This window comes from Vicia villosa, unplaced genomic scaffold (assembly GCF_029867415.1).
Source record: "Vicia villosa cultivar HV-30 ecotype Madison, WI unplaced genomic scaffold, Vvil1.0 ctg.000423F_1_1_3, whole genome shotgun sequence".
In the NCBI taxonomy this organism is placed as follows: Eukaryota; Viridiplantae; Streptophyta; class Magnoliopsida; order Fabales; family Fabaceae; genus Vicia; species Vicia villosa.
The window spans coordinates 38718-110806 of NW_026705202.1; the positions used below are offsets into that span (position 1 = coordinate 38718).

Sequence of the window (72089 nt, forward strand, 5' to 3'; positions counted from 1 at the left end):
GGGTCCTTTGGAACTCATTCAAATGGGCATGCAATGTCCAAAAAGATCTTAAGAGCAGGATACTATTGGTTGACAATGGAATCTGACTGTTATAAACACGTGAAGAGATGTCACAAGTGCCAGATCTACGCAGATAAGATCCATGTGCCACCGACTCTACTCAACGTTCTCTCATCTCCATGGCCTTTTTCCATGTGGGGTATCGACATGATTGGAATGATCGAACCGAAAGCTTCAAATGGTCATCGTTTCATCTTGGTAGCAATTGATTACTTCACCAAATGGGTCGAAGCAGCATCTTATGCCAACGTTACAAGACAAGTGGTTGTGAGGTTTATCAAGAATAACATCATTTGCCGATATGGTATTCCCAGCAAGATCATTACTGACAATGGTTCGAACTTGAACAACAAGATGATGAAAGAATTGTGTGAGGAATTCAAGATTGAGCATCATAACTCTTCTCCTTACAGACCAAAAATGAACGGCGCTGTTGAAGCCGCCAACAAGAACATTAAGAAGATCGTCCAGAAAATGGTCGTCACTTACAAAGACTGGCACGAAATGCTGCCATTTGCTTTACATGGGTACCGTACTTCAGTGCGTACTTCAACAGGGGCAACCCCTTTTTCTCTAGTATACGGCATGGAAGCTGTGCTCCCCGTAGAAGTTGAAATCCCATCAATGAGAGTCCTCATGGAGACTAAGTTATCAGAGGCTGAATGGTGTCAAAGCAGATACGATCAGTTGAACTTAATCGAAGAAAAACGTATGACTGCTCTATGCCATGGACAGTTATACCAAGCAAGGATGAAACAAGCTTTCAACAAAAAGGTTCGACCTCGTGAATTTCAAGAAGGCGACCTCGTGCTTAAAAAGATCTTGTCTTTTCAACCAGATTCTAGGGGCAAATGGTCTCCTAATTACGAAGGCCCGTATGTTGTCAAAAGAACATTTTCTGCCGGCGCCATGACTCTTGCAACCATGGATGGTGATGAACTCCCGCATCCTGTGAATGCTGATGCAGTCAAGAAATACTTTGTCTAAAAAAGGAAAAGAACAGCTCGGTAAGTCGAAAACCCGCAAAGGGCGACTTAGGCAAAAATGAGCGTCTCGGTGGACTGAAAACCCGAAAGGGCGGTCCAGGCAAAAATTAGAGACAATAAACAGAAAAATTTATCCTGGTAGATTGAAAACCTGAAAGGGCAATCTAGGCAAAAATTAGGGATTCATGACAAAGTAACTGCATCAGTCCGTACTTCGTCATCTGAGGAGTCTTTTTCATCAAAGGATCTTCAATCAAATCATCGCCAATCTTAAGCGACAAGCACAATTGGAACTCAAAGTTGTTAGGGGAAATAGTGGTTATTGCTTTCAATGTAGCCTTTTCCGCATAATTACCATTTCCAACTTTTGTAAATACTCTATGGAATCATGCCTTTAGCTGATTACCATCCTATTAAATAAATTTGAGCCTTGTGCCCATTTGTTTGCAATCTTTAATTTCTTTCAGCTTGCAAAATGACGCTTTAATTGTGTTATTCACTTTTGAAAAAAAAGAGAAAAAAAGTTTTAAATGAATTTACTTTCCTTTTTCAAAATAAAAGCGAAACTTTCCTTTGAGTTGTGAACAACAGAAGGAACATCAACAGCTATCTCCATAGGATGAATCAAAGATTATGATAGGAAAAGCTCTTCTATCCCCAGTGAAGAAGGTCTTTTATCCCCAGTGACGAAGATTTTCCATCTCCAGTGAAGAGGTTCTTCCATCTCAATAAGAAAAGATGCTTATCTTCCCCAGAGAAGTCTAAAGCACGCAGCATCATTCATCACTTGTGTTATCTACACCGTGTTGAAGAACATTTACCAAGTATCTGGTTGTATTGCGACGTTGGTCCGTCTCCAGTACATACTTCTTTGTGTGTCAGTATCGTCAACATGCATACTACATTCATGACATTCATCATTCATACATATTTGCATCATTTATGCATTCTTGCATTTTTCAATGTTTGCTTTAAAATCACTTGTTTAGGATATATCTATCCTCAAAAAAAAAAAAAAAAAAAAAAAAAAAAGAGAAAAAAGAAAAAGAAAAGAAAGAAAAGAAACAAGTATGGGCGTGTCATCTCTCCAAGTAGGTTGTCACCCATAAGCAGAAAAGAACATATTCTTTCTCCAGTTCCCCACTGAGATCATTCCTCGTGGAAGAAGGTTTCTTTAGTTTCTCCTCTCAAAACAAAGGAGAAAATCCCCATTCGAGTTCATTCCTCATGGGTACAAAGTCTTGTTTGACTGTTTCTTTCCAATTCATTCATGGATAGAACCCTGTCTTTACCAAGAGATTCAAATTCCGATTCCCCAAATAGAGTCGTGAAAAAACAGACAATAAGCAATAGCATCATCATCTGAGCAACTTATGTCTCTTCCAAAAGACTTTTTCCTCTTAAGGAAATCAATCATGAAGACCATTTGACAATCAGGGCCTTATTACTGTTCACAAGGCTGAATAACCAGTAATTTCCCTAGCAAAGTCTCCAGAATCATTTTATCACTCGGCTGATAATTGATCATGTCTTCAAAACCGCTATCACGAGGCTGGTAGTCGGTAACCTTTTGTTCTGGTTATATTATTTAAACATGTCTGTCACCATGCTGATAGTCGGTAATATTAACCGAACCTTTGAAACTCTTTTTACCATGTCAAGTCTATCACCATGATAGTCGGTAACACAGTTTCATACCTTTCACCTTCGCATTATTAAACAAGTCTATCCCCATGCTGATAGTCGATGATGTCGATAGGTAAGCTTTTCTTACAAAGCTATCATTCCCCAGTGAAGCATACACTTGCTTTCCCAAAAAAACGGATTCTCTTCCTAAAACGGATTGAGATATCCTTCCCGATCTCTTTTCCCCAGTGGAGTCAGTTCTTGATATTCCCTCGGTAAAGATATCCTTGCATCATTCGCAATTTTGGTATCTTAGGTCCAAAATTCGCGTCTTCTGATATTTAAGTCTCTTCCACCCTATCAAAACGAAGATTTTCAATCTTCATGTCTCAGGTTGAAGAAACTTAAATAGGGGCATCTGTCATACCCCAATTTTTGACCTAAGATACCACCTCATATCATGTGCATATGCATCATTTGCATCTCTAACAAATTGCATAGTTTGTGTTTGCTACTTGTGACTCAGCAGGGTTTAATCAAGAAATCACTCATCAGTACAAGTAACAATCAATTAGGGTTTTGTCCTCCCTTCATTTCAAAAGAATTATCTTCATCAACAGTCAACATTTGGTCCTCAAAGGTTCATTTCAACAACCTCAGGGACTTTGAATCAACCAGATTAGGGTTTTGACTGAAGACAGTATACTCCTGACTTTTGCTCAGGATTTGACCTAATGACTTGGGACATGACCTCAAGACCCCAAGTACATCATTTTGGCCTAATCTATTGGCTCAAGACATCTCCTACACAAGGATTGATCAACAGTGAAATTTCAAATCATCAGATTAGGGTTTTGAACTATCAGGGACCAAAATCAGGGATCACATTTGGGAAACCCTAAAAATCCCCAGGAAGTCAATCAAAGGCCTCAATCATCCTCAAATAATCCCTATGACAACATCCAATGGAAATTACATTTCAATTCAAGATCCACAGTCATCAATTTCATCAGGTCGACAATTAGGGTTTTTGACCTAATTCACTGAACAACTGACTTTTTAATCAGGACATGGTGCCACAACTCAAACCATGGCTCAAGATCTTCCAATAACTCAATATTATCCATTCATACCATTCATTTGGTAAGGATAGCCTGGTTCATTTGAAATCTCCGGAAACGTGATTCGTCTGAAAAAGTCAACTATACAAGATCACCATTGACTTTTGGGGAATTTTGGTCAACCATGACTTTTGAAGTTTTGAATCATCAATATATGATATATGAAGTCATTTGATCAAGAAAAATCAAGAAAATCAATCAAGAATCAAAAAGTCAAAGTTTGACTTTTATACTTAGAAAAATTTTCTAAGTGTTTTTCAATGGTTTTTCCAAAACTTTGGAAGGGAATAACTCAAAATTTCACCAACAAACTGAAAAAAACTTCCAACATGAAAGTTGTAGATTTTGATCCAATAAACAACTTTGACACATATAATTTTTTTCCATAAGATCAACCATTTAAGAGATATGGAGCTTCAAAGTTGGCATCTTTTGAAAAATGCACTTAAAATCTCACTTTCTTCAAAGTTCATGGATCTTTTTCACCCACTTCCTTAAAGATCTTGAAGAAACTTTCAACTAGGGTTTTGAAGTGTGTAATATGAGCTTTCCAAAATGTCCAAGAGCATGAAAAAATATGGAGCATAGCTATGGTTTTGAATTATGCATTTAGTGATCATTCTCACTTGAAATTTCAAACCATTTTCACTAAGTTATGAACCAAGTTGCCAAATGGACCAAGTAATGATACATAGAGGCAATAATTGGAAGATATTTTCTGATTTGAGACAGATGGGAAAGAGATAAGAAGCATAGCCAATTTTAACCATGGTTTAGTAACTTTAACCATATGCATTTAATGGTAAGATTCCTTTCTATCCCTTAAGTGCCAAATCACCAAAGAAGAAGCAAGTTGCAAAGCTCTGAGTTCAGAAAGTTTGGCCTATAAATAGAGGTTCAAATCACTTCCAAAATCACACCAAAACCTCACAAATTATAGGTTTTCTCTTTCTTTCTTGAATTGCAAGTCTCTTAAGTTTCTAAGAGGTAGAAAACTCAACCTCCAAACCTTTGAAGTTATGGCCAAAGTGATGGTTCTAGCAACTCATAAACATCAAATGAGATGTGTTTGAACCACTCACACACCCCAAAAACACCTAAATCTCAGAATCACTCTTCAACCACCATGTTTGCATAAAATGAGCCTTAACATATCAGTTCTCATACCAGGCCATATCTGTCCAAGTTAATCATCCAAACACACTCCATATACTTCATATGAACTGTTCCAAACATCATCCATGATCTGAAACATCAAAATCAACTAGCTTGATCCTCACTTGAGCTAAACTGCAGTTCGGGTACCACAAGGTGATCAAGAGGTTTTCAATTCACTCCAAGCATCCAGACATGTTCTATAAGGTCCATTGAAGCTGTCCAGATTGAGCAACAACATCTGTAACACCTCCAGGCTCAAATTCGATTTCCAGCTTTGCCGTTTTTGAGGTAAGTGCTCATGAACTTCAAACTCTATCATACATGCATCATAAATGAAAAACTGAGTTACCATCTTGTTTCTGCACCATCACTGAATAATAACCCTCAATCAATTGCATCATATCATGATCATACACGATTTCACAATGATTTGTCATATTAGGGTTCTTCGTGTTCATCAGAAAATTAATCATCTTAGAGCAAAAATAAATGAAATTAAAGGACACCATCATGTTCCTCGTGAAAAACCGAGTGAGATAGACCCTTTGATCGATCAAAACAACACAGTTTTGAAGAATTTTGAATTTCAGTTAGGGTGTGTTCTTGGCGCCAGATTTTCGTTCAAAGTTTTCAAATGTTTGTTTTAAAATATATTATCTTGGAAGCGTATGAATAACAAGCTGCGCGCGCAGCTCAGTTGGCAAGTGTTTTGAGTGGTGAACCTTAGGGCGTGGGTTCAAACCCTGGCAGGGCCAAACCTTATTTTTTGACACTATTTTTCTTCATTTTCTTCACAAACTTCATTTAATTAATTAATTAACCAAACTAATTCATTTTTTCTTCATTTTTTAAACACTTCTCATTTAATATATGTATTTTATGAATATCCAAAAAAAATCACAAAAATATATTTATTTAATGTATTTTTAATTGAGTTTAAAATGACATGTTTTTAAGTGTTTTTTAATACTTTAAAATATTGTTTTTCATTTGATTTTCAAACATAATCACTTGTAAATATTTTTTGAGCAAACCCTAATCATCTAAGTGTTAATTAAGTATAATCTTTTTGCTTATCTTGATTAAACTAACTTCTTTCAAAATTCAAATCGTTTTAAACAAGCGATCACAATTCTTTTCAAAACGATAAACCATTTCTTTTTTGATTTCAAAGGAAACTATTGATTAAATCTTTTTAATTGATCGATTGATTTTCAAAATGATGTGGGCCTCTCGAATATTAGAGAGTATAAGTCCCTTTCCTTTTTCTTTGTACAGTTTTTCAAAACAGAAAACTTTTTTAAAACAAAACTTTCAAACTGTTTTCAAAACGACGAAACCTCTCGTTTTTTAACAAAACAATCAACCATGTTTTATAAAATAAAACATGGGCCTCCACATAGGTATAAGTCCCATTCCTGTACATGAAATTAGGTATTTCATTGTACACACACCTTTTTGTATATATCTCGTTCAATTTGTTTTTTTTAACTTCGAACAACAAATCAAAAAATGAAGGTTTTCTTTAAATCTTCCCAAAAATACCATGGGCCTCCATGTAGGTATAAGTCCCAAGCCCTTTGTAAATACCTGTTTACATAGCTTTGAATAAACTCAGTGGACCTCTCCTCGAGTATAAGTCCCGAGCCCCGTGTATACAAATGGATCATGCTTACAGGTATATTTCCTTCATAAACTCCATTGTATACACACACCTTGTCATATATATGTGCTTGTTCATACTTGTTCATATTTGTTCATGTACTTGTTCATAGTTGTTCGTACTTGTTCATATTTGTGATTATGTTATATATGCTTGTTCAACTTAGTACAACACTAGGTTCCCCATAGCCTCCTATTGGGCTTCGTGCAAAGAATCTCCCTAGTTTAGGTTAGGACATAAAGTATGGTTTCCCGGTGAAATCGCTCTAAGAGATCAAACCAACTATACCATGCCTCCCCTTGGGCTTTGTACAAACGAGTGTCCCTCCCATAGCCTCCTCTTGGGCTTACAATGCAAGGACCCTCGGATAGCCTCCTCTTGAGCTTCGTACAAGGACCCACGGGCTTCTTATAAGCATCCCCAATATCCAAATCAAAACACCCTAGGAGATTAGACATTTATCATCTCTATGATAGGAGTATCTCTTCTATATCATCACAAACAATCAATCAATCAAACTTTTTTTCCACAAGGCTGGCTAATCAATCAAACCGTTTTGCCACCATACTGGCTGATTAATCAAAGTTTTTGTCACAAGGCTGACTTCATTGAAACTTTTGCCACAAGGCTGGCTGATTAATCAAAACTTTTTGTCACAAGGCTGACTTCATTGAAAGTTTTTGCCACAAGGCTGGTTAAACAAACAAAAAACATCTTTATCATTCTAAGCGCCATAAGTGGCATGGCCCAGGGCTTATAATGAAAAGATTTTCAAACAAAAACAAACAGATGTATGTGATGATATAGATTAGATACATCGAACATTTAGATGACATTTGTCTCTTTTCCTTTGCTTCCACTAGCATAAGTGGGAACTACGATTGCTCTGACTTTCTCAACATCCCTTTGAGAATACGTAGGCACAAGGTCGTATCCTTGGCGAGCAAAACAAAATAAAAAAACCACTCAAACCTTAGCACCCGTAGACCCCGAGCTACAGATGCTCTAATTCCCTCTAAGGGATATGTATGCAGAGGATCGCGATGATCTTTGCGAGCATAATCAAACAAACACCTTAGGTCCCACCTATTTCACAAGAACCTCTCAATAACATGGAATGAAAAACAAAGCAAAGAAACCTATAGAGTACTATAGATACGTTGGGTGCTAATACCTTCCCTTCGTATAACCAACCCTCTTACCCAAGATCTCTCCCCCCACTTTTAGGTTATTGCAGCTTTTTTCCTTTTCCTCCTTTGGAAATAATAAAAAGTTTGGTCGGTACAAAAGAAAAATCATTTTTTGAGCACTCGAGCCCAAAGAAGGCATCAGGTGTCTCATCCTGAAAAAGGAATACGATTTTTCCCCGCGACACTCGGGAGATTTGGAACGTGTCTGGATAAGTGCACTACATCAACACCCCCAGATAATCCTCCAATTGACTGAGGTATGTAGTTTCGAAAACTTGATCGATTAGCATAATACACACATATTCATGATGTTTTGTTTGTATGTTTGGCTATATTTCATTGTTGTGAATGTTTCTGGGCCGGTTAATTGAGTTTTCAGGCATTATAACGTGATCGGCCATTGGAGGCCGAGCAAGGTTTTAGGGTTTCAATTTGGGGGTTTTTTATGGGAGTTAAATTAAGGTCAATTAATGATATAGCCTGGTTCGCATGGTTGAGACGAGTAAGTTGATAGGGTCGCGCCAAATTTATTCAAACGTATGCCCTAATCGTTATTTTCGTGTTCTGGGTTTGCTACGAACAATTCGTAGCCAATTCGTAGCTACTGTTGCAGAGATTAGCAGGTCTGGGTGGGGAAGAAGGTTGCGTGGCAACGTGCCACTGGTCCTTTTGAATTTCGCGCGCGTTTCTCCAAACGTGTCTTGGTTTTTTTTTATTATCGTTGTGAAGCGTACTCTAAACGCATATGCATGCGTGGTGCGTTGGTTGTATGATGCGTATGGGATTGGAGGGTCGCAGGTTCGAGCCCTCCCTCCAACATATTTTTTTTCTGAAATTAACAACTCTGGATCCTGTGTATGCCATACCATAGCCTGTTTCGTAAACCCTCAGATCTGGACCCTTAATCCAACCACCTCTTAGATCCAGCGCCCTAGGATTAATGCTCATACTATAAACCCTCACAATAACCACACTGAATCATAACCTTAATAAACTTAATAAATTTTAATTATTTTGTTTTATTTTAATTAAAATACTTATTTTTAATATATATTAATTGTATTATAATTATTTTTTATTATAAAATAAATATATAATGATTATATTAAAAAATTTCAATTTGTTATTCGTGCCGATTAAATCGATTGATCGCTATGGTTAACAATGATTTTAATTAAAATACTATTTAATTAAAATAAAATTCAAACTATATTCGATTAAATGGTTGCAATCATCTTATTGATTGTGATGATTAATCTTGCCTTGTTCTAAATTTAATTTGTTATTATTTGTAATCGTGTTAATCGATTATGAGGGGTAACAATACAAAATAAAATTCGTAAAAAATAATAATAAAACACATTAAGTCATTATTAGTGATAATCGAATCAATCGGTTTGAATTGGTAATGGTGCAAAACCCCTAATCTTTTAACTATGGTGATCAAACCTATTGATCATTGCGGTTAATTGTGCCATATCAGGGTTGTACGCCCAAACCCTAAAATAATTCTAAAATCCATTCAAAACTACAAAAATCATCAAACTACGATAGGCCATTCAAAAAGCCTCTAAAAAAACACATCTCTAATCAAATTCAATTCTAATGGCGTACAACCCTCCCCGAACTACGTAGACTCTGATCCTCCCTAAGGAGGTACGTAGGCACTTGGCAACAAGGCGAGTCCCCCTCTTCAAAATTCTAATCATGTCATTATAATTCTGTTTGCCATATTTCTTTATGAACCCTGCCATGAAACCCTGATCTTTGAATTATTAGCCTTTAGGAAAGGGCTGGGGGTGCCTAACACCTTCCCTCAGCCTGATTATAATAACTTACCCCGAATCTCGCGTCTGCGTAAGGTTTCCTATTCGCCTTGGTAGAATAGGCGGCGACTCTCTAAGTAAAATTTTAGGCAGGTTGCTACAGAATGGGAAAGCCTTGGGATTGAAGCTTGATGGAGATACTTTGATATATGAGAGAGTGACCTGAATAAGCCTTTGAAACTTGAGCCATTAAAGATGCATAGAGGAACCTTTGATTGAATATAAGAGGGCAAATTTTGGGGTATGACACGCACGCCGACCCTTCAGGTCGACGCAAGTGTCATGCTTGGTCCAGAAACAGGTGCAAAAAATTTCAACAGGTCGACCTATGCAGGGGAGCAGGTCGACCTATCGCTACTTTTACTAGTTTTTGCAGTGTTTACATTGGCTAATGCAAGGGGTGTGGTATATATATCAAATTGATCATTCTCAAGCAATTCAACAAGAAACGTGAAAGATATACTCAAGCTTCTTCTCATCTTCAATCTTTCGCTTATTGATCGAAAATCACACATAATCATCTTTTTCGATCGAAGTAAGGAACATGCGTTGATAAGGTTTGACGGTAGACATTGGTCTTGTTCGAGTGAAGATTGTTGAGGGTGTTTCTTGTATAAAACCTTAGGGTTTTTCCTTCTACATCAAAGGTTTGATTCGAATTTTTTTGACGATCGTTTCGCTTTGGTAATCAATTCAGCCGAGCATAAGGAATTGAGTGATTGAAGATCCACTCATCAAATTTGCTACAACCGGAGGATTGAAAAGGAAGGATCGGGGTCTTGATCGGTGAAGATCATTGACATTGACTTGATTCAACTTGAATCAAGGGGAGGAAAGAATTGTATTCAATTTTACTGCATGTGTGTAGTTGGTGATTGGTAAATTCTATCCTTGTTAAACATTTTGCAATCAAATAAAACTTTCTTAATTTCATTTGAAATTAGGGGCAGACATACTCCTGCGAGGACGATAGAGGAACTGCCTTAACAAATCTCGTGTTCTTTATCGTTCTTACTTTTATCTTGTTTCTTTCGTTTTGTTAAATTTCCCTTGTTGAGCAAAAATTGAGGTTTGGTGAATATCGATCACCAAGTGTTCGATAAAATTACTCAATCAATTTTTGGTTAAATTTTGGTATAAACTTTCATTGTGAGTAATACTCCATTAAGTGTGTATTTGACTTAATTGATAAATTCGTTAAAACGTAATTCATAATTCTCCATTTTTCATCCGTTCGGTTTAGTGCACATATCCGGTCCCCGATAACTTGATCGTTCGGAGACGATTAAGTGATTCAGGGAAGTCACGTTTCAAAAGCTAAAATTTTCTTAAGTCGGAAAAATGTGGTCTATTCACCCCCCTCTAGACCATTCCTATCGTCTATCAAGTGGTATCACGAGCGCCGGTTTATCTAGTGCTTGGTATATAACTTTTAGAAAATGGAGAGCGGTCAAAAAGGGGCGTATAATAAAGCGTTTGTTTTCACCGGAGAAAACTATTGTTATTGGAAAGACTGTATGTGCATTCATATCAACTCCGTTGATAGAAAAATCTGGGATGTCATCGTCAATGGTCCTATGACTATCACCATAACCAACGATACAGGCGTCACCAGACCTAAACCTCAAGCACAATGGGATGAAAAAGATGAAAAGAATTACGGGTATGATTGGAAAGCTAGAAACATGATTATAGCTTCCTTAGGGGTTGATGAGTACTTTCGTGTATCGCATTGCCAAACGGCTAAGGCAATGTGGGATGCATTACAAGTCGCCCATGAAGGAACTAATGATGTTAAACTAGCTAAAATCAATACCTTAACACAAGAGTTTGATCTCTTTCACATGAAGCAAGGCGAAGCCATTGCGGAAATGCAAAAGAAATTTTCTCATATTATCAATCGTTTACACACTTTGGGACATATTACTCCCAATGTCGTAGCTACTAACAAAGTTTTGAGATGTCTTAGTAGGGAATGGCAACCTAAGGTCACGGCAATCAAAGAAGCCAACAATCTCTCTACGTTGGATCTCACGACTCTATTTGGAAAGCTTGAAGAACATGAGCAAGATCTCATGAACCTAAACAAGCACGAAAAGAAAGAAAAGAAAGAGAAGTCAAAGGACACCGAAAAGAAGTCTATTGCTCTAAAGGCTTCAAGCTCAAAGTCATCCACTAAAGATACATGTGATAGTGAATCTAGTGACGAAGATGATAGTCCGGATGAAGATATGGGATTGTTCGTAAGAAGGTACAATAAATATCTTCGAAAGAATGAAATCAAACACTCGGACAACAATCTAGTAGACTATAGACGTCAATCAAAGCCTAACAAGCAAGATGAGTATAAGAAGACTAAACCTAGAGGGTCTTGTTACAATTGTGGTAAACCGGATCACTACAAGCCGGATTGCCCTTCGCTTAAGAAAGATAAGGCAAAGAGCAAACCTCAAAAGAAGCAAACAAAAGGAAGAAGAGCATATATCGCTTGGGAAAGTGATAGTGACTCATCTAGCAAAGAAAGCTCAAGCGATGAAGAGGAAACCGTCAACCTATGTCTCATGGCACATCAAAAGAAGAAAAAGATTGTAAGTCATGAGAAATATAATAATTTTGATGCTATATCTTATTTTGAATTAAAGCATGCCTTTGATACTTTGCATCATGAAGCTAATGAAGCATTTCAACGCTTAGCTTCAAATAAAAGGATTTTCAAATACTTTGAGAAGAAAGTTTCCGATTCCGAAAAGGAATTAGAAACTCTTAAGGAATCTATGATTAAAAGTTTCAAAGACACAAGCGAAGTTGACAAGAGTTCATGGTTTAGATGGGGAGGATGTGAAACTTGTCACATTTGGCAAAAATAAGTTAAAACTATCAAAGCCAAATTAGACAAGGCTTCACAACCAAAAATTACATATGATATTGATCGATCACATTTCAAAAATAGTATGATAAATCCCTATCAACGATACACTTATGTGATAAAAGATCAATCTAGCAAATGTGATGACCATTCAAACTCAAGATGTCTATATTGTTGCAAAAGGGGCATACCATTAAAAAATGTCACTTTAGGAGATTCTTGGTTCCCAAAGGCATTTTCAAATGGACTCCCAAGAGCAACCTTTGTTTCACTCACACACAAGGACCCAGTGAAAATTGGGTACCTATTTCCCTTGTTTTAATTTGTAGGTGGAATGTCTTGAGCCATCTGAGAGAAGATGGTTTCTAGATAGCGGATGCTCAAGACATATGACGGGTGACTTATCTTTATTCTATGACTTTGTGGCTAAGAAGAAAGGATTTGTGACCTATGGTGATAACAACAAGGGTGCAATACTCGGTAAAGGTAGTGTGGGTAATCCCTCTTCTACTACTATCTCTGACGTCCTTCTAGTTGAGGGCCTTAAACACAATCTTATTAGCATCAGTCAATTATGCGACAAAGGATATTCAGTATCGTTTTCAAAAGAAAGTTGCAAAATTAGAAATGATGACAAGAAAGATTATGTGTTTAAAGGCCTGAGGGTAAACAATGTATACATGCTTGACCTAAATGAGGTATCTTTGATCGAGGCCAAATGTCTAGCAACTATGAGTGAAGACTCATGGCTTTGGCATAGACGTTTGGCTCACGTCAACTTTGATTTTCTTAATAAAATCGTCTCAAAAGACATAATAGTTGGCCTACCCAAAATCAAGTTCTCCAAAGATCACTTATGTGATGCGTGCCAAATGGGGAAGCAAACGAGGATCTCTTTTAAATCTAAAAACATTGTATCTACTACGAGACCTCTTGAACTTCTTCATATGGACCTCTTTGGACCATCTAGAATAAAAAGTCTAGGTGAGAACTATTATGGGTTTGTCATAGTTGATGATTTCTCTAGGTATTGTTGGACGATTTTCCTAGCAAGCAAAAGTGACACCTTCTCCGCATTTGAGAAATTTTCCAAATTATTTCAAAATAAGTTGAATACTAACATAGTATCCATCCGAAGTAATCATGGGGGTGAGTTTGAAAATCATCTTTTTGAAGAGTTTTGTGGAAATCATGGCATTAATCATAACTTCTCCGCACCATGCACTCCACAACAAAATGGAGTAGTGGAACGTAAAAATCGTGTTTTGGAAGAACTTGGGAGGACTATGATTAATGAACATGGGCTTCCAAAATACTTTTGGGCCGATGCCATAAATACGGCTTGTTATGTTTTAAATAGGATCTTGATACGACCTATTCTAAACAAAACACCGTATGAACTCTTAAAAGGAAGAAAACCAAACATATCCCATTTTCACGTATTTGGATGTAAATGCTTTGTTTTAAATAATGGAAAGGAAAATCTTGGTAAGTTTGATGCAAAAGTGGATGAGGGTATCTTTCTAGGACACGCTTAATCTAGTAAAGCTTATAGAGTATACAAAAAAAGGTTACATATTGTTGAAGAGTCCGTACATGTTTCTTTTGATGAGTCTTGTCCGAAAGTTGTCGGAAAAGGTAGTGTTCTTAATGGTGTAGGTATCTCACCTGAGAGTATACTTAAGGATCCGGATGCCAAGTTTGAGAAAGATAAAGATTCCCTCTCACCCGAGAATATTGAAGAGGAAGTGGATCAAGCACCTAAAGAGAAAGTAGAAGACCAACCAAGTGAGAAGAGTGATATTCCCCTTGCATGGAAATCTTCTAAGGACCATCCTATGGAGAACATTCTAGGAGACATATCAAAAGGAATAACAACACGGTCAAGGATAAGTAACTTTTGTTTTTATTATTCTTTCGTCTCTCAAATTGAGCCTAAAAACTCCAAAGATGCATTAGTCGATGAGCATTGGTATTTAGCTATGCAAGAAGAGCTAAACCAATTTAAGAGAAATGAGGTTTGAGACATTGTCCCCCCTCCGCGAGACCATCGAGTAATTGGCACTAAATGGGTGTTTAGGAACATTCTAGACGAAAACAGTATTATCACTCGCAACAAGGCCCGTCTTGTTGCTCAAGGGTATAGCCAAGAGGAAGGGATCGATTATGAGGAGACTTATGCTCCGGTCACCTGACTTGAGGCAATACGCTTGTTAATTGCATTTGCATGTTCACAAAACTTTAAGCTTTATCAAATGGATGTTAAGAGTGCTTTTCTAAATGGGTTTATTAATGAAGAGGTCTATGTATCCCAACCTCCCGATTTTGAAAACGTTGATTATCCCGATTATGTTTATAAACTTAAGCGTGCCTTGTACGGTCTTAAACAAGGGGACCATTTTTCATACAACGAACTGCGAATTCTCGCTATGTAATTCTCAAGCTTTAGCAAGACGTTCCATCTTTCACACTCAAGTATAAGGTAAATTTAGGGGTCTTCCATTATTTAATTACTCTTCGATCCGAAAAGCGTGAGACCTGCGTATTCTCACGCCATTTGATCCAAGGTAATTAAATAGGGGCAGCTGTCATACCCCAAAATTTACCCGATGTGGTTCACGTCTATTAATTTATTAAGGGCATTAAAATTAAGAGTTATGGGGTTTAACATTTTTATTGTTAAACCCACTCTCTTATAAAGCCATTTTAATTAAATTTAGGCGTGTAATTAGCAGGTATTTGAGCCCAATCATTTAGGCCAATCTATCTTACTACAGGGTTTTGATCGTTTTTTGGATAGTCTATTACAATTCATTTCTTCATATAATTGATTAATTATTTTATTTAGATGGTTGGTTTAATTTATTTTCGGGTTATTATTAGGTTGGGGTTATTAATTTAATTAGGGGTTTAAATATTATTATTACTAGGATTATTACTATTAGTTTTAATATTATTAGTATTAGGATTTTTTTATTTATTATTAATTTATTAAAATGATTAATTGGGTAATAGGCCCATTGGGTGTAAAAAACCCTAATTTGTATATTATAAAAAGAGCCAAGGAACTAACAACCAGAGGGGCCAATTTTCGAACCCTACACAAATTCACGGTACAACTTCCATTCACAAATTCCTGACACTCCGAAAAAAGAAGAACAAAAAGCATTGGATCCACAACAACGACAACTCAAAACAGGAAAAAAATGAAGAAATTAGAGTAGAAGGAGGTTTGATCTCCTCCGGCACCACGACTCAAACCACCGCGAACCCCTGAAGCTCCGACGAAGACTGACTGCTCCGAAAACTCCGTCAAGCGCACCACCGCGCCAACCCCTCCGGCGCGCGACCTCATCTACAGCCGCGACGAACAAACAGGCCACCGAACAGGAAGCTACACGACCGCACCACGCTCAGCTCCGACGGCAAGCTCCGACACCGCGCGCCTCCAACAACCGAAGCTGCAAGCTCCGATCTACCGCCTCCTTCAACGTGCAACAGATCGCCGCCACCACCAGCCGTGACGAGGTTCCTTTTTTTATTTGATTTGTTCTCATGGTTGTGGTTCTTGATGTGATACATGTTGTTTTGTTTCTATGTTTTGTTTGAAATATGGGGAAGAAGAGTTGTGTTTCACGATTCTAAATGGAGAATTTACTCACTTGTTGCTTACTTGCTTATTTTAAATTATATTTGTTGCCATGCCAAGTGTTGTTTTACGTTGGTGGAAGAATATGGGTTGAAAAGTCAATAACATGGAGAAAAAGTGTTAGTTTACTGTTGGATGAAGGATATAGGTTTAGAATAAAATTAGGATTAGGATTTTTCTAATTGTTCTTATTTAACCTTAGGTTTTAAATAATTAAAATGACTAGGTTTAAATAATTAATATTCGGTTCGATTATATTTAATAATTGCACTGGTTATTAATATTTGCTTCTGATTAATAATATAATTGATATAAATTTTATTTATTATTCGTTTCGATTAAATTTATTGATCGCGATGGGTAATAATCGATTATCCAATTAATTAAATAAGAAATTCCAATAAGGCTTATTTTTGCTAAAAGGTTTTAACCATTCTATTGGTTACGATGATTAGCATTTTCTTTTCTATCAATTCGTTACTATTTGTAATCAAATCTATTGATTACGAGGGGGTAACGATAAATTAATAATTTAATTTTAAAATACATTCAATTTGCTAAATAGTGATAATCGAATCTATCGATTAGAATTGTTAGCAATCCTTTATAAATCTGTTAATTATGGTGATCAAACCTATTGATCATTGCGATTAATGAAACAAATTAAAATCAGGGTGTACGCTGTCATACCCTAAAATTTGTCCACACTTATCAAAAATTTCGAAACTATTTCAAAAAATTGGATTTTATAAAATTTCGGGTTCATTTACATTGACGTCCTGAATTTTATAAATATTCGATTTAAAATATAGTAGTTTACTTTTAAATTGCTTCATACACTTTCAATTAGGTTTTTATTTCAAATAAATAATATAACACAATTGGTAAGAATGAAAAATTTGCAAAAAGAAGGTCAGGTGCATTTCTATTTATTTCCAATTTACCTGATTTTTGTAAAAAAAATCATATGATGTTTACCCGATGGTCAGTTGTATTTTTTAACTAAACTTTTTTCATCTAATATTTTTCAACTTTTTCACGTAACAGTTTTTTTAACACTGAGACCATTGCTAACTTACACTAACACATTAGAAAGATAAAATTTATATTTGATGTTTGTTTTTTTTGTGAATTTCATATTGTAATTTCTTTAAAATAATTTTAATCTATTTGGTTTGTGGGATCCAAATTATTAGCAATTAGGATGTATTGTTAATCAGTACCTATAATCAGTACCTAACTAATGCTTGTACATATTCTAATATTCATTAACATGCAGGTTTCATACAATCACTAAAACTCATTCTCCATTAACAACATGTGTTTTTTGAACCAACAAATCATACCAGTGACAATTTCATGCCCTTTGAATTTCAAACCAATGTTGAACTCAATCAAAATCATCAAAACTACATGATCGTGACTTTAATAATTTGAATAATGTTTTGGTAGTTTGTTTTTTTTTTTACAGAAGAACAAGTGGAGTAATCGAAATCACCGTCACGGGCGACGTCCTCAACAAACACTGCATCGGATTTGATCAAGTCACAACGTACTCCTTCACTCCCTACGCGCGCAGCTTCATGAACAACACCATCATAGCTCCCAATTGACATAACGGAAGCAGATTTTCAACACAGCGCTCCACCGATTTCAGCATAAATCGAAACATCACTCATTCGATTCGATTCAAGTCGTCCACCGTATCTTCAACAAACAACACGAAATCGTTTGACGTGACGTCATCACCGGTGAAACACGTTTTCCAACAGCCGCAGGTGACTCAACCGCTACCACCGGCCGCAACAACCTTCTCGGCGCAGCTTCAACCATCATGTGCGGAGGTTTGCACGTTGCTTCCCTTTTTCGATTTATATTTTAATCTTGCTTGATTTGTGGTTATGATATTTTAGCTATGGTTTCGTATGATCTGAGATAGATTAGAGAAGTTGTTTTTGTTGTTGTTTGAATTGAGAAATTTAGAAAGCATAAGAGCAGAGATTGAGAGATTAGAGATTTAAGTGAGAGAAAGGCGTTGAGTTTGAGGTAAGGATACTTTTTGTTGTTGTTGTCATTCTGTAAAGAGAGAGATAGCTCGATGGAGAAGAAGGATAGGGGGCGGCTGTTTTTGGTTTAGTTTCTATTAGGTTTTTCTTGTTTTGTTTCTAGAGAGAACTTGGGCCGGCTTGTTGTTGGTAAGCCCATCTCGTTTTTCCTTTACTGATCCAGCATCCCCAATTAGTGTTTTTTAATTCATTTGCTTATTTTAATATACTTGTTTCTCTTATTTTAATTTTACTAGAAATATTTCCTTACACAAAAATAAAAATACAAAAAATGTTTTAGTATATCAGATTAATTAGACTTTATTCTCCATATTAAAAATTATATTTTGTAGTTAATAGTTTTTTTAGATGTCTTCTTATTATTTTCTTGATTAATTGTTTAAATTTTATCATTTCAATCATTACTATTTTTCATATCCATACTAATACTTTGTTGAATTTTGCGAGGTACTATCTCTGAGGATTTGAGATATTTCTTGTGAACATCTGCACATTTAATCGTTTACTTCCCGCTCTAATTTGCATTTGGACTTGTAATAATTTTATCCCCATTTTTGGTTGTGTACCCCCCATCCCGAAGCCTTGTAATAGCGTAGGATTTCATTTTCTGCTCTTTATTTTCCGCACCATATAAACTGCTATATAATTGCTAGATGTATGTTAATAGGATTGTATGGCAAGACTAAAAGCAATCTTAGCTAACCTAATTCAAAAGATAAATATCTGAATTGAATACACTTCTTACACCCACTCACCCCTAGGGTACGCCCCTCTTGGTTGCCTTACGAATAAAGGTCGTGTCCCTCGAATATAGAGGTATCTAAAGCGAACGTCCCTCGATAAACAAAAAAAAAATCATCAAAGATCATTGTCCCTCGAATTGTTGCCTACAAAAATATGATCTTGTCCCTCAAACGGTTGTCTAACGAAAGATGATTTGTCCCTTCGATATCGCTAAAAATACCTTTATCCTGTTGCCTTCAAACGACCTTCGATAACCCTTCGATATCCCGAACACGTCCAATAAAAAGGAACTACCTACCCATAAATGGTATGGTTAGTCCTAGGAAATTTAAAAAGCATAGAAAAGACAAAGTATAGGGTAGTGCTCCTAGTTTGCTTGCTCAAAACAAAGAAATTGTTTTTCACACCTCTTTCAAAAACAAAGGCTACGCTTTTAAGCTAAAGTCCTTTTCTCTTCAAAAATCTCTTTTCCAAACAAACAATAAGCAAACATGAGCTAAGCAAACTAAGAGCCCACGGAGAACTGTGGATGAAAAGGGTGCTTACACCTTCCCTTTTCATAACTTACCCCCCGAGCCCGTTTATTCTAAAAAAGGTCTTTTTATGTTCTTTTTACCTTTCCTGAAATTGGACAAAATTAAAGTCGGTGGCGACTCTTGCTCACCGCAACATTGGTTGCTTACAAAAATAAAAGTCAGTTCACCGAGTTACATACGCCAAATCTTAAAACACGTCAAACCAAAACTACAGATTTTCATCACTGCGATAAGGTAATTCAAAATACCTTGCAAACCACAAATTTCAAAACTACGATAAGGTAACTCTAAATACCTTCATACAACTTCATATCTAATTCTAAGGCGTACAACCCTGCCCCGAACTACGTTGACTCTGATTCTCCCAAAGGAGATACGTAGGCATTTGGTAACAAGGCGAGTCCCCTTCCCCATAAATCTCATTTTTCCCGATTTGTTTTCCTTAACTATTAAACATTTATAATTTTAGCCATAAACCTCCGCCTCTCAATTCAAAACTTTAGGAAAGGGTTAAGGGTGCCTAACACCTTCCCTTGACCTGATTATAATAATCTTACCCAGATCTTTATACTGCGTAGGGTTTCCTATTCGCCCTGGTAGAATAGGTGGCGACTCTAACTTTAATTTTTATGGCAGGTTGTTACTGCTGGCGACTCTGCTGGGGATAACCTAATGGTGAATTACTATGCTCCTATAGGTTTTGACAGGGTTTAGGTTTTTGGTAAATTATTTAGGTTTTTGGCGAATTTTTAGGGTTTGGCTAATTTGCCAAAATTAGGGTTTTGGATTAGGATTTAGGTTTTATTTCTTTCCTTTTATATTTAAATATTTAAATATTTATTTATATATTTATTTACGATTTCATTTAGGTTTTATTTCTTTTCTTTTTATATTTAAATATTTAAATTTTTATTTATATATTTATTTACGACTTCTAGGATTTATGGGTTTTTATAAATATTTAAATTTTATTCATTTATTTATTTATTTGCAATTTCATTTATTTACAGCAATTTCATTTATTTTTAGTAATTTAATTGAATATTTGTTTATTTGAATATCTGTTTGTTTTACTGCATTTTTTGGGTTATATAAATTGTTGTTAAAACCTAAGTGTAGGAATTATCCTTAAGACCAGGGGGTACTTGAATCGCCTACGAGTCTTATTGATAATTCCACTCAGAGTGGGTTGAATATCCGGAAATGTCCGATACGAGGCTTGACTTTGTTGAGGGCAGGACTTGGTATTTAGCTGATCTCTCTGGGAACCTACCCCTAAAACTCGAACCTCATGGATAGATGAGTTGTTCTAAAATCCAAAGAGACAAAAAGTCTCGGAGGCTACGAACGACCCCATGAGACCTTCTAGAACATACCAATGGGAAGGGTAGGCACCCTAAGCCGTTACGTCAAACCTATGAACTTAGGGCTTTTATGCTTAGGTGCTTATTATATGTTTGCAATTTATATACTGGGAATATTTGCGTTTTAATTTTAGAGGTCTTCATATGCGTTCCCTAGCCGGTAGGGATTCTACTTCTAAGGTCGCATTCTTCGTACGAGGGGCAACTTAGCTAGCATACGTCGATTGGTCTCTCGATGGCCATGAGATCTAGTCACTGTCTTGAATGGTCACCCCATGCTTGCTCTCGCGCACCCCCTAACTTTTAGGGTTTTGGATTTCCATCTATCTATCATTATCCTCAGCCCTTAAGAGGTTTCCCTGTGTTTATCCCTTAAAATGTGTGGGGCATCCTTATGGTAATCCCCGTTCTATGCCACATTGCATTGCATGTCCATGAAAATTGTAGCATCCTCGACAAATAAAAATAAAATATATTCGTATACCATTGCATTAAGCATCATATGAGTTTATCATTCATACATGGCATGCATTTCTACAAGGAGCTCATTCGCATCTTAACTTGTATTTGGAATAAGCAGACCGCAAAATTGATTTTTACGACATTCGAGGTTTATCATGGAACAAATTCAGACAGACATAGCAGAGATTAGAGCCCAGATAGGGACTAATATGGGTCAATTTTTGGAAGCCATCCAAACTATTACCCGTGGACAAGGAGAGTTAAGGCAGCCTGTTTAGAGGCCGGATGTTACTATTGATCCAAGTGACGTTCATCGAAAAGTCGTCAATCTTACCCAAGAGGTTCCTTTGAATCAGAATGTTAGAAACAATATTCAAGTTCCCGTCAACGAGGCTCTGCACCTTGAGAATCTTTATGTTTCGTCATATGATACCTTTAAGTTTCCAATGGATGAAGATGAGGGTAAGCTCTGTCTTTTGGCTAAGAGATTGAAAGCTGTGGAGGATCGTGATTACCTTGGTTTGGATGCTGCTAGTTTATGCTTGGTGCCTAGTGTCAAGATTCCTCCTAAGTTCAAAGTCCCCAACTTTGAGAAGTACAAGGGTATCACTTGCCCAATGACACACATCAAGGCATTTTGCAACAAGATGGCTCCTTATGCAGAGAATGACAAGCTTCTAATGCACTCATTTCAGGATAGTCTAAGTGGAACGTCTCTTGAATGGTATACCCAGCTTGAAAGGAACAACATCCGAACTTGGATCTAGCCAAAGCCTTTTTCAAGCATTACAAGCATAACAATGATATGGTTCCTACCAGAATTCAACTTCAGGGTTTGACTCAGATGGTTGACGAATCTTTTAGAGAGTACGCACAAAGATGGAGAGAGCTAGCTGCTAGAGTTCAACCTCCCCTTCCAGAACGGGAACTTGTGGAGATGTTCATGGGCACTTTGCGAGACCCCTATATGAATCGGATGGTTGGATGTGCCGCTTCTGAATTCTCAGCTTTGGTTGTCGTAGGAGAAAGAATTGAGCATGGTCTTAAGACTGGTAAGATTCAGAATGCTGCTACTAATTTTGAATTCCCAGAGCAAGATGGTGAAGAAACAAGTACAATTTCCGAAGTTGAAGAGGAAGATCATGCTTATTATCCAGTTCGGATCCCTTGCTATCAAATGACAGAAATTATTCCTAATCAGGATGCTCCACAAATCTGTGCTGCAACTATTAGCCAGCCACCAGTTCAATTTGTGCAACAAAAGCCTGTTCCATATGATCAATCAGTTAAGTATGCTCCATAACAACAGCAGAGATATAGACAAAATCGTCGACCACAAGGTGGGCGGAATCTGAGAAGGCCAAGAAGGTTACATGAACCAATTCCAATGCCTCATAGTCAGTTGCTCTCTCATTTACTCCAAAATTCTTTAGTGGAATTAAAACAGCTTGGGCCTCCTCCTTTTCTTTATCCTGAAGGATATGATCCCGACGCCTACTGTGAGTTCCATTCCGGGGCACCTGGCCATTCGATTGAAGGTTGCAATGTATTCAAAGGCACAGTTCAAAACCTCATTGATTCCAAGGCAATCTGCTTCACGCCAAATGGTTTGCGCATAAATTGAATTTTCCACGCCTGAGTAGAGGTCGAGACTGCAAGATGTACCTTCTAAAGCAATAGGTCCAGAAGGAGTCAAGTCTCCTCAATGTTGGCAATCTGTGTTTCATTCTGCATTCTTATTTGTAATTTTCTTGTTTTGTTTAGTACTTTCTCGTATGCAAAACTTGTTTGTTTTTGAATAATAATCATAATACATTGAATATTTTTGTCTTGAAACAATCCATTCGCTTTTATTTTTTTGTTGTGATACCAAGAATTTCAAACGATGCGCTTTTGAATAAAACCTTGCTGATGATGTACAGGCATTGTTTCAAATCCCTAAACACCGGAAATATAAGGGAGATAGACCCTCGTTAACCCCTTTGAGCCTTGAAGTAGAAGTTTCATTTCTATTTAGAAAAAAAACCTTCATTTTTAACCCAGGGGCAGGGTAGTGTTCGGTTAATCTGACCGAGTGTTCAAAACTCATCAAGGGTATGCATCTAAGGATACCACAATGGTTATCTATCAAAAGGTTGAGTAATGTCAAAATCACAGTGTTTATCCTTCATTCATCAAGAGGTCAAAAGATGACGATGCCACAATGGTAATTCTCCGTCAATCATGGAATGAGGCAGCCGCAATCACTTCCAACAAATCAAAGACAATGCAAATTCACACGACTTGTTAAAAAAAGTGAAAGGCAAAGAAAAAATAATGATAAAATTGCCAGGCGAGGACAAAGTCGTGTGACTACAAGTTCAAAGAAGAAAGGTGAGCGACTGCCATGTCCGAAAAGCCTCATTGATTCCTCAACCATGCCAAAATTCCTTCTGAGGGATGAACACTCATGTCGAGTTAATTGAACTTAGGATTGGAGAATATCACGGAGAGTGGGTGGGCACCAAATATTTTTTAGCCTTAAATCTTTTTTCTAAAACCGTGAACCTGGCCACGTTACAACCTTTAAAAGTCCTAATTGAAGCAAGGGTTAATTCGAAAGCATACTATAAATGAGAGTACGGTAATCTGACTCCTCTGAGGCTTGTTGAAACTTTTGAGTTGGTATCACACCATCTTTCATACAAATTTTTTTGATGTTATAACATCCTTTCAATAAAAAGTCTTTTAAATTTCAAGACAAACATAAACCTTGCATTAGAATTATCATTCTCATAATAAACATCCTTGGCATATGAACGAGTGCGTGACATCCAAAGAAGCTTCCATAATGAAATTCTGATGAAAAGGTGTATCTTCCCGAAGGACAAGTTGTCTTCATAACTCCGTCAAGTTGGGGGCAAAAATATCTCAAAGTGGATTACCCTAAGGGGCATAGAAGCAGTTGAATACTCTGTTGAGTAAGAATGCAGTTAATATGGAGGCTATCATTTCTAATAAAGACTCTTGAATGGGGGAACCACGTCCAGGGGGTTCTCCTAACCAGGGGCAAAATCCCAATGATCACAAGGGTATACAAAGATCCTATTAACTGGGGGCATCCACCATAAGATCCAATCGACTTGGGTCGCGTCTCGAAGCAATAACATTCAGGGGCATATCTTTTACAAATCCAAAAATGGGGGCAATTACTCAAGGTTCGAAGAATGTCTCAAAGTATGGAGTAATCAAGGGTTGTTACTCAAGCGTGGTTGAAACTGAAGGATAGAAAAACACTTAGAAAGGGGGGGTTTGAATAAGTGTAGCTTTAAAAACTTGACAGATAAAAATAAATTGCACAGTTATTTTTATCCTGGTTCGTTGTTAACTAAACTACTCCAGTCCACCCCCGCAGAGATGATTTACCTCAACTGAGGATTTAATCCACTAATCGCACGGATTACAATGGTTCTCCACTTAGTCAGCAACTAAGTCTTCCAGAGTCTACTGATCACACACTGATCACTCCAGGAACAACTGCTTAGATACCCTCTAAGACTTTTCTAGAGTCTACTGATCCACACGATCACTCTAGTTACAACCTGCTTAGTTCACTCCTAAGACTTCCTAGAGTATTCTGATCCACACGATCACTCTAGTTTCCTTACAACTTAATGTAATCAATTCTAAGAGTATTACAATTGCTTCTTGAAAGCGATAATCACAACTGTGATATTTCTCTTAATCGTTTAAGCTTAATCTCACTAATATATTACAAAAGCAATGTAGTGAGCTTTGATGAAGATGAAGATTCTGAGTTTAGATTTGAACAGAGTTTCAGCAAGTTGAATATGAGTTGTTTTGGTGCAGAATCGTTAACCTTGCTTCTCATCAGAACTTCATATTTATAGGCGTTGGAGAAGATGACCGTTGAATGCATTTAATGCTTTGCGTGTTCCGTACAGCATCGCATTTAATGTTATACGCTTTTGTCAACTACCTCGAGCCTTGTTCACGCTGTGTCTACTGACGTAGCCTTTAGTAGCTTTTAACGTTCCTTTTGTCAGTCAGCGTAGCTTGCCACTTGTACTTCCTTCTGATCTGATGTTTGTGAATACAACGTTTGAATATCATCAGAGTCAAACAGCTTGGTGCATAGCATCTTCTGATCTTCTGACCTTGAAGTGCTTCTGAGCGTGATACCATCAGAACTTCAGTGCTTCTGTTCTCTTGTTCTTCTGATGCTTCCATAGACCCATGTTCTGATTCTGCTTCGACCATCTTCTGATGTCTTGCCAGACCATGTTCTGATGTTGCATGCTGAACCTTTTGAGACAAAGCTTCTGAGCGCTGAATTATGCGTACTCTTTATATATTTCCTGAAAAGGAAATTGCATTGGATTAGAGTACCATATAATCTTAAGCAAAATTCATATTATTGTTATCATCAAAACTAATATAATTGATCAGAACAAATCTTGTTCTAACAATCTCCCCCTTTTTGATGATGACAAAAACATATATAAATGATATGAATTTGCGATCAGAAAGAACAGACGGCAAAAGACAAATTACACAGCTATAGCATAAGCATATGAATATGTCTCCCCCTGAGATTAACAATCTCCCCCTGAGATAAATAATCTCCCCCTGAAATAAATACTCGAAGAACTTTAATAAAAGACTTCCCTGATTATTTCGGTAGAGACGATCATATAAGCTTCTGTCTTCAGAGAATTCATAGCTTCTGACTTCTGCTTCCATAGGACAGCTTCAGAACTAGAATTTCTTTAGATCCCTAGAACACTCACAGCTTCTGATTCCTGCTTCCATCTAGGACAGCTTCAGAACTTGAATTTCTTTGATCTTCTGAACATTCACAGTTTCTGATTTCTGCTTCCATTCAGGACAGCTTCAGAACTTGAATTTCTTTGATCTTCTGAACATTCACAGCTTCTGATTTCTGCTTCCATTTAGGACAGCTTCAGAACTTGAGTTTTCTGGATCTTTAGAACATTCACAGCTTTGAATTTCTGCTTCCCTCGGATAGCTTCAGAGCTTGAATTTCTACCAACATCACTTCATGCTAGATTTGTATCAGAACATTGTTGAATGTACCAGAGCATCATCAGAGCATCTCTACATCCTGAAATGTTACAGAACAAAAACTAAACGACAAAAGTCAGCATGAACGAGTTAGAACATAAAATGTATATTCGAACACATTATATGTATCAGAGCCATAACATTATATGTATCAGAGCAAATAGAATTTTGTCAGAACAAATAGACAAATATGGATCAAATTCTATTATCAGTGCTTCTGATTCATTCTTCTTTCTTGCTTCTGATTTCTGAAGCTTGACAGCACTCAGCTTGCTTCAGTTTCCTTGGTTTTGCTTCTTGTGTTTGCTTTGAAGATTCTTTTCACTTCTTTATACCTGCAAAACACTTAAACCATATAGAACTTGCAGTTCTTGTTAGTAAATGCAACTGATTAAATCAAATCATTTATCATTTATCTTTCTCCCCCTTTTTGTCATATCATCAAAAAGCAAAAAAGATTCCTAGCAGAACAGAAGTACACGGAGGAAGAAGTTGATTTCATTTAAGTTCAAACAGCAGGTACAGAAGTACATGAAGATAAGAAAGATCAGATGCACAAAGACAGATGCAACGAAAAGAAAGAAACAACACAGACTCAATCTAAGATGGCCCTAGTCTTGACAAGATCTTGGTCAGCATCTCTTGAACCATATTGTTGTGTCCTTCTTGCCTCACCATGAAAGCGCTATACTCAGCATTGAGTGAGCTTTGCTCATCCTGTCTCTTCTGAATTTCTTCCAGAGTTCTTGCAAGACGAGAAGATTCATCAGAAGAAGCTTCACCGCTTTCAACCACAGGAATGGCATGTTGATCTGCAGCTTCCATAGATAGATCATTTGCAGGGATTTCCTCAACATGAACAGTTTTAGCAACATGATCTTCAGCATCTGCTTCTTGCATAGAAGCATCTCCATATTCTGCAGCAGGAATTTCCGAGTCTCCCTTCTCAAGTGCCTGAAGAATGGCAGCTAGATTCCTGGGAGCAGAAGGACCTTCAACTTCTGGTGGGTCAACAACTTCTGGAATGACCAAGCTTGGGTCTTTCACAGACGGGTTTTCCCTCAGATAGTCAAAGAGAGTCTTGAAGTCTCCTAGCAGAACAGGATATTGAGGAATAAAGATAACAATATCCCTGCATGGATTTGCTTCCATTTCAGCAGTCAATCTTAATTGTTCCATCTCATCCAAGAAGGGCTTCTCTTCCAACAGATGTCTTCCTTTGAGACTAGCAAACCAGAAGTCTTCATAATTCCTCAGAATTCCACGAGGCCGTGGGGCAGCGGCTACACAGGCTTCCTGAAGTTCTAAAAACAGAGCATCTGATTCTCTGCGAAAGATCCTCCAGAAGTTCCGCATAGCAACATCATTCAATCCAGAACTTTCAGCAATTCTGAGAGTATCAAAGGTACTTCTGAGATTCCTCTTTATGTTTTCAAAAACTACACCAATAGGATATACAGGGCGGAATTTTATTTGGGTTTTTGAAAAGGCAGGGTTGGAAGTGAAGTAAGGATGAGGTTCTCTATCCAACCTATAAGAAGATTCTGCTTCAGTATCAGAATCTAACACTACCACTTCAGCTTCAGGACGAGGCTTGGGAGTGTAGTTGCAATCACGGAGCAGCTGCTCATGTGATGCAGAGGTTGGAAAAGGAGAATCACAAGGATTGTTTTGAGAGGTGGAGGGAGTATGTTCAAGAGTGGCATTGAGAGGAGGTTGAGATGGAAAGAGAGTTTGAAGGGGTGGTATATCCAGAACAGGATTTATGGTAGGTGAAGAGGAAGGAATGGTTATAGGAGTAGATGGAGGTGTAAGGACATGGACAAAGACAGGTGATTCTGATGTGGCTTTTTCTGGTTCAGGTGTAGGGACAACCTCTATTGGTGCAGCTTCTGAACAGACAGCAGGAACAGAATTAGGTTCAGAAATGCATATACCTTTGGAACCTCTCAGAAAAGCTTTGGCCACATCCTCAGTCTTCTTCTGCTTCTTACTCTTCGGCTCTTCAATAATCTTTGTTTTGCCGCTAGCGATTTCATTCCTTCTGACATATGCCAGAACTTCTGGTTGATTCTCAGCCTCTTGAGAGATATTTTCTTCATCAGATTCTTGAAGAATCATCTTTCTTTTTCTGATTTTCTTCTTCTCAACAACTTCAACAATCTCAGCATTGTTATTTGACTTCTTCTTCTTTTCCTCAGCTTCCTTCTTTTTCTTCTCAAAATCAGCAGAGACAGCCTTAGCAACCTTTGCGATGACTTCTTCTGGGACCACTTCTTTATTGGTGGTAGCAGCAGGATGATCAAACTTTCTTTTGGTCCTTTCTTCCTTCTTACGATTCACTTTAATATGAGCACCTTTGTCTTGATCTTTAAGACTCTTATCCTCTTTTTGTGATTTCAGATACTTAGTTCTGACTTCAGGTACCTCACTATTGAAGAAGGTTTCAAAGTCAGCCAGTACTGGTTTTCTTCTGATTCTTGTTCCAGCTAGAGGTTGAGGAACTTTGAGGATAGTGTCAATTATTTTCATCTTCTTTAAAGAAAAAGCATTCAGACAGGCTCCAGAGGTGACAGCAAGGTCTTTGATAATACCTTCAGACTCCAGACTCTCAACAATCTTGGAATGCACCAGAAGGTTTGTAATAATTCTACCAAAAGGAATGATTGTTCCACCATTTTCTTTTCTGAAAGCGTTTCTGGAATCCTTTACTGCTTTCCACATATGGTTGAAGATAATGTAAATCGCATCAACCTTCTTCTGAGTGGCAATGCAATACAGAATATACCTTTGATCATTATTGATGAAATCCGGGGCATGTGTTGATTTCCTATGGTAGAAACACCCAAGAAGGATCTTTGTCCAGATTCTGTAGACATCTTTCAAATCCTTGACGTATTTTGTTTTCTTGACATTTAGATAGAGAGTGGACAGAACCTCTCCCAAATCTGCCCTTTGATCAGACTCATAAACCCCTTCAGGATTTTTCAGATCAAACATCATTCTTAGGATGTTTTCAGTAATAACAACAAACTTTCCATGGACGAAAGAAAGTATAGATTTTGGAGCAACCACAGCATGTGCCCAGAACTCCTTGACAAGATCCGGATAAACTGGACCAACGAACTCAGCAAACAACGAGGTCCATCCTTGAAAAATGATGTCATCTTTAAGGTGAAATTGGTTTTCTTCAATGTTGTCAAAGTCAACCATGAGTTCACACAGAACTTCCAATTCATCTTTAGGAATGGAGCATGCAACAACAGGAGTGAGTTGCAAAGTTTCTTCTTGGAGATGATGAGGAACAGATGACTCAGCATTTTGGGATGAGAAGGCAGCCATGGATGCAGAATGAACAAAAACGAACAAGAAAGGCGTACTGGGTTTTCGATTAGGGTTTTTAGAAAACGGCTAAGAACTTTTCAAACGAGAGAATGCAAGGAGAGAGAGAGACAAGGGAGCGAAAAAAAATGTAAGATATGATTTGAAAAGAATATATAGAGACGGATTTGAAAAGGAAAATAATAAGAAATATAAATTGAACAGTTCCAGAATCAAAGGAAATCAATTTTATTAAATGATGAGTGACGTGAGGAGAGAGAACGTGGTAAATGAAATGATTTAAAACAGTTACCTAGGTCGGCGTCTTTTCAACTGCACGCTTTGTACAAACCGTACAGACACGTGTTCACCATCAGATAATAGATGACAGCTGTAAATTTTAGAATAGACTTTACGCCTTCAGATTCTGATCACTGCTTCTGGAGGTTCACTTCTTTGTTCTGCAGCTTCTGATAAGACAAAACTGTATCTGCAGAAATTCTTAAGCTCTTTGTTTCATCAGAAACAGGTTTATCATCAAACCAGATGTTTATTGATTCGTCCACAATCAATGTTTCAATTTTTTATATTCTGTAGCATTTAGAGCCTTTAGAATAATCAAGAACGAAACACCATTGCTTGAGAAACAAACAAGACAAATGATTTCAAGACTGATAAACTATCTTTTCTGATCTCCTTCAGACAAAGTTTCTTCAACAGATTTAAGTACCAGAACTTGGAAGACAATCTTTCTTCCCTCCAAGTGTTGAGACCAACTTGAGTCCAGGAGACATGTCATGTTGACTTTTATCTTCTTTGTCACCAAGAGAATCTGCAAAAGAAATAGTCTTTTTCTTTGGTACCCACATTTTCTTGGGTCCTTTCTTGTTAGTTCTCCTCAAGTTCTGATTGAACTTAGGTTTAGCATTATAAGCAGAAGGAGGAACAGCATGATAATTTTTAATATGAGTTTCATGATATTTCCTAGGTTGTGTCACATGCTTTTTGATGTGTGTTATGTGAAAACTTTGAGCATGTGAAGTGTGCCTAATATCATGGGAGTGGCCATACTTGAACTGATCATACAATGGCTTGTATGTGAGTTTCATTTCATCAACAGGTTCAAGTTTGTATGGGGTTTCACCCTCAAAACCAATGCCAACTCTTTTGTTTCCAGACACAGCATATATCATAGAAGCTAGCTGACTTCTGCCAATACTTCTAGATAAGAACTTCCTGAAACTTAAATCATATTCATTCAGAATATGGTTTAGACTAGGAGTGGATTTTTCTGAATCAGAAGGAGATCCAACATTATTGGATAATTTTAAAAGTTTTTCTTTTAATTCAGAATTCTCCAACTCAAGCTTCTTTGTTTCAAATTCAAATAGCTTTTTCAGCTTTTTGTATTTGAGACTAATCTGAGACTTGAGTTCCAGAAGTTCAGTTAGACCGGAAACTAACTCATCTCTAGTAAGTTCAGAAAATACCTCTTCAGAATCTGATTCTGATGTAGATTCTGATTCGTCATCTTCTATCGCCATCAGCGCACAGTTGGCCTGCTCATCTTCAGAGTCTGAATCATCTTCTGACTCATCCCAGGTTGCCATAAGACCTTTCTTCTTATGAAACTTCTTCTTGGGATTTTCCTTCTGAAGATTTGGACATTCATTCTTGAAGTGTCCAGGCTCATTGCATTCATAGCACATGACCTTCTTCTTGTCAAATCTTCTGTCATCAGAAGATTCTCCACGTTCAAATTTCTTTGAACTTCTGAAGCCTCTGAACTTCCTTTGCTTGGTCTTCCAGAGTTGATTTAGCCTTCTGGAGATCAGGGACAGTTCATCTTCTTCTTCAGATTCTGATTCTTCAGGATCTTCTTCTCTAGCCTGAAAAGCGTTAGTGCATTTCTTGATATTGGATTTTAATGCAATAGACTTACCTTTCTTTTGAGGCTCATTTGCGTCCAGCTCTATTTCATGACTTCTTAAGGCACTGATGAGCTCTTCCAGAGAAACTTCATTCAGATTCTTTGCAATCTTGAATGCAGTCACCATAGGACCCCATCTTCTGGGTAAGCTTCTGATGATCTTCTTTACGTGATCAGCCTTGGTGTATCCCTTGTCAAGAACTCTCAATCCAGCAGTAAGAGTTTGAAATCTTGAAAACATCTTTTCAATGTCTTCATCATCCTCCATCTTGAAGGCTTCATACTTCTGGATTAAAGCTAGAGCTTTAGTCTCCTTGACTTGAGCATTTCCTTCATGAGTCATTTTCAAGGACTCATATATGTCATAGGACGTTTCCCTGTTAGATATCTTCTCATACTCAGCATGAGAGATAGCATTCAGCAAAACAGTTCTGCATTTATGATGATTCCTGAAAAGCTTTTTCTGATCATCATTCATTTCTTGCCTTGTCAGCTTTACGCCTCTGGCATTTACTGGATGTTTGTAACCATCCATCAGAAGATCCCATAGATCACCATCTAGACCAAGAAAGTAACTTTCCAGTTTATCTTTCCAGTATTCAAAGTTTTCACCATCAAATACCGGCGGTCTAGTATAACCATTGTTACCGTTGTATTGCTCAGCAGAGCCAGATGTAGATGCAGGTGTAGACTTTTCACTTTCATCAACCATCTTTTACTGAAGCGTTTTTCTCTTCCTGAATCTTTTCTAAACACGGTTAAGTGCTTGCACCTTAGAACCGGCGCTCTGATGCCAATTGAAGGATAGAAAAACACTTAGAAAGGGGGGGTTTGAATAAGTGTAGCTTTAAAAACTTGACAGATAAAAATAAATTGCACAGTTATTTTTATCCTGGTTCGTTGTTAACTAAACTACTCCAGTCCACCCCCGCAGAGATGATTTACCTCAACTGAGGATTTAATCCACTAATCGCACGGATTACAATGGTTCTCCACTTAGTCAGCAACTAAGTCTTCCAGAGTCTACTGATCACACACTGATCACTCCAGGAACAACTGCTTAGATACCCTCTAAGACTTTTCTAGAGTCTACTGATCCACACGATCACTCTAGTTACAACCTGCTTAGTTCACTCCTAAGACTTCCTAGAGTATTCTGATCCACACGATCACTCTAGTTTCCTTACAACTTAATGTAATCAATTCTAAGAGTATTACAATTGCTTCTTGAAAGCGATAATCACAACTGTGATATTTCTCTTAATCGTTTAAGCTTAATCTCACTAATATATTACAAAAGCAATGTAGTGAGCTTTGATGAAGATGAAGATTCTGAGTTTAGATTTGAACAGAGTTTCAGCAAGTTGAATATGAGTTGTTTTGGTGCAGAATCGTTAACCTTGCTTCTCATCAGAACTTCATATTTATAGGCGTTGGAGAAGATGACCGTTGAATGCATTTAATGCTTTGCGTGTTCCGTACAGCATCGCATTTAATGTTATACGCTTTTGTCAACTACCTCGAGCCTTGTTCACGCTGTGTCTACTGACGTAGCCTTTAGTAGCTTTTAACGTTCCTTTTGTCAGTCAGCGTAGCTTGCCACTTGTACTTCCTTCTGATCTGATGTTTGTGAATACAACGTTTGAATATCATCAGAGTCAAACAGCTTGGTGCATAGCATCTTCTGATCTTCTGACCTTGAAGTGCTTCTGAGCGTGATACCATCAGAACTTCAGTGCTTCTGTTCTCTTGTTCTTCTGATGCTTCCATAGACCCATGTTCTGATTCTGCTTCGACCATCTTCTGATGTCTTGCCAGACCATGTTCTGATGTTGCATGCTGAACCTTTTGAGACAAAGCTTCTGAGCGCTGAATTATGCGTACTCTTTATATATTTCCTGAAAAGGAAATTGCATTGGATTAGAGTACCATATAATCTTAAGCAAAATTCATATTATTGTTATCATCAAAACTAATATAATTGATCAGAACAAATCTTGTTCTAACAATCTCCCCCTTTTTGATGATGACAAAAACATATATAAATGATATGAATTTGCGATCAGAAAGAACAGACGGCAAAAGACAAATTACACAGCTATAGCATAAGCATATGAATATGTCTCCCCCTGAGATTAACAATCTCCCCCTGAGATAAATAATCTCCCCCTGAAATAAATACTCGAAGAACTTTAATAAAAGACTTCCCTGATTATTTCGGTAGAGACGATCATATAAGCTTCTGTCTTCAGAGAATTCATAGCTTCTGACTTCTGCTTCCATAGGACAGCTTCAGAACTAGAATTTCTTTAGATCCCTAGAACACTCACAGCTTCTGATTCCTGCTTCCATCTAGGACAGCTTCAGAACTTGAATTTCTTTGATCTTCTGAACATTCACAGTTTCTGATTTCTGCTTCCATTCAGGACAGCTTCAGAACTTGAATTTCTTTGATCTTCTGAACATTCACAGCTTCTGATTTCTGCTTCCATTTAGGACAGCTTCAGAACTTGAGTTTTCTGGATCTTTAGAACATTCACAGCTTTGAATTTCTGCTTCCCTCGGATAGCTTCAGAGCTTGAATTTCTACCAACATCACTTCATGCTAGATTTGTATCAGAACATTGTTGAATGTACCAGAGCATCATCAGAGCATCTCTACATCCTGAAATGTTACAGAACAAAAACTAAACGACAAAAGTCAGCATGAACGAGTTAGAACATAAAATGTATATTCGAACACATTATATGTATCAGAGCCATAACATTATATGTATCAGAGCAAATAGAATTTTGTCAGAACAAATAGACAAATATGGATCAAAAGCCCTGCAGACTGGGGCTAGACAGTAGGCAGGGGCATCTCCTCCTCTTCAACTATTTGATCCAGTTAAGTTCAGGCGCAGGCTAAACAACTTGTGTATACGAAGAGAATGTCGGGAAGTCATGATCTTTATCCTCAGCATGAGTCGAGATTTGAATCCAGATGGTTGGCGTTCCTCAACAGTCACAAGACTTCATCCTTTGAGCTCCTGATAGATACCATTGCATATCGCATTGCATCCTCCAAAAGGCGTAGCATTTCTACTTAGGTGGAGCATTACGTTTAGTTTTTTTCAAACATGCATCGAAGCATAAGCCAGATTCGAGTTTTTATCAAGCACCCTTTACATCCCCGGTTAGGCCGGTGTAACTTCTCCAGAAGAACTCTTTATTCCTCAGCTATCCCGAGCGGTATTCCCCACAGGTCTTCCTCAAATCATTTATTCTTAATGGTTCTCTCTGCAAGCTCTCCCGACCTTATGCCATTCTATCCCATCAAATACAAATCTTTTCCAAAAACCAATACCAGTACCATACTGTCCGTCTGCTTCCTGTTAACCTTACCGTTGTCAGTAATCACACTGATTGTTCATTCCCTAAACCGTAAAATTTGGAGTTTCCCGGTAACCATACCGGCGTCAGTAACTTTAATGTTGTCTCGTTCCAATCACCCGATTGAAGTTTTCCGGTAACCATACCGTCGTCAGTAACTTTACTGTTGTCTCGTTCCAATCACCCGATTGAAGTTTTCCGGTAACCATACCGTCGTCAGTAACTTTACTGTTTGTCTCGTTCCAATCACCCGATTGAAGTTTTCCGGTAACCATACCGTCGTCAGTAACTTTACTGTTTGTCTCGTTCCAATCACCCGATTGAAGTCTTCTGGTACCCTTACCGTTGTCCATAACCTTGTCATTATCAAAATACTCTTGTTGTTACCCAGTAACTTTACTGATGTTCCTGACCGGAAGATGTTAACCGTTTCCAATCACCCGATTGTGACTCCCGTGACCCCACCGATGTTATCAACCTTACTATCTCGTTTATTTTTCGGTAACCCTACCGACGCCAATAGCATTACCGTAGCTTTCTTTCCTAATCATCTGATTGTGATTTCCCGGTAACCTTACCGTTGTCAGTAACCTTACTGTCTGTTTATTTTCAACTGCCTGATTGATGTATCTCGGTAACCTTACCGATGATAGCAGCCTTATGGAGATATTCACCCCAATCACTTGATTGATGTATTCCGGTAACCTTACCGATGACAGCAACCTTGTTGTTCATTTCACTCATAAATAAACTACGCATAAGCATTATACATAAGCACTATCATACATACGTATTAGCATACATACATGCCACATTTGCATTCGACATCTAGACGGGTTATACATCCACATTGTACTAACATCAGGTCACACGCATGCACATGGTTCATACACATTTACTATACAATTCATTTACAATCATACAACATAACTTTGTACATACAACATGTACAACGCCAGGTTACTGGTTCTCACATTGCTAAATTCAGCAGATATGTCAAGAAATTTGCACAGATAAGTTTGCTAGCACTATAGCAAGCGAATCTTTTTACACAGGTGATCTCGCTAGCACTATAGCAAGGGGACCATTTTTCATACAACGAACTGCGAATTGTCGCTATGTAATTCTCAAGCTTTAGCAAGACGTTCCATCTTTCACACTCAAGTATAAGGTAAATTTAGGGGTCTTACATTATTTAATTACTCTTCGATCCGAAAAGCGTGAGACCTGCGTATTCTCACGCCATTCGATCCAAGGTAATTAAATAGGGGCAGCTGTCATACCCCAAAATTTACCCGATGTGGTTCACGTCTATTAATTTATTAAGGGCATTAAAATTAAGAGTTATGGGGTTTAACATTTTTATTGTTAAACCCACTCTCTTATAAAGCCATTTTAATTAAAGGTTAGGTGTGTAATTAGCAGGTATTTGGGCCCAATCATTTAGGCCAATCTATCTTACTACAGGGTTTTGATCGTTTTTTGGATAGTCTATTACAATTCATTTCTTCATATAATTGACTAATTATTTTATTTAGATGGTTGGTTTAATTTATTTTTGGGTTATTATTTGGTTGGGGTTATTAAGTTAATTAGGGGTTTAAATATTATTATTACTAGGATTATTACTATTAGTTTTAATATTATTAGTATTAGAATTATTTTTTTTATTATTAATTTATTAAAATGATTAATTGGGTAATAGGCCCACTGGGTGTAAAAAACCCTAATTTGTACATTATAAAAAGAGCCAAGGAACTAACAACCAGAGGGGCCAATTTTCGAACCCTACACAAATTCACGGTACAACTTCCATTCACAAATTCCTGACACTCCGAAAAAAGAAGAACAAAAAGCATTGGATCCACAACAACGACAACTCAAAACAGGAAAAAAAATGAAGAAATTAGAGTAGAAGGAGGTTCGATCTCCTCCGGCACCACGACTCAAACCACCGCGAACCCCTGAAGCTCCAACGAAGACCGACTGCTCCGGGCACTCCGTCAACTGCACCACCGCGCCAACCCCTCCGGCGCGCGACCTCATCTACAACCGCGACGAACAAACAGGCCACCGAACAGGAAGCTACACGACCGCACCACGCTCAGCTCCGACGGCAAGCTCCGACACCACGCGCCTCCAACAACCGAAGCTGCAAGCTTCGATCTACCGCCTCCTTCAACGCGCAACAGATCGCCGCCACCACCAGGCGTGACGAGGTTCCTTTTTTTATTTGATTTGTTCTCATGGTTGTGGTTCTTGATGTGATACATGTTGTTTTGTTTCTATGTTTTGTTTGAAATATGGGGAAGAAGAGTTGTGTTTCACGATTCTAAAGGGAGAATTTACTCTCTTGTTGCTTACTTGCTTATTTTAAATTATATTTGTTGCCATGCCAAGTGTTGCTTTACGTTGGTGGAAGGATATGGGTTGAAAAGTTAATAACATGGAGAAAAAGTGTTAGTTTACTGTTGGATGAAGGATATAGGTTTAGAATAAAATTAGGATTAGGAATTTTTCTAATTGTTCTTATTTAACCTTAGGTTTTAAATAATTAAAATGACTAGGTTTAAATAATTAATATTCGGTTCGATTATATTTAATAATTGCGCTGGTTAATAATATTTGCTTCTGATTAATAATATAATTGATATAAATTTTCTTTATTATTCGTTTCGATTAAATTTATTGATCGCGATGGGTAACAATCGATTATCCAATTAATTAAATAAGAAATTCCAATAAGGCTTATTTTTGCAAAAAGGTTTTAACCATTCTATTGGGTACGATGATTATCATTTTCTTTTCTATCAATTCGTTACTATTTGTAATCAAATCTATTGATTACGAGGGGTAATGATAAATTAATAATTTAATTTTAAAATACATTCAATTTGCTAAATAGTGATAATCGAATTTATCGATTAGAATTGTTAGCAATCCTTTATAAATCTATTAATTATGGTGATCAAACCTATTGATCATTGCGATTAATGGAACAAATTAAAATCAGGGTTATACGCCAAATCTTAAAACACGTCAAACCAAAACTACGGATTTTCATCACTGCGATAAGGTAATTCAAAATACCTTGCAAACCACAAATTTTAAAACTACGATAAGGTAACTCAAAATACCTTCAAACAACTTCATATCTAATTCTAAGGCGTACAACCCTGCCCCGAACTACATTGACTCTGATTCTCCCTAAGAAGATACGTAGGCATTTGGTAACAAGGCGAGTCCCCTTCCCCATAAATCTCATTTTTTTCCGATTTGTTTTCCTTAACTATTAAACCTTTATAATTTTAGCCATAAACCTCCGCCTCTCAATTTAAAACTTTAGGAAAGGGTTAAGGGTGCCTAACACCTTCCCTTGACCTGATTATAATAATCTTACCCAGATCTTTATACTGCGTAGGGTTTCCTATTCGTCCTGGTAGAATAGGTGGCGACTCTAACTTTAATTTTTTGGGCAGGTTGCTACAATGTAAAAAGGTATAGAGGTATGATCGGTTCCCTACTTTACCTTACCGCTTCTCCTCCCGATATTATGTTTTGTGTTTGCATGTGTGCAAGATACCAATCATGTCCTAAGGACTCTCACTTAAAAGCCGTTAAGCACATACATAGGTATCTTGTTGGTACAACTAAGCATGGCTTATGGTTCTTCAAAGGTAGTGATTGTTCTTTGGTTGGGTATTCCGATTCCGATTTTTCCGGTTGCAAATTGGATAGGAAAAGCATTAATGGCACATGTCATTTTTTCTTAAACTCCTTAGTAAGTTGGCATAGCAAGAAACAAGTTTCCGTTGCTTTGTCAACCGCCAAGGCGGAATATGTGGCGGCCGGTAATTGTTGTGCTCAAATACTATGGCTCAAACAATTACTTGACTTCAATGTCAAGCTTGATCATATTCCTATCTTTTGTGATAACACAAGTGCTATAAATTTAACCAAAAATCCGGTCTTGCACTCTCGCACTAAACACATAGAAATTCGGCACCATTTCCTTAGAGATCATGTGGAGAAGGGTGATGTAGTGTTTGAGCATGTTGATAGCAAACATCAACTTGCCGATATCTTTACAAAACCACTAGTTACCGAGCCCTTCTTTCACATTCGTAGGGAACTTGGTGTCCTTGATATATCGGATAGGTTGCAACTATGAGTAGTTGCATATGCTCTATTTATTATTATTATCTATGTTCTCACAAATGTATTGAAGTGTTCATTCAAGATTTGTGAGGGCATGTTTCTCTATCTTCCATGTGTAAAGGTAATATCGTTTCAACCTTAGATCCTCTTCATGATAATGTATCAACATGGTAAACTTGCTACTTGTTCATAAGTGTGTACGTTTTATGCATAATTTAGTTGTGACATACATACATTTATTGCATTTAACCAAATTTTGAAATATGCAGAACATAGGTCGACCTACTCCTTTTGTGAGTCGACCTATCACAAGAAAGTTTTTAAAAATCTGAAGCTAATGCGTCGACGCATGACCTGCTTAGGTCGACGCATCGTTCGCAGAATTTCAAAATTAGGTTACATTTAAAAAGGGGCTCAAGGTAAAATCATTCTCTCTTCTTTCTCCCTGTGTCGTCGACCTCTCCACCAGAGAACCCTAAAATCTCCAACCGAAACTCCCTCAATCTTCTCTCAATCATTCATCAATGGCTTCCCACAAATCTTCAAGAAAGAGAGCTAGCAGGGGAGACTCCTCTTCTCAACAACAACCTGAAGTGGAAAATGCCTTATCTCTAATTCCTGACGAACTTGTTGAATCCTACTCATCCAACTTCAGCAAGAGGAAAGTCATTAAGCAATTCATGTTGTTTACGGGAACCTTGCGTAGACTTCATCTACAACAGGTAATTGATTTGCTTGAAGTTCAAAAATTGGGTGCTTTTCTTGAATTAAGTCATGATTACAATGTGGATTTGGTTCTGATCTTCTATAATGGAATGGAAGGACCCTTCCATGGCAGTTATTTCAATTTTCAGATGGGTACCACTACATACGCCATCACTGACAATACTTGGAAGCATGTCGGTTTGTTTCCGCTAAGTGATAATGCGGTAACTGTAACTGATACAAATGTGTTGACTCAATTCGACTACAATGTTGCCTTGAATAATATGTTGAGGCGCCCTCATCCTGATCATATAGTTCAAAGCAATTTGTTTCCAAGGACTGCTACTACAGGTTTGCTAAACATAGTTGATAGAATTCTGCAATGGATTGTGGCACGAATCATCCGTCCTAAGCAAGGGGGGTATTCTCGTGTTGAACAATAAGAGGTTTATCTATTCTGGCTGATCAAGAGCAGAATTCCTGTAAATTGGCCTCATTTCATTGCAAAGCGAATGTTTGAGTTGAAGGAATCCGGTAGAGGCACCGCACTTGGATATGCATCGTGCATTCAATGGGTGCTTAACAGGGTAAACATTCCAACTCAACGGCTTCCAACGATGACCATTCCAATCGACCAAGAGTTCACCAAGAAAACTTTGAACATGATGGGATTCTTTTACAACCAAGCCATTGGAAGCTACAGAGCTATTCTAAGGGGAAACAATGCTGACCTCAACAGAGAAGATGAGGATGATATGAACATTGAAGAAGGTGAAAAGAATGAAGGTGAAGATGTGGGTGCTGGAAATGAAGGCTCAAATGTGGCTAATTTGCTTGAGGCTATGCGTCTCCAACAAACTGAGAATCAAAATTTGATGAATGAGCGCCTTACTACTTTTACCACCCGTGTCACTGAGAAAGGTGCCCAATTTACGGCCTATTCCACCATTCAAGAGCAACGATACAACACACTCTATGGTATGATTGGTGCTCAAAGCAACCAGATCTCCTCATTCACAAATGCCTTCATGCAACACTACCCATTTCCTCAAGTTCATGCCACTCAACCTCCACCTCCGGATCAAGAGAGAAATGAAGATGATGATGCCTAGTGTCCTCTTTTCATGCATGAATCATTTGCATCTTTTATGAACAATTACAATGTTTTTGTGTCCTTTATTTTAATGTTATCTCTAAATAATCTTCTTTCGTACTATGTGTTTGTGTAAGAATATTACTTTGAGCTATGTGCTCATTGCGTGTTTCGTTATTTATGTTATTGTTGCCTTCTTTATTTTGTCATTAAGTATCGTTTTATGTGAATGATTGCTTTGTGATTATGATTGCAAAAGGGCTTGGTGATGATCAACCTTGAATGATATTATCCCACCATGTATGTATGATATTGCTTGTCTCTTTTTGATGTTATCAAAGGGGGAGAATGCATTGGATTAGCGAATTAGTACACTACAGCAAACATAAACATATGCACCAAGACAGGGGGAGCAAGCAGAAAAGGGGAGCAAGCATTCTGTATTACGTAGTGCCTCGACAAAAATTCACAAGTTTTGCCATCATCAAAAAGGGGGAGTATGTGAGGGCAAATGTGTGATTTTCATGATGTCAAAACATTGTGAAATTGACACAATTAAAGTGGAATCAAAGAAATCAAATGGATGCAACAAAGAAAAGCATTTTTGGCTACAATACTTCAATAGGTAGACTCACAAGTACAATAGGTCGACCTACTGCTATCATTTGTGAAGGATTTCATGTCAAGGCAGAATGCGTCGATGCATTTCCTCCTCAGGTCGATGCATGATATTTTGAGGGAACCTCGAGTATGCGCACGCCGATCCTTCAGGTCGATGCATCCTATATTGGTGACTTAAGGATTCAGTGTACGAACATAATGCGTCGACGCATTGATGGCTTAGGTCGACGCATGGCATTTTGAGGAAACCTCGGGTATGCGCACGCCGACCCTTCAGGTCGACGCAAGTGTCATGCTTGGTCCAAAAACAGGTGCAAAAAATTTCAACAGGTCGACCTATGCAGGGGCGCAGGTCGACCTATCGCTACTTTTACTGGTTTTTGCTGTGTTTACATTGGCTAATGCAAGGGGTGTGGTATATATATCAAATTAATCATTCTCAAGCAATTCAACAAGAAACGTGAAAGATATACTCAAGCTTCTTCTCATCTTCAACCTTTCGCTTATTGATCGAAAATCACACATAATCATCTTTTTCGATCGAAGTAAGGAACATGCGTTGATAAGGTTCGACGGTAGACATTGGTCTTGTTCGAGTGAAGATTGTTGAGGGTGTTTCTTGTATAAAACCTTAGGGTTTTTCCTTCTTCATCAAAGGTTTGATTCGAAGGTTTTTGACGATCGCTTCGCTTTGGTAATCAATTCAGCTGAGCATAAGGAATTGAGGGATTGAAGATCCACTCATCAAATTTGCTACAACCGGAGGATTGAAAAGGAAGCATCGGGGTCTTGATCGGTGAAGATCATTTACATTGACTTGATTCAACTTGAATCAAGGGGAGGAAAGAATTGTATTCAATTTTACTGCACATGTGTAGTTGGTGATTGGTAAATTCTATCCTTGTTAAACATTTTGCAATTGTCATACCCCAAAATTTGCCCACACTTTTTAGTGATAAAAATTTTCGAAATTATTTTCAAAATTGGATTTTTATAAAATATTGGATTCATTTACATTGACATCCTGAATTTTATAAATATTCGATTTAAAGTCTATTTTAAAATATAGTAGTTTACTCTTAAATTACTTATATTTTAATAAATAGACAATGTTGGCCGATGCTTCATACACTTTCAGTTGACTTTTTATTTCAAATAAATAACATAGCACAATTGGTAAGAATGAAAGACTTGCAAATAGAAGGTCACGGGTTCAATTCCTGCTTGGTGCATTTCCATGTTTTTTAACTATTTTTATCTTTTTTTTTTTTTTCACTAGGACGCACCTGGACACAAGCACGTCCAGGTTCTTAATCTTGGTCATCAAGAAAGGTCCATGGGCCTCTGGGTCGGATCTTTTCCTTTTTAGGATTATTTTGACCTAAATTCCACTCTATAAATAGAGCACTCCACACCCTCTCTTCCTCACCAACAATTCTCATCTTCTCTGATTAACAATTTTTCTAAACCTTATTTTCTTTCCGTATCAACCGTTTTCTAACATTCATCAACAATCACTAATCCAATTTTCACTTTCTTGCAAATAATTTTTCATAAACTTTTTCAAAATCTTTTTTTTGGCGGATGATTAATATATGAGGCCGATGTATGTTTTTATTCTATGCCTTTGGCCAATGATTCATTTATTTTTGACCAAATGCTGAATCATGATGGTTGGCTTCCTTCAATCTAATATTTATAATATTCTTTGTAAATGTCATTCTCCCCGTTTTCGTTTATACAAATATTTTTTTAGACGCTGTATATAATTTCATACATAATATAGCATAAGAACTTTTTTTTATCACCAACTATCTATTTCTTGAAAATTATACCCTGTACCCCTACTTTTATCCCAATACCCCTACAATTTTTTAAAAATTCCAATTTTATCCTTTTTTACTTTTAACTTTTTATTTTTATTTTTTATTTTTTCATTGTTACTGTTTGTACGGACGGTAGGGAGAGACTTGGAGACTGTACGTTGCCTGAACCGGATAACCAAACATGCAGTATTCCGGTTAGTGTAATAAAAAACCGGACAACCCAAGGGTGGGTGAGCCGGTTTGTTTTTTCAACTTTCATCAACCGAATATCCCAGGGATGGGTATTCCGGTTTGTTGTGTGTCCCAACCGGATATCCCCTTTGTGGGTATTCCGGTTCTTGTTTTTCAATTTTTTTTTTGTTTTTTTTTTAAATTACTTTAATTTTAAGTTTTTAATTTTTTTAATTATATATTAAACTAAATTAATTATATATATTTAGGTGTGGATCCTCCTTTGAAGAAATGCGATGTAACTCAAACGTGTGTGGATACAACTGATGTTTTTGTAACTGGTCAAAAATTTGCTACAAGAGAAGAGGCGATAAGTTGGATTAAGGACGTTGGAATCAGGAATAAAGTGACAGTTATAATAGCTCGTTCAGATATCAAAACAGGCAAGCGAGGAAGAAGTGATAAATTAATATTTGGTTGTGATAGAGGTGGAAAATACAAAAAAACAGATAGCGAAACCTAAAGTGCTAGTAAGAGATGTGGTTGTCCTTTCAAAATTAGGTCAACACCGTCGAAAGATGGTTCTGGATGGAAGATCGATGTAAAATGCGGAGTACACAACCACGGCTTACCTGATAGATTTGAAGGTCATGCTTTCGTAAGTCGACTAAATACAGATGATAAGCAACATATTGTTGATTTGACAAAACGCCATGTTCCACCAAGACACATATTATTGTCATTGCAAGAGCGTGACCCGGAGAATGTCACTCGGATCACGCAAATATACAAACATAAGAGTAAGATACAAAAAGACATAAGGGGTCCTAGAACAGAAATGCAACAATTGCTCAAGTTGGTTGAAGAATCAGGTTATGTTTACTGGAGTAGGAAAAAGGATGAGTCAGAAGTTGTGAGAGATATTTTTTGGGCACATCCAGAATCAGTGAAGTTGTTGAATATGTTTCCTATTGTATTGATTATGGACTGCACATACAAGACAAACAAGTACAGGCAACCGTTGTTTGAAATAGTTGGTATGACATCAACTAAATTAACATTTGCTGTTGCATTTGCCTATATGGAATCTGAGCAGACAGAGACTTTTTGTTGGGTATTGGATAAGTTGAAACAGTTGTTTATCAAGCAGGATAATTGTCCTCAAGTAATCTTGACTGATAGAGATCTTGCTTTAATGAAAGCCATTGAAACAATATTTCCAAAGACAGCTAATTTGCTTTGCCGATTTCACATCCACAAAAACGTGAAATCAAAGTTTAAGGAACATGTTGTGGATGATATGCGAGAAACAGTGGAGAAAATGTGGTTTGAACTGATAAAGGCTAGTGATGAGATGGAGTACCATCAACGGTTGAAACAACTTGAGGATGCATGTGTTGACTCCAAAGGTTTTATTGATTATGTGAATGACACATGGTTGACACCGCACAGACATCGATTTGTCGAAGCATGGATCAATCAAGTGTTACATTTGGGCAACACAACAACAAATAGGTATGTTTATGTGATTTTATCGACATTGTTTCTTTATATTAATATTACAGATAATTAGTTGTTTTGTTTTATTTAAAGGGTGGAGTCTGCGCATTGGAAACTTAAGCAAATGTTAGAGAATAGCTTAGGTGATTTATGCAAATGTTGGGAGGCTATGAATGACAATATCAAGATACAAGTGGGCAACATTAGAGCTTCATTTCAGAAGAGTTTTTATGAAGTTGAGCATGCACATACTAGTCCTTTTTATTCAAATTTGCGTGGTTCAGTATCAAGAGCTGCATTGAGGCAGATTGCTGAAGAGTGGTTGAGGATTGACATGGTGGGTACCGATACGCAAAAGTGCGGATGTACTCATAGAAAAGTATATGGGTTACCATGTGCTTGTGAGTTAGGGAGATATACATTGAGTGGTGATGCGATACCAATTGAGGCTATTCATATTCATTGGAGGAGACTAAGTATGGAAGGAAATCAAGATATAGATGCAGATGATGGATCAGAAATAGACATGACAAATGCAATCGATGAAATTTGGAAAATGTGGAGGTCATTAGATGTTGTCAGAAAAAGAGCATTAAAAAGCATAGTGTGTGAATAAAATGAGGCATCCCCTAAGTATCTGTACAGAGTAACCAGTGCAGCTGCCCCCCAGCAATAGCTTCCACAAGTATCCAAATCTCTCAAAAGTGGAAGATATTTTGCCTCGACAAGAGTAAAAGTCTTGTCGGCAAGAATGGTACAACCTAATAGCAACATCATGTATGCTCTCATAGCGCCTGTAAAGTTATTCGCAGCTCTTTGTTGCTCAAAAACTTGCTTCAACCAATCCAATTTATAGTAAGGACCCCTTACCGCAGAAGCCTCTGTAGTTGCATCACTCAGCGAAACACCAAACAACTCAACAGCTAGATGGATAGCATCATAATCGGTGACAACAACATCAGGGTCAACCAGCTGGCCCCTAATCGGTACATGAAGAAAACAAGAAACATCGTCTAGCGTGATGGTCATCTCGCCGAACGGCATATGAAATGACGATGTTTCAGGATGCCATCTCTCAACAAAAGCAAATAATAGATGCGTATCTACCCTGGACAAACTAGTATGCTGCAAAGATGAAAGGCCAGATGCAACTAACCAATTTTCCATCTGCCTTGGGAGCATTGCCGGAACCCATCCTATTAATTTGCTGCCATGTGCAGCAACCTTTAAGGTCGGCTTTGGTCGTCTCTCCTGAAAATAATTTGTAATATATGTTAATCTATAAGTACATGTAATTTAAAAAAACATTTAATAAAATATTTACGTACCTCGTCCAACCATAAATGACATGCAACGTGCCTCTGATATCTAACCAATAATGATGTATCAGTAGGTCCTCCGGGAAATGCCGGAAGCTGCGGACCAACCTCAGGAGCAGCTCCCTGCTGTCCCTCGCCATCAGCCTCTCGACGTTGTCTTCCTCTTTGACGCATTCCGTCGATCGCACCTCCTCTTCTTCGAACCACTAAAAAATAAAAAATAAAATAGTTAACAATTAAATAAAATGTTATTAAAAATAATATATGATATTAAAAACAAAAAAAATAACAAAAAAAAAAAAAGGAACCGGATACCCAAAGGGTGGGTTATCCGGCTGAGGCCTAGAAGAACCGAAAACCCCCTAGTTGGGTTATCAGGCTGAGAAAAAATGAACCGGAAACCCCATCATTGGGTTATCCGGCTATATACGTAAGAAAATGAACAGAACCGGAAACCCCATAACTGGGTTATCCGGCTGAGAATTTTAAAAAAAAACTTACTTTTTAAATGAAAGCTGAACCGGAACTCACGAGGCTGGGTTATCCGGTTTTTGCTCAAAAAATTTCCCTCTTCTGAACCACTGTGTAACCGTGAAAATGAGTGAAAAAGTGAAAAATTTGGTAATTTTTACTATTTATACAGGGGTAAATTTGTCCGAATTTTTTTTTGTAGGGGTATTGGGATAAAAGTAGGGGTACAGGGTATAATTTTCCTATTTCTTTTCTATATACATCTTTTAATCATCTTTGCTAATACCAGGCCAGCCCAAACAATTCTGAGGCCCTGTACGAATTTTAAAATAGAAGAATAAAAATATTTTTCTTAAAATCAAAATTATCCTTTTTAATTTTTTTAATTAATATACTATCGGAAAATAAGTGAAATTTTAATTATTATACTTACTTTTTGATAAGAGATCGAGAAAAATAAGTGAAATATAACATCGTTGTTGATTTTATTGTTTTTCATATTCTCTAGATGTGGAATTATTATTATTCATTTGTAGTCTAATAGTGTTCTATTTATCTAATTTTCAGGTAGTTTTCTATTATATATATATTAATAATTATTAATAATAATAATAATTGCCAATAAAAAAATTAATTAAATTAAGACTCAGATTAAAATTTTGTTCATTATAATTCAATTAAACTAGCTTGTTGTTATTATGTAGTTTTTAACTTATCATATGTCAATTAAAATGAAATCAAAATTCTTATTCTATATGATGATAAATATAATGTAATATTTAAAAATCCATTCTTTTTCTACCCAAATCATATACCAATAGTAACTAGTAGCAATAGTATATAGATATATTTGTCTCACATATCCACGTTGAAAAACATTGAAGAGATGAGTTTCAATATTATAATATATGTACTGTAAACCAAGTTTTAAACATTATAGCATTGAATAAGCAAAGTAAAGTTTTTTAGAGGCCCCATAAAATATGAGGCCCTGTGCTGTATGTTGCACAGCTACAGGGCCGGCGCCTAATACCCAATCATGATTTTCTTTTTTTTCAACCTGTAACTATTTGTTTTTACAATTAAAACAAGAACTATTTGTTTTACAATTAAAAGGGTTAAATAAGTTTTTGGTCCCTATAAAATTACCAAATTTCGTTTTAAGTCCCTTCAAATATTTCCTTCAAATTTCAGTCCTTACAAAATTTTCCGTCTAAAAAAATGGTCCCTGACGTTAAAAGCCACTAACGGCTGCTGACGTGTCAAGACAGGTGGAAATATTTTAAACCATTTGTTAATTATTTTAATCCAGCGTGTTATTAAAGGGACCACTCATCATTCCTTTACCCTAATTCCTCTTCTTCATCTTCTGCCTCCATCGTGACCTAATTCCTCTTCTTCTTCTTTTGCCCTAATTCCTCATTCAGTGTCACTTTGTGCTTCTTCTTCGTTCTTTCGTTTTAGTTCTTCTTCGTTCATCGTGACCTATGTCGTCTGTTTCAGTGAAATCGCGATTTGGTGGTAGGTTTTGTGGGTGTCAAGCTCGGATGGTGATGTATCAATGTCACAATGGGCCAAATAAGGGGAGGTTGTTTTGGAGATGTCCTTACTGGAAGAATGCTGATACTTGTAATCTATTCATATGGGCTGAAGATGTTGGTGAAATTTCTGGAAATGAAGATCTTACCATTAGGAATTCAGAGTTTGATGTCATGGAATCTGTGGGATATATGAAGTCATTGTATGAGGATGCAAGGAAGAAGAACAAGAACTTAAAGGCCAAGTTGAAAATATTGGAATTTCATGGAAAAATAAAGATGTTGGTTCTTGTTGCGTCCTTTATGATTAATTTGTATTTTGTGTTCAAGTGTAATTACTGAGTTGTTTAGGCTTGTGAACACTTGATAATGTAGTTTGGTTATGTTCATTGTTTGATGTATTTGTTTGATGTTCTTGTTTGATGTTCTTGTTTAATGAAATACAATGTAGTTCTTGTTTCAATTTTGTTTGTTATGATACACATAAATGAAAAACCAAAGCAACTGATAACATAAGAGTGGTTCATAATACATCTTAGATTCAGTACAAAACAAAAGAGATACATCCAAAAGTGGTTCATAATACATCTTCATAATACATCTTAGATTCAGTTCAAAACAAAAGAGATACATCCAAAAGTGGTTCATAATACATCACACAAATGTTTCAAAGTAAATAACAAAACAGTAGGACAATTTTGGATCACTGAGTCATGCTTTTTTGGATGTCAGCCCATGGCTTTCTCCCACTAGCACTGCTCACAGTAGAGTCTTCATCAGGAATTTCAAGTGGATCATTTTGATCCCTTCCAGGCCCCTGTATATTTTTTGCCTTCAAAGTCCTTAGTCTATCACTCTTTCTAATTGGAGATGCAGCAAGATTGGACTTTTTCCTTGGTGATATCATTGCCTTCACCTGTTAAGACAAAAAACAGTTAACAATGGTTTATAAACACAGCACGCCAAGGTATATCACCACTTGTTACAAACTTACAGGGTCACTCATAGTTGACATAGTTGGCTTGTTGGCAGCTTTGGACACCTTTGGAGCAATGGATGGTTTGACAGGTTTTGGAACCTTGGGGCATTTCCCAATAAAGGTCTTGGGGCCAGATCTTTTACTCTTGACAGGACTAGTATCAATTCTCAATGGTGCAATATCAAGTATTTCCACAATACTTTTTCATTGCCTCAGCTGAACTGACAGTGTTTTGTGAATGAGGCACATCTTCATTGCTATGAGGCACATCATTAGCTTGCACATCATTAGCTTGATTCTCACTTACAGCTTCATTGCTAGGAGGCACATCTTCAGGTTGAACATCATTAGCTTGAACATCATTAGCTTGCACATCATTAGCTTGCACATCATTAGCTTGCACATCATTAGCTTGCACATCATTAGCTTGATTCTCACTTACAGCTTCATTGCTAGGAGGCACATCTTCAGGTTGAACATCACAAAATCGATTCTCACTTACAGCTTCATGTTGTGGCACATCATTAGCTTGCACAGAAGTTGGTGCATTTGCAGTAGACTTTGACTTCTTTGATTTCCCTCCTACATTTGCAGTAGACTTTGACTTCTTTGATTTCCCTCCTACTTGCACAGAAGCCTGCAACCAATGTAATTGTAAGAAAATCAACCAAAATAACTGTAACCAATTTAGTTCTATTACTTGCCCTTTTTTTGACTCCAGAAGTTCCCACATTAGGTGTTTGGCTTCCTTGGGTGGGTGCAACACCTGTTGGTACATCTGTTGGTACATCTCTTGGTACATCTCTTGGTACATCTCTTGGTACTTCACCAACAATAACTGCTAGCTGTTTGTTTTTCTTACAAGTCCTTTTGTTATGTCCATATTCAAAGCAAATCTTGCACCTATGACTTGTGTTAGTCCTTTGCCACCTTGTTTGACTTTCTTCATCAGCCTCTCTTCTTCTCAATTTCTTTGGTCTGCCAGGACCTCTCTTATAACTAGGTGGCAAGATTTCAGGGTCAGTGGTCTTTGGCCATTTGTTTTGGCCATTAATAGGATTGATAACTTCATTGTAACATGTTACATAGGTAGAATTATGATAACACTTGTGTACATAGTTAATGGGGTTATCTACCTTCCTATGTATGGCTGCAACAGCATGTCTACATGGGATCCCTACCAAGTCCCAAAAATTACAAGAACAGGTATGTTTTGCCAAGTCCACAACAAAACTATCTGTGAACATTACATGAGTAACCTGAAATGTTAATCTACCTCCATAAGTGGGCAGCCAACTAGCACTTTTTTCTATCTCCCTATCTAACCTTCTAAGTGGCTTAGACATAATCACTCCTTTGTAATTCTCTACCTTCTCCCTAAGAGTGGCAAACCTACCCATTAGATAGTTCCTAATCCATTCAAACATGGTAAGTATAGGTTTATCCCTTTGCATCAAAATAATAGCATTAAAAGATTCACTTAGGTTGTTCATAAGAACATCACACTTAGAGTAGAAGGGAAAGGCATGCTTACACCACTTATTCTTGGGAATAGCATTCATCCATTCATAGGCATCTGGATTTGCCTCTTTAATTTGATTCATCTTAGCCTCATGATCTTCAAAATAGGTTGCCTTTGCTGCAGCCATTATTAGATCTCTATAGAGTGTACCACCCCCAAACTTCTTCTTGAAGTTAGCATACAAATGTCTTAAGCAAAATCTGTGCTCAAATTCAGGATAGTCTTCCTCAAATACATTCACCAATCCCTGCATATAAAGACCTAAGTTAATACCTAAAATCACATATAATCACATATAAGGAAAGAAAGATTAACAAATAACACCTTTTGCTGATCAGAAATGAAGCAACGCCTATTATCAGAACCTATGTCTTCAAGAAGCAACCTCATAAACCAGCTCCAAGACTCCCTACACTCAGTCTCCACAACACCAAAGGCAAGTGGAAGATACTGATCATTAGCATCCCTACTGACAGCTATCAACAATATTCCACCATATTTGTTCTTTAAGTGACAACCATCCAATCCTATGAAAGGTCTACAACCATTCTTGAATGCTCTCTTTGTACCATCAAAGCACATGTAGCACCTTTCAAACTTAGGTGGCAAACCAGAAATGTTCAACTTAAATGTATTACCTATACATGCCCTTCTCAATTCAGCTCCATATGACCATAACATACTATACTGCTTGGCTGAGTCACCTTCAACAACCCTTCTAGCTATTTGCCTTGCTTTGAAAGCCCTACATCCAGTAATTTCTGTGGCAAACCTCAATCTAACATCAGAAACAATCTCATTCAATTTCATACCTGAATTGTTCTTCAACTTGTCCACAATTATTCTAGACACCCAATCAGCATTAGCATTCTTGTTGAAGAACTTTCTTCCACATTTGTGCTTCTGAATTAAAGTCTTAATCCTGAAAGATTCAGTTCTCAAAACTCTACTGCATAAAACAGTGTAACCACATTGTTGTTTATCCTTACAAATAACCCTGCACCTTTCCCCATCATTTTTGGCAAACTTAACTTCCCTACCATTCAACACATTATGTTCCAGTACAGCCTTTTTAAATTGCTTCAGAGATGAAAATTCCATTCCAACCTTGAACTTAAATTCCTTTCTAAGTTTTTCATCATCCCTAAACCTTATCACTGAAGGCCTACCATCATCACTATCATCATCTGCCCCACTATCAAGCTCATCTGTTAAGTATTCATCATCAATTAAATGTTCCCTTTCCATCTTTGCTGTCATCATTCCTGTATGTATCCCACCTGCACCATTTTCTACTCCACCTGCACCATTTTCTTCTCCATCCATAACTGCACCATCTTCTACTCCACCTGCACCAGAATTGTTGATCTCTTCACCTACATCTTCATCAATATCATTCATCCTCTCCTCTTCACTATCATCAAAATGTATGCCATCCAAAGAGTCTTCACTTGATTCACCATCTTCACTTTCCTCCACATTAACATTTTCTTTTTCTTTTGGCTCAGTATATATCTCAATATCAGACTTTGTCTCCTCAGCACACATAGCTAACAATGTTGCATCCTCATCATTAACAAGTGGTTTTAGATCATTTTCAAGTGAGCCATGTTCGGACTTCCACCACATTTTCACATCTTCCTTTATAAATGAAGCATCCAAAGACTTAAGTAAATCACATGCTTCAAAATATGACCAGAAATCTGGGTCCTGACCAGTTATAGCAAAAACATCGCCCCCTTCATATGTTACCCCTTCATCTCTTACAAATTTTCCTTTGGTAAAAAAGACAACCTTAAATAACCCCATTCCCTACACATTTCAAGTAAACCAATGGTATATCAGACAGTGACTTGACAACAAAATAAAACCCTAAACAATGGTATATGGCATGCAAGGAACAACCAACCCTAAACAAGATTCAAGACAGAAATCTCGCAATTATTAAACAATAGAATGAGAAAGTGGGACTTACCTTGTCGTTTTTTGGGACCGGAGCACTCAAAACCAGGAGTTGTCTGTTGGGACCACTTGAATGAAAAGGCAAAAGAAGAGGGACCACGATGAAGTATTGAGAGAGAAGAGGGACCAGAAGAAGAATAAGGGGAAAAGATAAGGGTGGATTGTCCCTTTAATAACACGCTGGATTAAAACAATTAACAAATGGTTTAAAATATTTCCACCTGTCTTGACACGTCAGCAGCCGTTAGTGGCTTTTAACGTCAGGGACCATTTTTTTAGACGGAAAATTTTGTAGGGACTGAAATTTGAAGGAAAAATTTGAAGGACTTAAAACGAAATTTGGTAATTTTATAGGGACCAAAAACTTATTTAACCCCAATTAAAACAAGGAACCAGTTTCTAACCCCAATCTAAATTGAATCAACCGTGACTATAATTTTTCAGAGCAACATTTTTTTCTTCTGTTTTTACAGGTTACGAACAAATCCTAACTTACACCATAAACAACCTGTAGATACAACAACATCATCATGAACCAAAAACTCAATCATAATATAAACACAATTACATAAAAATCAAATAAGGAGCAAAGATAATTAGAAACAGCAACATCCCAACCGTACTCCTCTCTTCGCAAAGACCACCAAATCCGACGCCGCACGGACCTCCGACGTCGTCCGCTCCAATCCCGACGAGAACCTCCGCCCCCACAGCTACCGCCGAAACCGCAACCCCTCCGATCCAAGCCTCCGGCCACCGCTGCGTCAACAACATGGCGCAACCACCATGCTTGGTCGCAAGCGCCGTCTTCACGGTAGAGATTCGATGCATTTTATTGTTGTCTGATTGTTTGTGTATTGTTTCAGATTAAAGATTTTTTTTATGAATGAGAGCAAGGAACCGAGGAAGCTAGAAGAAGGGATCTGGGATTTACTTTACGATTTCTTTTTGCATATAGAAATAACAGGTCTATTGGAAGAAACGGGAAAGACCATCAATTGGGCTTTGGACCACTTTCTATCATTTTACTTATGTTCACCCTTATCATTATTACATACCCCTATGGTTGGACTCAAGAGTTATTGGACCTCAAACAGCACAAGCCCAACGAATATCCTTTTTCCTTTGATTGCAAAAAGTCTGTACACAAAAACTAATTAATTAGGTTAGTTTCTTTTTTCATATAATTTAAGTAATTTCTAAATGATTTAACATCAGGGTTTTAACTAATTAATTAGGATTAGTTTTTTAATTAAACTCAGTTTTTTTTCTTAACTAAAATTAACTTTTAGACATTAGGATTTTTTTAATCAATTAGGGTTTTCACTAATTAATTTAGTCATTAGGGATTAATTAACTTAGAATTAGATTTTAATTTACACTAACCTAAATTTTTTAACTACTCTCGATTCTTCTTCTCCCTCTCAATTTCTCCATGATTGTCGCATGTATACTATTTTTACTGCTTTATATTTAAAATTCTAGAAATCGATGTATAGGTCGCAAGGTTATTTTTGTAATAGCTTAGGACTTTTATTTTCCGCATTTTACTTTTCGCACACTATAAACTGCTAATAATTGCTTAGATGTATGGCTAATAGGATTGCATGGAAAGACTAAAACTGAACCGTTAGCTCACTAACTTCAAAGATTAAAATATCTAAAATTAACACACTTCTTTTACTTGTGCACACACCCACCTTTAGGGTTTCCCCTCTTGGTTGCCTTTCTCGATTTAAATGGTCAAGTCCCTCGAACGTAGGGATGTCTTAGCAAGGTTGCCTCCGATTAATGTCATCATAGTCCCTTCGAGTTGCCTACGATAAAATGATGACCGTCCCTTCGAATGCTAAGACGTCCTTACATGTTGCCTTCTATGACCATCCGATGACCCTTCGATGACCCGCACATCCAATGTATAGGACTACCTACCCTCATATGGTATGGATAGTACTTACGAACTTAGAGTAGGAACTCTTAAGTGCTTGCTCACAATCAATTCAAACAAAACTTTTCACACCCCGTTTTCTAACGTTGTCTTTTTAGACATTCTCAAAATCAAATTGTTTTTCTAAACACACACGACACAAACATTTCAAAACAAACAAAGTGAGCTAAGCAACTAAGAGCCCGTAGATAACTACGGATGAAAAGGGTGCTTACACCTTCCCTTTTCATAACCTACCCCCCGAACTCAATCTCTTTTCAAAGAAGGTCTTTCCTGTTCTTTTATACCTTTCCTAATTGGATAAAATAAAAGTCGGTGGCGACTCTTGCACACCGCAGCATTTTGCTTGCGAAAATAATAAAGTCAGTTCACCGTATTACAACAATCAAATAAAACTTTCCTAATTTCATTTGAAATTAGGGGCAGACGTACTCCTGCGAGGACGGTAGAGGAATTGCCTTAACAAATCTCGTGTTCTTTATCGTTCTTACTTTTATCTTGTTTCTTTCGTTTTGTTAAATTTCCATTGTTGAGCAAAAATTGAGGTTTGGTGAATATCGATCACCAAGTGTTCGATAAAATTACTCAATCAATTTTTGGTTAAATTTTGGTATAAACGTTCATTGTGAGTAATACTCTATTAAGTGTGTATTTGACTTAATTGATAAATTCGTTAAAACGTAATTCATAATTCGCCGTTTTTCATCCGTTCGGTTTAGTACACATATCCGGTCCCCGATAACTCGATCGTTCGGAGACGATTAAGTGATTCAGGGAAGTCACGTTTCAAAAGCTAAAATTTTCTTAAGTCGGAAAAAGGTGGTCTATTCACCCCCTCTAGACCATTCCTATCGTCTATCAAAAAGTTCCCCATAGACCGTGAAAGGGATAAACATTTGTTTCTGCCAAATCTCAACCTTGCTTGGTTCAGTAGACGGTGGTTGTGGAACTAGTGGCAGGTTTGCATTATCCTCGAGGGAAAAAGCCACGTGATTGTTACCAGTAATGATGCAAGCAAGAGCATGAGCTACCATTGTAATGAAAATAATGAGGAGAAACGCTAAAAATGCGATGGTGTTCTGTTTGAGAGAGTTGTGGAAATGAGCAAATGGAAGAAGAAGGAAATAATGATTCTCTAAACAATTATTTGAAGGTAAATAGATCCGTCAATGATTGACAGGCGTCGTTTGATCCAACGATGACAAATAGGGAGTGGGAAAGTTAATGGAGTTTGGTTTCAAAACCAACACTCTAAAAACTAGGAGCCATCATGAGAAATGATGGATTGACATGGGAAATTGTTGCGTAGAAAGTGATCATGATGACGTGTGATATCATTTTGACAAGACGTGGAGTAAAAAAATACGAGAAAAGAAAATGCCCAAGTTCTTCATCGACACAATCTCTGTCGAAATTGACATTTTGGGGGCAATTTGTTGAGAAGTAATTTTCAACTAAGTGGAGTGGGTATCTTTCATCAAAAAAAGCCTATTGATTACCTCATGTGAGAGAAGTTGGGGGCTGTAGACGGAACCGGTGAGACATTTCCAAATAGCTAGTCGACCAAGACATCACTTGGGGAATTTGGTTCGACCGTTGACAAGCTTGGACAAAATGGCGGCAAGAGAAGTTTCCAACCTATGAGTCATGAAGCAGAACATGGGGGAAGTTGGGGAAAAGCTTCACATGGAATCCCAACGTAGGATGCTAGTAATCATCGACGGTTACTTTTATGTATGACCTATTTTAGCAAACTGTTGTATTCAATTTAGTGGTCACAATTTATTACATTTATAACATTAAGCTCAAAGCATCCGCGTCTAAGAGAAAAACGAGTTCACTGTTTGCAATGAATGTTTGCTTCCAATATTTTAATTCAAAGCAATTTCCAATCTTTATAATCTGAGTCTTTTGTTTTGTTTACTTACTTTCTTTTTTGCAATTATCTTGTTCTTTCGCGTTTCTTTATACCATTCGTTCTTGACCACTAATTCACATTAAAACTCAACACTAGGTCTAAGATTCTTGTAGCCGATCCTGCAAGAAACCTTTAATAAGAGGCTAGAGATTGTTCGCGAGAAACACCTGGGCCAATTCCTAAATATTTCAACATCATTTCCTGTGCATCAGGTATACTGATTCTAGAGTAATTTGATAATATTCCTATGACCGGAAGATATCGGAGTCATGAAACATCATTAGACTATATGGAGATGAAATGAAGAGGTCTCTGCGTGCCATCGCTCCATAAACGCAAACAATAAACTATTGTTAATATAACCATATCTAGTCCTGCATAAAATCTTCAGCCCACATAGCTGCAAGACATCTTGAAACCATGGTTCATCGGGCTACAACAACTATAAAACCTTCCTACTATGGCTAATACATTTCAATGTATCACGAAACTGCAAAAAAATAAATAAATACACCATCATTAGAACTTGAGAAATGAGCTAAGCTTAAATGTCGAATACAAATATGACATATCTATTGCATTTAACCTAATTTATCATACCTATAACCTATTTAGGTATTGCACGCATCTCAAATAGAAAAAAGTAAGAAAATGAGAAACTAACTAAACGTGAGAGATTGAAGATCTTTGATTGAATATAGTGGAGTAGAACTTGAGAGATGTATTAATTTTGAATGCAATGGAGTAGAAGTTGTGAGAAAGCTTGAAAATGTTAGAACAAGAGTATGCTCCCGAGCCTTATTTGCTATGTTTTGTTAACTTTGAAGAAATGAAAGAGGAAACAGAGAGGGAAAGGTCTTGGCGCGAATACTTAAGTTGAAACGTCCAAATTTCTAAGACATTGAAATTCATTTATTTAAATGTGTGTTTTTGGATTGGGCATATGTGTGGTGTGTTGATGAGGGCCTAGAGTTCAATCTCTATAATCTGACTAATCTAAAATCCGATTTTTTAACACTTGCTTTGACATGTTTTAGCGAGAGTTTATTATGTATTTAGTGCGTCTGAATTTTAAATTCTAAAATTTAGAAGTAGTTTTAGAATTTCACAAGAGTATATAAAGAGTATATAAGTAAGACATAAGATGTAATAATAATGAATTCTCAATATAATAGGTTTAGTTTTGTAAAAGGACAACAATACCCGTTAGTTTTGTGGAAGGACAACAATACCCTTAATACAAAGTATTAAAATTTTCTTTACCTCTATTGAAATTAGATTTTAAAATATATTTTAAAATTTTTTTTTTGCTACATTCAAAAATATGTTTAAATTCATGAAATTATGATAAATAATTACTATCAAATAAGTGGTTGTTTTATTAGTCATAAACATTGTAAACCCCCTTAGACACAAGTTTGATTATTGCACTTGTCATCAAATTCAAATTACATGTATTATAAAATAAATGAGAATACTTTTTAAATTTTCTATACTTTTTTTATTAAGGACTTTAAAATTAAAATTTCAAATTGTTTGAGAGGACCCTCATAATGAACTACTATTAAAACGGTAATAAATGCTATAAGTTAAAAACTAATTCTAATTAAGGAGTAATTTGACTTAGGGCCCATTTGTTTTGGTTTTTTTTAAAAATGATTTTTATAGTGTTACAAAATTTTGTGAAATTTTTTTTTATAAATAAACTTTTTATAAAAGCTTCAAATGAAAATTTTGTTTGAATAGTTATTCTTAAAATGTGATTTTAGACATTTCATCTATCTATGGGGAAAAATTTGGATATCAAAATTTCAAAAAATCACTTAATTTTGAAGCTATTTCAAATAGATTTTCATAAAAATCATTTTTGAAATACAACTTTTTGAAAAAATTGTGATTTTGACTAAATTTTGATCTTCAATAATTTATGTTTATGTTCTAGGATATCAAAATTAGTGTTTCATTTTAGAAAAAATTAATATAAAAAAACTTGTAATATTTTGAAAAACGGTTTTGGAAAATCTATTTTTAAAAATATAAAGAAAAAATCCATTTTTTTAAAGCTGAAACAAAGTGGCACTTAGCTAGTTTGTATTAAGTGATTTTTCACTAAGTTTGGTGATCACCACAAAGTGTTTGAAATTTGTAACATTATGGCCTGCCACGATTTGAAAACGAACCATGAAATTTCGTTGATGTATGTAAGCAAGGTCCTTGGAGGAAACATATCCACGTACAGGGCCGGTCCTTTGAATTTGGGTGCCCTGGGCGAATTAAAAGAGTGGTGTCCCAGAAATTGATTTTAACAATAAATACATAAGGATAAAAGAAATAATTTGATAAAAACACATTTTCATTTGATATTGTGCAAAATGAATACAAGTATGGATCTTTGAATCAATGTTTATACTACATCAAAACATAAATCACTATAAAGAGACTTATTCTTCTTCTTTTTGATCCGATCTTTTTTTCTATAAAAAAGTTTACCAAACCTTTAAAATTATTTAAATATCGTCCTCGTAGTATTTTTTATTGCAAAATCATTAATAATTTACTCATACTCAAGGTTCTTCAAAAAATTATTTTCATTTGAAATCAACGCAAGACTATTTAATCTATCTTGTGACATAGTAGGTCTCAAATAAGATTTTAATAATTTTAATACAGAAAAACTTCTTTCAGCAGATGCAACACTGATAGGAATAGTCAATATTATTCTATAAGTTATGCGTGAATTAGGAAAACAATTAAAAGTATTTAAAGAACTCAATATCATATAGCTTGATTTTGATTCAATTGTTAAAACTTTTCTAATAACTTTAAATTCTTCAAACAAAATTCCACCATCAAGATCAAGAGAATCGTCATGTTTTAAACAAGTTTCACGATGTTTACAACATGCTTTCAAGTCCCCACTAGATAATGATCTAAGCCTTTCAATACTAAACAAGAATTCAAAAATATTTTCATATGTGCTATACTGCTCAAATCGTCTATCAAGTGAATCAATCGTTTGATCTACAATATATAAGAAATAGTTATTTCGGAAAGACTCTTCAGCAGACTCAAGATTCAATTGCGTGACCTGAGACGAATTTTTATCATAGTGTTGTTTTTAGGGGATTTTCATCATAATATTAATTGATTTTATTTTAGGGGAATTAATTGATTTTATTCAACTTTATATTTTATTTATGGAAAATTACATTTTTTTTATTAATTTTGACATTGTAGTGCCCCTATAATTTTGTTATTCAGTATTTTTCAAATATAAAATTCTAGCAAGTATTTTTATATTAGGGGTAAAAACAAATTTTGGTGCCCCTAAAATTATGGGGCCCTGGGCTCCCGCCCCACGAGCCCGTGCTCAGGGCCACCCCTGTCCACGTAGCATATGGTTGTAGCTTCAACCTACTCACATTAAGTGTAATAAATCACGTCTTGATGGAACTAATACTAATAATTTTCAAAATCATTCAATAGGTTTAGTTCAAATTGTTTGTGTGCAGTGTGAACAGGACGTTTACAAGTGCAATACACGAGTTTGTTTGTAAAACTATTGTCCTTGATAATTGACCGAAGATATTTGTGAATAGACCGGGCGTTATAAATACGACATTAGGCAATGAGCATTGAGAGATATTTTTATACCTCTCAAGTTATTATGATACTCTAGAGGATACAATAATACACCGTAGAACGCAATGATATTTTGGAGGAAGAAATGATACTCCGAAGTGGGGTATAATGATACCACATGTCATAATCCACATAATTTATAAGATAGAAGGTATATAAGAAATATAATTAATAAATATGATCCTTCGTTAAAAATCTTATCATTGGAGGGGAAAAGAGTGACATCGTATTACTAAAGTAATATTTTTAGTTTTATAAATCTTACCAAGAGAATAATTTTTGGTGGGTTAAACAACATAACTCACCTTTATTTGAAGAAAAACTTAAACTACCTATAATAATGTCCCGAATTAAGTGAGTTCCACCCAGATTAAGATCGTTCCATGTCTTAGGGCCATGATCACCATTCATCTCCTCTAACTTGTAGATGAAATGAGATACTTTTTCCAACGCCCTGTAGATTCCTTCTTAGTTGGGGAAAATCTTGCTAATCTTGGTGGGTGTTACTATCTACTTAAGTACGAGGTTGCTATCTTCATCTTTGTTACAAACTCTTTTATATGCTTTACTATTCACGTGTTTCTTCTATCATATCCGTGATGCAGTTGAGACCTATCTCATTTTTTCATTTGTAAAAAATTTCACATCTCTAAATGAAGGGAAATTACGATATAAAAATGCAATAAAAAACAAAAAAATTGCTTAAGTCGATCCTTACGAACAATCATGTTTAGTAATAGAAATAGTTAAATCTTGTGGCGATTAACACCTTTGATGCAGAATGGGATGAATGATCACGAGAGTTGAATGAAGAACAACGCCTCTACTCAATCCACACGAACAAAGTTCCTTCAATCTCAATGCTAGCTGATACGAATAAAGACCTTCTATAATAAGGTGGGAGAACTGACTTTTTTGAAATATTGCGGATAGCAAGAGTCGCCACCGACTTTTATTTTATCCAATATATAGAAAGGCTAAAAGAACAGGAAAAGACCTTTTAAAAAGAGTTTGAGTTCGGGGGGTAGGTTATACAAAGGGAAGGTGTAAGCACCCTTTGTATCCATGGTTATCCATGGGCTCTTAATTGCTTAGCTCACTTTGTTTTCAAAAATGTTTGAAGTGTAGCTTGTAAATAAGCGTAGCCTTGTTTTGAATGTATTTTGTAAAAGAGGGTGTGAAAAAAGAGATTGGAATTTTGAATTTGAATTTGAATAGAGCAAGCAATCAAGAGCACCTACCCTAAGTTAGAAAAATTGTTCTTCTAGCTTTTCAGTTTGAGAAGACTATCCATACCATAAGAGGGTAGGTAGTTTTTTCATTGGATGTAAAGGGTCATCAGAGTTATCGTTCGCCATAAGACTGACCCTGCCATAAAGAGGGCAAGTAGTCTAAGGGAAGGATATAATAGTCATTTAATCTTTTAGGCAACAGGCGAGGATACCTTAGCAATGGGGACAATCATCGTTTATAAGGTAACCTCGAGGGACAAAATTGATGATGAATGAACTGAGAGCAACATTTGTTTTGCTTTAGGTATCCTCGGAATCGAGGGACTTGACTATTCAGAATCATAATTAAAGGCAACAGATAATAAGGCAGCAGACAACAAGGCAACAAGAGAGGTTACCCTAAAGGTGTGTGTGTGGCACAATCACGTGGTTAATTCAGATATTTTATCTTGTAATTAGTTATTCTAATTTAATTAACAGGCTTGCACTCCCTAGGATTACTAACCACGCAGAAAAATAAAACAGTTTAATGATTCTACGCTATTACAATAAACACCTGCGGGGAAGGGGAAATAAAGGCAGAAAAAGAATAAAGGCAAGAAAAATAAGAGGCAAGATGATTAATTCAAACGTCTCGAGCCTTCATCGAATCCTTGATCAACCCTGAAAAAGAAGAGAAAAGTTAGTGCATTGAAGATCGACAACCCTAATTTATCAAGATAAATCAGGGTTAAACAACTAGTTTAAATAAAATATGAAAGTAAATAATTCAATATTTTAAATAACCATTAAAGGTTAAGAAAATCGAAAGTTCGATTAAATATGATAATTAAATAATTATTGGATTAAATCCTAATTATTTAATTGATTAAAAGTATATGTGGAAATTTAAATGTTTAAAAAAACAAAAAAAAAACAATTATTGATTGAATTTAAAAAAATCGAGTTTTCGATAAAAAATAAATAATTATAAAATAATTATATAATTTTATGTGATAAGTTTTAATAAGAATAAAAAAACTATGATAATTAATAAAATAAAAAAAGAATGAAAATAAATAAGGAGTTGTATAATTAAAAAAAATATATAAAATACTTAGCTCTGATCCAGTGTAACATGGCTGAGGGCACATGATGTGGTCGCAAGCTCCTGGAATGTCAGATCTGGAACGAATAAGATCTGAGGGTGGAGAATCGTGGTTGCATCGTGAGTGCATGGACCGCTGGCACACTGAATCCCTCAGCAACCAAAAAACCAGCGCGCCCTTTTTGTTTCAAACGGACCAATGATGGCGTGACACGCCATCGTCTTCTTCATTGAAGAGTTTCAGAATGCGCTTTTACAGCGCTTTTTACAGAGACGCCGTAAAAAGGCCATATCTTCTACACCTGCAAAATCATAAACCCCACAAAACGAAGCAAAAATTTGGCGCACCCCCATGGATACGATCGTCCATGTGCCATGAGTTCAATGATACCTATCTTTAACCCTAATTTTGCCTAGAACAGGAAGCCCTAATTTGAAGGTCTAAACCCTAACAATGGCATCTTGTTCATACAACCATATAAATGCAATTCAATCTCCAGAAACACTCATAACATCATATAAAACACAAATATAGAATTAAAACATGTAAATGATGCATGAATTATTGAAATCAAAGGGTTTTTCAAAAACGCAAACCGTGGGTTGTTTGGAGGTGGTTCTGGGGGTGCTGCTCGTGCGTGATGATCCAAATAGCTTCAGGGAGACTTGAGGAACGTGATTGAATCAACAAAACTTCTTGCCTTGGCCTGCAACCTTGAATTCAAATTTGACCTTTCCTTGGATTTTTAAGAACTCAATTAGGGTTCTTCTTGCCAGAAAATTCGTTCCCTAGGAGTGTGGAATGATTGTGTTTATATAGTAGAAGGATTAGGTTAAATAATTTCAGAAAGAATCTTGAAAGATCATTGATTGGAAATTTTGCAAATATGGTTCATGAAATCTTTCTAATTTTGGCCAATATTTAATTCAATCACTCCAATTCCAATTTGCACGAATTTTGAATGATTAGATGGTGTCGCGGGGAAAAATCGTTTGTCCTTTTTCGGGATGAGACACCTGATGCCTTCTTTGGGCTCGAGTGCTCAAAAAATGATTTTTCTTTTGTACCGACCAAACTTTTTATTGTTTCCAAAGTAGGAAAAGGAAAAAAGCTGCAATAACCTAAAAAGTGGGGGAGAGATTCCGGGTAAGAGGGTTGGTTATACGAAGGGAAGGTATTAGCACCCAACGTATCTATAGTACTCTATAGGTTTCTTTGTTTTGTTTATTCCATTCTTGTTGTGGTGGAGGTTCTTGTGAAATAGGTGGGACCTAAGGTGTTTGTTTGATTATGCTCGCAAAGATCATCGCGATCCTCTGCATACATATCCCTTAGAGGGAATCAGAGCATCTGTAGCTCGGGGTCTACGGGTGCTAAGGTTTGAATGGTTTTTTTTTGTTTTGTTTTGCTCGCCAAGGATCGACCTTGTGCCTACGTATTCTCAAAGGGATGTTGAGAAAGTCAGAGCAATCGTAGTTCCCACTTATGCTAGTGGAAGCAAAGGAAAAGAGACAAATGTCATCTAAATGTTCGATGTATCTAATCTATATCATCACATACATCTGTTTGATTTTTGTTTGAAAATCTTTTCATTATAAGCCCTGGGCTGTGCCACTTATGGCGCTTAGAATGATAAAGATGTTTTTGTTGTTTAACCAGCCTTGTGGCAAAAACTTTCAATGAAGTCAGCCTTGTGACAAAAAGTTTTGATTAATCAGCCAGCCTTGTGGCAAAAGTTTCAATGAAGTCAGCCTTGTGACAAAAACTTTGATTAATCATCCAGTACGGTGGTAAAACAGTTTGATTGATTAGCCAGCCTTGTGGCAAAAGTTTCAATGATTGATTGATTGATTGTTTGATTGTTTGATTGTTTGTGATGATATAGATGAGATACTCCTATCATAGAGATGATAAATGTCTAATCTCCTAGGGTATTTGTTTTGGATATTGGGGATGCTTATAAGAAGCCCGTGGGTCCTTGTACGAAGCCCAAGAGGAGGCTATCCGAGGGTCCTTGCATTGTAAGCCCAAGAGGAGGCTATGGGAGGGACAATCCAGGGTCCTTGCATTGTAAGCCCAAGAGGAGGCTATGGGAGGGTCACTCGTTTGTAAAAAGCCCAAGGGGAGGCATGGTATAGTTGGTTTGAGCTCTTAGAGCGATTTCACCGGGAAACCATACTCTATGTCCTAACCTAAACTAGGGAGATTCTTTGCACGAAGCCCAATAGGAGGCTATGGGGAACCTAGTGTTGTACTAAGTTGAACAAGCATATATAACACAATCACAAGTATGAACAAGTACGAACAAACATGAACAAGTACATGAACAAATATGAACAGTTATACATATATGACAAAGTGTGTGTATATAATGGAGTTTATGAAGGAAATATACCTGTAAGCATGATCCATTTGTATACACGGGGGCTCGGGACTTATACTCGAGGAGAGGTCCACTTGAATTTATTCAAAGCTATGTAAACAGGTATTTACAAAAGGGCTTGGGACTTATACCTACATGGAGGCCCATGGTATTTTTTGGGAAGGTTTAAAGAAAACCTTCATTTTTTGGTTTGTTATTCAAAGTTAAAAAAAACAGATTGATCGAGATATGTACAAAAAGGTGTACAATGAAATACCTAATTTCATGTACAGGAATGGGTATGTACAAAAGGGGCTTGGGACTTATACCTACGTGGAGGCCCGTGTTTTATTTCATAAAACATGGTTGATTGTTTATTTACAAACGCGTCGTTTCGTCGTTTTGAAAACAGTTTGAAAAGTATGTTTTGAAAGAAGTTTATTTGTTTTGAACAAAAAGACTGTGTAAAAAGAAAAAGGAGTGGGTCTTATACTCTCTAATATTCGAGAGGCCCCACTGTTTTGAAAAACAATGGATGATTTGAAAGTGAATCGATTACTGTTGTGAAAACAGTTGATTGAGTTTTAGGCTTACCTCGAAGAATGAGAAAATGGATTTCTGAGTTTGAGGTGTTACCGTGATCTTCAAGTGATGTGCTAAGCATCCATACCAGCAGAAAAGAACGTCAGATAAGTTCACAGCTTACAGCATTCTTTGATCATCCAGTAATTGTTTACGGACTCCTACAGCAAATGGAAGACCAAACAAAACAGACAAATCCAAAAGACAACAGAGAAACAATCTCGAAGTCTTGGATAAAGTTAGAAAATTCAAGTAATATATGCAACAGTAATCAAATAAAAATTTAAATGATTATCTACACAAAATTATATGAAAATATTAAATCTTAAAAGAAAAGATATTTTTTTGTGATTTTTTCATGAAGAAAGAAAATAATTAGAAAACATAAAATTAAATATGCATCAAAGATATTTTTTTGGAGTTTTTGATTGGTTGAAGATTAATTAATAGCAAATATTCACACAATTACTAATTAATTTAACAAAATAAATTAATTATGAAGAAAAATAAAATATTTTCATGTTAAAAATTAATTAAATATTTTATCAACCTAAAAGTGAAATTAAAATGATTTTTGGATTTTTGAAAGTATTTTTAATTAATTTTGCAAAGAAAATTAAATTAGTTAAAGAAATATTTAAACCAGGATCCTGTGTGGCGAGGCTGAAGCTCTATGGTGGACTGGCGCTTTCAGGAGTATTGGATGAGAGTTTAAATGAGATCTGATGGCTCAGAGGAGAGGTACATGGCAAGTGGCGTGGAAAGCGAAGCACATGAACCTAGAACAAAACAAAACGCGCGCAGTATTTGAATGACCCAATCATACATCGCCACGCCATCATCTTCAAGCTTTCTCCGTCGTTTTAGCTCTGTAACTGTAGCTAAAGGTTTTAGCTACAGTTTTTCTCCGTGAGTAAAGGTCCTGCAAATCAAACGTTAAGGAAAACGCAATATAAATAAATTATGAGACCATGGTTCGACTTAAAATTTGCCTCTGAGTTCAAATATGCCTTTAGTTTTTCCAGATTTTGCCTAAAACGAATAATCCCAAAATTGAGCTCAAGAACCCTAAAATGGTAGATGCTTCAAACGGCCATTAAACTCAAATTAAAGCTCCAGAAATGATCAGAGCACTTAACCAAACACAAATATGAAGTTATATCTTGTTAAAGATGCAGGTATGATGGAATTCGTGTTGGTTTTTGTCTGCACCAAACGTGGCTTCTGGGTGAGTGTTCTTGAAGCTTCAAAGCTTGGAAACGATCGGGTTAGGTTCAGTGATGCTGGAGGATTGTTTTTGAGTGTTTAGATCTCACTGAATTGGCCTGTAACCTAAAATTCGAGTTTCAAGTTTTCTTGAAAAAGTTTGAATTGTGTTTAGGCTGTTTGGCTCGTGAATGGGTTCTGTTAGTATTCCAACAACTTCTAAATGGTATTTGGAAGAAGTTTGGATGACTCCTTTGGTTAGAACTTGAAAGATTGGCAATTTGGCATTCTAACCTCTTTGAAAACTTAAGAACTTGGTAAAAATGGAAGAAGTGAGAAAACAAGTTCTTGGACAAGTTTTGGAGTGATTTGCAATGAAGTGAGGCCTTCTATTTATAGGCAAAGATTATGAATTGGATTGCTTGCAAATTGAAAATGCCATGATGAATTTTGTGGAAAAAGATGGCATGGAATATTTTTCTCATAATTACAAAGCTTAACCATGGTTAAAGCTTTCAAGTGTTTCACAAATTCTTCTAAATTGATCATAAATATAAGATTCTTGCTTGCATCATTTTATTTGATCATATCTTGCATTATTGGTCATATAGTATAAGAACTTTGTGAGAAAAATGGTGAAAATTCAAGCATAATGGTCACTAATGTCAAAATTCAAAACCATGGCTACACTCCATATTTTTTCATGCTCTTGGACATTTTGGAAAGCTCATGTTGCACACTTCAAAACCCTAGTTGAAAGTTTCTTCAAGACCTTTAAGGAAGTGGGTGAAAAAGATCCATGAACTTTGAAGAAAATGAGATTTTAAGTGAAATTTTCATAAAGTTCCAACTTTGAAGCTCCATATCTCTTAAATGGTTGATCTTATGGAAAAAAATTATATGTGTCAAAGTTGTTCATTGGATCAAAATCTACAACTTTCATGTTGGAAGTTTTTTTCAGTTTGTAGGTGAAATTTTGAGTTATTCCCTTCCAAAGTTTGAAAAAAACCATGAAAAACACTTAGAAATTTTTCTAAGTATGGAAAGTCAAACTTTTGACTTTTTGATTCTTGATTGATTTTCTTGATTCTTCTTAATCAAATGACTTCTCATATCATATATTGATGATTTAAAACTTCAAAAGTCATGGTTGACCAAAATTTCCCCAAAAGTCAATGGTGATCTTGTACAGTTGACTTTTTCAGACGAATCGCGTTTCTGGAGATTTCAAATGAAACAGGCTATCCTCATCAAATGAATGGTATGAATGGATCATATTGAGGTATTGGAGGATATTGAATCATAGTTTGAGTTGGGACAACTTGTCCTGATTAAAAAGTCAGTTATTCAGTGAATTAGGTCAAAAACCCTAATTGTCGACCTGATGAAATTGATGACTGTGGATCTTGAATTGAGATGTAATTTCCATTGGATGTTGTCATAGGGATTATTTAAAGATGATTGAAACCTTTGATTGACTTCCTGGGGATTTTTAGGGTTTCCCAAATGTGATCCCTGATTTTAGTCCCTGATAGTTCAAAACCCTAATCTGATGATTTGAAATTTCACTGTTGATCAATCCTTGTGTAGGAGATGTTCTGAGCCAATAGATTAGGTCAAAATGATGCACTTGGGGTCTTGAGGTCATGTCCCAAGTCATTAGGTCAAATCCTGAGCAAAAGTCAGGGGTATGCTATCTTCAGTCAAAACCCTAATCTGGTTGATTCAAAGCCTTTGAGCTTGTTGAAATGAATCTCTGAGGACCAAATGTTCATTGTTGATGAAGATGATTCATTTGAAATGAAGGGAGAACGAAACCCTAATTGATTGTTACTTGTACTGATGAGTGATTTTCTGATCAAATCCTGCTGAGTCACAAGTAACAAACACAGGCTATGCAATTTGTTAGAGATGCAAATGATGCATATGCAATGATATGAGGTGGTATCTTAGGTCAAAAATTGGGGTATGACAGATGCCCCTATTTAAGTTTCTTCAACCTGAGACATGAAGATTGAAAATCTTCGTTTTGATAGGGTAGAAGAGACTTAAATATCAGAAGACGCGAATTTTGGACCTAAGATACCAAAATTGCGAATGATGCAAGGATGTCTTTACCGAGGGAATATCAAAAAATGACTCCACTGGGGAGAAGAGATCTGGAAGGATGTCTCAATCCGTTTTAGGAAGAGAATCCGTTTTGTCTTTACGGGAAAGCAAGTGTATGCTTCACCGGGGAATGATAGCTTTGTAAGAAAAGCTTACCTATCGACATTATCGACTATCAGCATGGGGATAGATTTGTTTAATAATACGAAGGTGAAAGGTATGAAACTGTGTTACCGACTATCAGCATGGTGATAGACTTGACAAGGTAAAAAGAGTTTCAAAGGTTCGGTTAATATTACCGACTATCAGCCTTGTGATAGACATGTTAAATAATATAACCAGAACAAAAGGTTACCGACTACCAGCCTCGTGATAGTGGTTTTGAAGACATGATCAATTATCAGTCGAGTGATAAAATGATCCTGGAGACTTTGTTAGGGAAATTACTGGTTATTCAGCCTTGTGAACAGTAATAAGGCCCTGATTGTCGAATGGTCTTCATGATTGATTTCCTTGAGAGGAAATTTTTGAAAGAAACATAAACTGCTCAGATGACGAGGCGATTGTTTATGGTTCAATTTTTTCTTGACTCTATTTGGGGAATCGGAATTTGAATCTTTTGGTAAAGACAAGGTTCTATCCATGAATGAATTGGAAAGAAACAGTCAAACAAGACTTTGTACCCAATGAGGAATGAACTCGACTGGGGATTTTCTCCTTCGTTTTGAGAGGAGAAAACTAAAGCAACCTTCTTCCACGAGGAATGATCTCAGTGGGGAACTGGAGAAAGAAGATGTTCTTTTCTGCTTATGGGTGACAACCTACTTGGAGAGATGACACGCCCGTATCTGTTTCTTTTTTTATTTTTATTTTTTGCTTTTTCTCTTTTTTTGGGATAGATATATCCTGAACAAGTGATTTTAGGCAGACATTGAAAAATGTAAGAATGCATAAATGATGCAAATATGTATGAATGATGAATGTCATGAATGTCGCATGCATGCTGACTGACAGACAATGAAGTATATACTGGAGAAGGACCGACGTCGCAATACAACCAGATACTTGGCAAATGTTTTTCAACATGTTGTAGATAGCACGGGTGATGAATGGTGTTGCATGCTTTCAACTTCTTTGGGGAAGATAAGCATCTTTTTCTCACTGAGATGGAAAAATCTTCTTTACTGGAGATGGAAAATCTTCGACACTGGGGATAGAAGACCTTCTTCACTGGGGATAGAAGAGCTTTTCCTATCATAATCCTTGATTCGTCCTATGGAGATAGCTGTTGATGTTCCTTCTGTTGTTCACAACTCAAAGGAAAGTTTCGCTTTTATTTTGAAAAAGTGAAGTAAAATTCATTTAAAACTTTTTTTCTTTTCTTTCAAAAACGAATAACACAATTAAAGCGTCATTTTGCAAGCTAAAAGAAATTAGAGATTGCAAACAAGTGGGCACAAGGCTCAAATTTATTTAATAGGATGGTAATCAGCTAAAGGCGTGATTCCATGGAGTATTTACAAAAGTTGGAAATGGTAATTATGCGGAAAAGGCTACATTGAAAGCAATAACCACTATTTCCCCTAACAACTTTGAGTTCCAACTGTGCTTGTCGCTTCAGATTGGCGATAAATTGATCGAAGATCCTTTGATGACGTACAGACTTTTCAGGTGATGAAGTATGGACTGATGCAGTTACTTTGTCATAAATCCCTAATTTTTGCCTAGATTGCCCTTTCAGATTTTCAATCTACCAGGATGAATTTTTTCTGTTTATTGTCTCTAATTTTTGCCTGGACCGCCCTTTCGGGTTTTCAGTCCACCAAGACGCTCATTTTTGCCTAAGTCGCCCTTTGCGGGTTTTCGACTTACCGAGCTGTTCTTTTGTTCTTTTTTAGACAAAGTATTTCTTGACTGCATCAGCATTCACAGGATGTGGGAGTTCATCACCATCCATGGTTGCAAGAGTCATGGCGCCGCCAGAAAATGTTCTTTTGACAACATACGGGCCTTCATAATTAGGAGACCATTTGCCCCTAGAATCTGGTTTAAAAGACAAGATCTTTTTAAGCACGAGGTCGCCTTCTCGAAGTTCACGAGGTCGAACCTTTTTGTTGAAGGCTTGTTTCATCCTTGCTTGGTATAACTGTCCATGGCATAGAGCAGTCATACGTTTTTCTTCGATTAAGTTCAACTGATCGTATCTGCTTTGACACCATTCAGCCTCTGATAACTTGGTCTCCATGAGGACTCTCATTGATGGAATTTCAACTTCTACGGGGAGCACAGCTTCCATGCCGTATACTAGAGAAAAGGGAGTTGCCCCTGTTGAAGTACGCACTGAAGTACGGTACCCATGTAAAGCAAATGGCAGCATTTCATGCCAGTCTTTGTAAGTGACGACCATTTTCTGGACAATCTTCTTAATGTTCTTGTTGGCAGCTTCGACGGCGCCGTTCATTTTTGGTCTGTAAGGAGAAGAATTATGATGCTCAATCTTGAATTCCTCACATAATTCTTTCATCATCTTGTTGTTCAAGTTTGAACCATTGTCAGTAATGATCTTGCTGGGAACACCATATCGGCAAATGATGTTATTCTTGATAAACCTCACAACCACTTGTCTTGTAACATTGGCGTAAGATGCTGCTTCGACCCATTTGGTGAAGTAATCAATTGCTACTAAGATGAAACGATGACCGTTTGAAGCTTTTGGTTCGATCATTCCAATCATGTCGATACCCCACATGGAGAAAGGCCATGGAGATGAGAGAACGTTGAGTAGAGTCGGTGGCACATGGATCTTATCTGCGTAGATCTGGCACTTGTGACATCTCTTCACGTGTTTACAACAATCAGATTCCATTGTCAACCAATAGTATCCTGCCCTTAAGATCTTTTTGGACATTGCATGCCCGTTTGAATGAGTTCCAAAGGACCCTTCATGCACTTCATGCATTAACATATCTGCTTCGTGTCTATCCACGCATCTGAGCAAAACCATGTCGAAATTTCTTTTGTATAGCACATCTTCATTCAGGAAGAAACTGCCAGAAAGTCTCCTTAGAGTTTTCTTATCTTTGTTTGATGCCCCAAGCGGGTACTCTTG

At 36.7% G+C, this 72089-nt stretch overlaps 1 protein-coding gene across 2 annotated transcripts; it reads right to left on the bottom strand.

Annotated features, from left to right (window-relative positions):
* Nucleotides 1-48936: 48936 nt before the first annotated feature.
* On the bottom strand, nucleotides 48937-53876 carry LOC131628146 (uncharacterized). Of its 2 annotated transcripts, XM_058899014.1 has the most exons (5): nucleotides 52907-53875; nucleotides 51256-52743; nucleotides 50944-51178; nucleotides 49425-50046; nucleotides 48937-49346 (listed from the first exon to the last, which is right to left on the bottom strand). In XM_058899014.1, the coding sequence occupies exons 2-4, from the start codon at nucleotides 52738-52740 to the stop codon at nucleotides 49934-49936; spliced, it is 1833 nt and encodes a 610-aa protein (XP_058754997.1). In that variant the 5' UTR covers nucleotides 52741-52743; nucleotides 52907-53875; the 3' UTR covers nucleotides 48937-49346; nucleotides 49425-49933. The 2 variants fall into 2 exon arrangements, with proteins under 2 accessions (XP_058754997.1, XP_058754996.1); XM_058899013.1 differs by having other exon boundaries at nucleotides 49425-51178; nucleotides 52907-53876.
* Nucleotides 53877-72089: the final 18213 nt, after the last annotated feature.

Coding starts and splice junctions, on each gene's coding strand:
- LOC131628146 (XM_058899013.1), bottom strand. CDS start 52,740: ATGGGGTTATTTAAGGTTGTCTTTTTTACCAAAGGAAAATTTGTAAGA. Junction 51,179..51,255: donor TCATTTCTGATCAGCAAAAG/GTGTTATTTGTT, acceptor CTTTATATGCAG/GGATTGGTGAATGTATTTGA.